This window comes from Humulus lupulus, chromosome X (assembly GCF_963169125.1).
Source record: "Humulus lupulus chromosome X, drHumLupu1.1, whole genome shotgun sequence".
NCBI classification, from domain to species: domain Eukaryota; kingdom Viridiplantae; phylum Streptophyta; class Magnoliopsida; order Rosales; family Cannabaceae; genus Humulus; species Humulus lupulus.
The window spans coordinates 163,506,411-163,578,499 of NC_084802.1; positions in this window are offsets into that span (position 1 = coordinate 163,506,411).

A 72,089-nucleotide genomic window follows, 5' to 3' on the forward strand; every position below is an offset into this window, starting at 1 on the left:
CTTGACGATCGAGGATGACGTTGTTTTTAATTTATGCTTTTATGTATTTCCGCATTTAGCATTTAAACAAATTAAAGTTATGTTTTATGTTTTGTAAACAATGGGATCGCATCACATTTTATTTTATAGTTCTACCTTATCTTGTATTGGTACAATATTTTGGGTTTTAAATAAAGTTATATTATTTATGATGTATGTTTCCCAAAAATAGTAGCTATGTCTAGTAGTTTTAATGGTCTAAGGTCTTAGAAATAGTTGGGTCATTACACAATAATTCCAAACATACACATTGTTTTTACATAAAATCATAAAATAATAATGCTAATTCTACCTATTAACCCTTCATGGGTGCAAAGTAAAACCAAATGTTTGAGCAATAGACAAATATTTGAACGTAAAAATACATTTGCATGCGACATGCATACGTGGGAGCATTATTAAAATGTAATGTTTTAAAACGATAATTCCTACATGCTTATTTTTTTCTTTTTCAAATAAAATTCTGCAACATTATTATATTACCATTGTTTGTTTCCTTAAGTCCCAAATTTTGATTAAACCATGTAATTCATTACATTTACCTTATAAAATAATTCATTTAGTTTTTTTTTCCTAATTTCTCATAAAATAATAATCCCACTTATTAATTTAAATAGCATAGAAAGTAGCAAAACTTGTAGTCATTTAGAAATACATAATAAATTTCTTGTTTCCTTTGGAAAATAATTTTTTCTAAATTAATAAAAAAATTTACATGATTAAATATGAGAATTTAAAATTTGAAGTGTGGGAAAAATGTATTTTCACTTATATTATTTAAGAGTTGAATTATTTAGGTGTAATACCCATTAATTTTAAACAAAATAATTATTTTAATTTAATAACTCAAAGTTTCAGCAACTGTTTATTTTGTTTAAAAATCATAAGTGAATTTAAACTAAAATATTTTTCTCATTGAAATATAAAAAAACTGCACCTAAATAATAATGTGAAAATTCATATTTTCATTTTTAAAAATATCACTTTTACATATACATAACTTAGGGTATAATTTTTTTGATGCACTAACATTATTTGTCTTGTATAAAAGATATTTATTGTTTTTAATCAAGAATTCCAGCAACTAATAGATCATTCAAAATCACAAACTTGTATTAAAAACCATATTTTCTTCATAAAATATACACAAAAATCTGCATGTGTTAATTTGATAAAAACACCATTTAAATGTGAAATAAAATACCTTTTTATTTACTTAAAAATAAAATATCACTTGAGGCATCACATGTGCATTTTAAAATATTGTTTCACCAGATATACTCACCAATTATATAAAAAAAAATCAGCAAGCATAATTAACATGACCTTCATAATTAACAGGCATCACATCTTTAATTCATGCTTAAAAAAAAATGCTCAAACCATAACCTTCATGTATCATCAAATTATCATTTATAAAAGACTCAAGACAATTCTCAATTTAACCAATTAACCTAGCATATTTCTAATGAGTATAGGTGACATCAAATAAAATAAAACAACACAAACAGGCATCAACATCCTATAGGCTGAAACCCTCATGATCATCCCATATTTTCTTTTTGCATTTTACGAGAACATGAAAGAAAACATCACAAACCCTAAGCATACCCCTAGGCCGAATCACACATAGGTTTCAACATCAAAATATGTCACAAAAATTTCATGCTTTTTAAGAAACTAAAACATTAGGCCTACAACAAGAGCATACAACAAGATTCATCACTTAAACTCATCATGCTTTCAAAAAGAAAATAATCACCTCTCAAATCCATATGTGTGATTTTCAAAGTTCAAGAGAAAACAAGAACCCTAGAACATGTATCTAACATAGCATCATAAAATAAGAAAAAAAAATGGGAACCGCTATACATGCTTCACCGAAACCCACCATCAAAACTACCAATACCATCACAATCACCATACATCATATATAGTGTTTACCCAAAAAGATTTGCATAATGATGTGGCAAAATTAACATGCACGTGGGATACACATGACTGTTTAAGTGAGTACATTTTGTTCGACCGTCGACCAGAAGAGAAATCACTTAGAAGAAGGCATATTTTATGGGCGACCAGTCTGGTCACAGTTTTTCAGAAATTGTCTATAGATATGTATTCTTGTATTTATGTAATAAGTGTGATTTCCGTTATTCTTTGGATACGCATGTATTAAATGTAATTATGACCCATCAGCCCATGAGGAACTCCTTGAGCCTATAAATAAGACTCGAAGGGCTCAAAAGAAGGGACTTTTGGGGGATCTTTAGAGAGAATTATAGTGTTTTTATCTGCAAAATTTGTAGTCATCTCCAAGCTTGTGAAACTCGCGAACCCTAGTTCACTGATCACAGTTTTTGGAGTTCTACATTAATAAGAATACTAAGTGGGCGTAGGTTATTACCATCTTTGGGGCCGAACCACTATAAATCTTTGTGTCATTTATTTTTGTGGTTTGATTTCATCTCATTCTTATTGTTTTAGTTGACTCCGCGTCATTGGCCAAATCGAGGGTCAACATTTTGGTGCTTTCATTGAGAGCTCAGAAGACTCAAGACCTCCAAGAAGAACAAAATGGCGAAAACAGATAGGAAGACTGGGCAAACCTCTAGTACTGCGCTAACCCAATCTCCTCCACAAAATGTAGCTGAGGATGAGCCACAAATATAATTGGAAAAGGAGGAGATGGACTCTGAAACTTTGAGGATAACTATGATTGTGTTGCAAGAGGAATTAGCCAATCTAAGGGCTAATCAAGAAAATGTGGCTGAAACAATGGCGATGTAGCAGAGGGAGATTGATAGGCAACACAAAGAGTTGAATGAGCGGCAAGCTGACATGGACCGCCAGCAGATGGATGTCACCGCCGCTCTGGAGGCAGGCATTCAGTTGGCCCAAGGATAGCCCGTACCTGCCTCCCAACTGGATTAGACACTTAGTATGCACCCACAACAAGGTCCACAATCAGATCATCCCCAACATCACTTGTAACGCCCTGGATAACCAAGACTGTTACACTGTGTATTAAAAATAGTACTGGACTTGCTAATCAACTCATTTAAATGAAAATGTGATCCTAAGTACATGGGATCCCAAAAATAGGGTTTAGAGAACATATTTATAAAATTTCCAAAAGTTGCCAAAAATTGAGGCCACTCTAATGGAAAAATACACATTTTAGGTTTCCGTCCCTGTACAATTCCCCCGACCGTGATGGCCGAGCAGCTGACAATGTGCACCTCTCCCACAGAGCTCTCCAACCCATGGTCGATTCATCTTACCCTTTCCTTTACCTGCACCATGTAGCACCTGTGAGCCGAGGCTCAGCAAGAAAACTATGGCATCATGGCACAATCAATATCGATAACCAAATAATTCACAAAGCATAACTAAATATTCAGCAGTCCACATCATTCTCATAATCACCGATAATAATAGACAAATCAATAGTCTTTTAATCAAGTATTTAACATGTCAAAATCATCAGATTAACAAAAGTAAACATATCATTCAATAACTAGGGTTGACGCCCTTAGGCCTCACCCTCTGATTAAGTCATTGTCTTCGACTCACTTAGGGCGAGCCCAGTGTTCAACCCATTGACTCTGGCTCACTTAGGCCAAGCTCAGTGATTATTTAATTAACCTCAGCTACCAGTGGCCGACCCGCGTCCTTGTGTGCCAATATTAAGTCCAGCACTTAGGCCATTTATTTCATACTCACATGGCATAATACCATCATATAACATTGCATACAAGTATAGGGAACTCTTAGTCCCAACTTATCCACATAAAAGGGTGCAGTTTTCTTACCTTTAAATGCTGACCGGAGAATGCGAAATGGTTCTGAGCACGATCCTTAGCTCCGAGCCTTGGCAATAAACCTAGTCACAATTCATAAATGGTACCTTGATGAGTTTAAATTCCAAAGGGCAATCTCGGGATAAAACTCACGCTCTCGGGACCTCTAATTCCACCAAAAGAAGTGGTGAAACCGTTCCCCCAAGCCCCAAAGCAAAACCCTAAAAAGTTCCTAAAAATCAAGTTCTAGAGGCAGGGCAGTGCTACCTACAGGGCACTACAGCACTACAAACAGAAACCAAAGCCCCCTAGAAACGCAGCCTAGCAGTATAGCGCTCCCAACCTAGCGCTACAGTGCTAGCACCAGAATTGGAAATTTTTGGGTGTCTCCCTTCGAACTTTCCCGAGCCAAAGCTCCAAAAACTCACTCCAATCATCATTCAAACTTAAAATTAACCTTAGAATTACACTCTACTCATCATAGGAAACAAAACCCAACCAAGTTTTTCTCAAAAACTCCAATCAGTCCTCAAAACCCATATTCAAACTCTCAAACCCAAAAACCATAAAAGCCAGAGTATGAACTCAGAAATTCAGAGATAATCAGTCAGAACTTTTTACCTCAATTGTGACCATCTTCTCACAAGCTTCAACCCCAAACTCTGAGCTTAAGTCTTAGCTAAATCCTTCCCAGTTCTAGAGCTTCAGTTCATCTACAATCTTTTCAAAATCCCAGAATAAACACATGCTCCAAGCTTAGCTACTTAGTGAATTCAAAGTCAAAACCTTACCTGAAATGATGGCCTGAGTTTCCCTGAATCTTCTGGCTCCCCTAAACTTTCCTTCCCTCAGCTTGACCCAACCTAGTTCCCAGCCTCAAGTTTGAATTTTCAGCCCTTTACTTCCTTAGCTTCAAAGTTCCATAAAGGTGAGTGAAGGAGAGGGAGTACGTGGGAGATGAAAGAGAGAGCTGAGAGTTTTCTTAAGTTAATCCACTACTTTCTTTTATGTTCTAAAATTCTGAATATACCACCTATGTAAAAGACCATATTTCCCTTCCAACCTTATAAATCATTCAAGGGTGCTTAAAGTGTATTTCAGTCTTTTTGCTCCCAATTCCCATTAATTCCTCAAGTGTTCCTATTATTTACCACATAAATCCCGTCATCCAATTAACTACCATTTATTTACCCAATATCTAATACTTCCCAAATTATTCTCCCAAATTCCCCAAATACCTCCCAGGCTCCCCCGAGCCGGGTATAAATCCACGGTGTGACTATTTCGCCAATCCGCTCACTAGGATCTTCTTGAGCCATATACTGCAAATATATATATATATATCCACATAATAGTGTGGTCTCAACAATTTATCATATATATTTACGTTTATGCCCTCAACGGCCAAAATTACAAATATGCCCTTGCAAGCTAAACAGGGCCCACATGCATATTTAATACTCATAATCATGCATTTATTCACCTCCATATAATCATATAATCATGAATTTAATCATATATTCACATAAATACCAATTATATCCTCCCGGCACACTAATCAAGGTCCTTAAGCCTTATTAGCAATTTAGGGTCGTTACATCACCACACTCCGCCTCAACCGGCAAACCCTCAGAGGCCGGAGCAACTCCCTGCTGCTCAATAGGATAGGTCGTTCTAGGATCCTGGGTAGCAACCACCCTCTCGCGCTGGTTGTTATAATCCCCAGCAGCAAAGGCAGAGTAGGGTTGGGCAGCATCCCCAGACCCCTAGCCGCCAGACTGCCGAGGAACCAGACCCATTGAACAAGGGACAACGTCCTTCTGCAAGCAGAAGGTAGGTTGAATTCGGCTCTATGGTTAGGGTCCCCACGGCATAATAATGCCCGGGGACCTATCAACCAATGCAGGCCTCCACCTGTCAGTCGGGACATGCCAGCAAGGGGAGGGGGGAAATAGTGCGAACAGCAAGTCACACCGTAATCGATCACAATTTAGAGATGGCCATGACTATAATGAGGCAGATTCTGGAAGAGGAAATGTTGGTCGGCGGCAAGAAGAGAGGGGTGGAGAACAGAACCATCCACCAAGAGAAAATTGACCAATGGGCCAGGATGCTGGGGGGCAGCCTAGACAACCCAACGTCTTTGATTGACTAGGCATGAGCGAGCAAAGGTGAGGGAGGAAGATTTGAGGGATGTTCTCAATGACAGAAGAGAAAGACACGACGAGTATGCTCCTCCAGCACCAATCGCTCCAATAGTACCAGATGCTTTGCTGGCCCAACTCGATGTACTGAATCAGGCCGTCCAGCAACTAGTGGGGAACCATACATCCCACGTTGAATTTGATTGGAGAAACGGTACTCCATTTGTGCAAATAATTGCAATGGCCGAGACTATAAGAAAATTTAAGATGTCGTCTTGCCCAACCTCACTGGATTAGAAGACCCTGTATCTCACGTATAAAAATTTGAGATACAGATGGACATCCAAAAAGTGTCAGACGACGCTCGGTGCAGAATCTTTCCAGCTACCTTGTCCAAGACTGCTTAGAAGTGGTTTTTCAAATTCCCTCCGGCCAGCATAGTGTCTTGGGAAATGTTCGTGAAGGAGTTTTACAGACAGTTTTATGCTGGTCGAGTACATCCGACCGAGGCCAATTAGCTGGTCGAGATACGCAAGAAGGAGGGAGAAACCCTAAATGGGTATGTTTAATGATTCATGCGAGCTGTTGCTGGGGCTAAGAAGGTTGGCGATGAAGGAAATATGATGGCTCTTACTGCTGGAGTATGGCGCCATTCGCCCCTTTGGAACAGTTTGTGAAAGAATGGGGTCAAGAGCACTCAAGAATTTCTAGACCTAGCAGACAGATACATCAAGCTCGAGGAGGCCATAGCCAATGAAGGGAAGTCTCCCACAGACGACTAGGGCCTGAAAGAAGATCCCACCAAAGCCACCAATGGGTCTGGTAAACCCAATGGAAATAGCAAAAATAATGGGATAAATGGAGGAAAAAAGGAAAACCACGAGCCATCAACGTCTGAGAACAAGCGCCCTAAAAGTAACAGATACGAGCCAAGGTTCACCAATTACACAGCCCTGGTTGATAGCCGAGCGGAGGTATATTAGGCCAATCACACTACAGTTCCCTTCAAGCGCCCATTGCCAATCAGAAAAGATATATCCAAAAGGGATACTACAAAGTTTTGTCATTTTCATAACGACTATGGTCATGATACCAACGATTGCAACCAGCTTAAAGATGAGATTGAGTTCCTTATTAGACAAGGACACCTGAGAAGATATGTGCGAGCCACTAGAGGTTCTCAGCAAGAGGCTCAAAGAGGCAATGATCAGGCACCTGTACGCCAACGTTCGCTCCTTTTCAGCCAGCTCCAGTTGCTGAATCGGTAACTTTCTCTGAGCTTGACGCTCAGCATGTTCAGTTTACCCATTCAGATCATCTGACCATGGAAGTCTAGATTGCAAATATGATGGTTAAGCCGGTGCTGGTAGATACAGGAAGCTTAATCAACATTCTGTATAGGTCAGTCTCACACTTGGCGATGAAGTTTCCAACCAAAACAGGGGTAGGATGCATGTTGGGAAACCAGCGAGAAGCGCGGGAATGTTATAATTCCTCGATCACCAAGGGAAAAAGGGACGGATCGGGGGAAAAAGCAGAGAAAATGTTGTTGTTGGTAAATGAAGTACAAGCCCAATCAGGTGAATAGGTCACCAAATAGGGTGTTGCCTAAAGTGAGGATAGAGACTTAGATCCTCGCTTTGGGGACTTTGAAGAAAATGTTGGACCTGTAGAGGACCTCGAGGAGGTCCAACTATAAGAAGCAGATCTGACTAAGGATGTGAAAGTTGGTAAAAACTTAGAGACAACAACAAGAAATAAACTGGTGGAATATTTGAAGGAGAACAAGGAGGTCTTTGCCTGGTCAGATAAAGATATGGTTGGGATAGACCCGTCGGTGATGAGCCATGTCTTAAATATAGACAAAATATTTCCACCAGTGCAACAAAAAAGAAGGCTGCTCGACAAAGACAGATCGAAGGCGTTAAAAGATGAAGTCGAGAAGCTGAAGGAGAACGGATTCATCAGGGTAGCATTTTATCCATCTTGGGTCTCTAATCGTGTACTGGTTCCCAAGCCGAATGGCAAGTGGAGGACGTTCGTGGATTTCACATATCTTAATAAAGCCTACCCGAAGGATTGTTTCCCACTCCCGAGGATTGACCAGCTGGTCAATGCTACATCAGGGCATGAGATTTTATCATTTATGGACGCATAATCTGGGTACAATCAAATCAGCATGCACCCACCTAATGAGGATCACAGTAGCTTTCGAATAGATACAGGGCTCTACTGTTAGAAAGTAATACCCTTCGGTTTGAAAAACGACGGTGCGACTTACCAGGACTAGTCAACCATATGTTCAAAGAACTGATCGACTTTAGCATGGAGGTATATGTCGATGACCTGCTGGTTAAGTCAAAGAAAGCTGAAGAACACATCGGGGACCTTCAAAGATGCTTCAACATCTTGAAAAAATATCAGATGAAGCTAAATCCCCTCAAGTGTTCGTTTGGTGTTGGAACTGGGAAATTTTTGGGATTCATAGTGAACTCGCGAGGAATTGAGGCTAATCCCGAAAAAATTCAGGCCCTAATCGAGATGAAGTCTCCTACCAAGATTAAAGATGTTCAAAGCCTAATTGGGAGGATTATCTCTTTGAGTAGATTCATTTCTAAGTCAACGGACAAGTGAGTTCCATTTTTTAATCTACTCAGGGGCAACAAGAAGTTTGAGTGGACAGAAGAGTACGAACAGGCTTTTCAGGCACTAAAGTCTCATATGTCACAATCACCATTCTTGTCCAAACCGGTTGAGAAAGAAACTTTGTTCATTTATTTGGCAATCACCGAATATGCTGCTAGTGCTGTTCTAGTTAGAGAAGAAGACCACGCACAAAAAGAAGTGTATTATGAAAGCAAGAGGTTAGTGGGAGCAGAGTTATGGTATCCACCCATTGAGAAGTTAGACTATTGCTTGATTCTGGCCTCCAGAAAGCTGCGACCATACTTTCAAGCTCAATCCATTGTGGTACTCACCGACCAGCCATTACAGAAAGTCATGCAGAAACCAGAAGCCACCAGTCGATTATTAAAATGGGGAGTCGAACTTGGGCTGTTCGATATTTCTTATTCTTCACGAGCAGCTGTGAAAGGACAGGCTCTAGCGGACTTTGTCCCAGAATTCACTGGAATCCGAACTATCAAACCGATGGAAGAAACTAAACTCTAAAGTCAAACTCCTTCCTAGAAGTTGTACGTAGACAACTTTTCCAACGAGCACAATGCTGGAGCAGGATTGATCTTGATTACACCAGAAGGACATCGGTTCCATTGTGCAATTAGTTTGACTTTACAGCGTCCAATAATGAAGCCGAATACGAAGCTCTGCTTGCAGGATTAAGACTAGCAAAGGACATTGATATAAAGTCACTTGAGATTTACAGTGACTCTCGGCTAGTGGTTAATCAGATTATAGGAGAATATCAGGCTCGGGGCCTCAAGGTGGTTGCTTGTTTGAACAGAGCAAAGGACTTATTGGCACAGTTTGAAAAGTATACCCTCTAGCAAGTACCTTGCAATCAGAATTCGAATGCTAATGCCTTGGCCAAGTTAGCAAGCGCGAAGGATGATGACACCTTGAACATAGTACCAGTTGAGAATTTGTCAGCACCAAGCATTCGAGCAGAAGAGTCTTTACTGGTGATTCAAGCAACGAACACATGGATGATGCCCATCATTAAATACCTTGAGCAAGTATTGCTGCCAGTAGAAAGAAACAAAGCAAGGACTCTCCAAAGGCAGTCAGCTTGATTCATTCTGGTTGACGGAATTTTATATAGAATAGGGTCCTCGATGCCTTTGTTAAGATGTGTTTCTACGGAAAAGGCCAAAGAACTGATGCGAGAAGTCCATGACGGTTTCTGTTGGGATCACGCTGGGGGGAAAATTTTGTCGAAGAAAATCTTAAGGCAATGGTATTTCTGGCCTACCATGAATGAGGACTCTATGGATTTTGTTCAGAAGTGCGACAAGTGCCAAAGATTCTCCAAAATACCTCGAGCAGCCCCAAATGAGCTCAAACAGATGCAAAGCCCATGGCCATTCGTAGTATGGGGGATTGATTTGATCGGGTCTTTACCCATAGGAAAAGGGTATATCAGATATGCAGTAGTTGCTGTTGACTACTTCACAAAGTGGGCCGAGGTAGAGCCACTTGCAACAACAACGACCAAGAAGGTATTAGACTTTGTTGTCAAGAATATCGTGTGTCGATATGGGTTACCAAGGAAAATTGTCTCTGATAATGGCACACAATTTGACAGTGACCTTTTCTCTGATTTTTGCGAGAGGCACGGGATCATAGAGAGTTTTTCATCGACAGCTCATCCGTAAGTGAATGGACAGGTTGAAGCCGTCAACAAGACCTTGAAGGACACCCTGAAGAGAAGACTTGAAGAAGCAAAGAGGGCATGGTCAGAACAACTACCCGAAGTCCTTTGGTCGTATAGACCATCCCATCGAACAACAATAGGCCATACTCCATTTTCTTTGGCCTATGAATATAAGGCCATGTTACTTGTTGAGCTAAACCCACCATCACATAGAAGGTATGCATACGATCAAAGTATTAACGATCAATTACTGATGGAGTCTTTGGACTTGGTCGATGAAAGGCGTGAGCAAGCTCAACTTTGAGCGGCAGCTTATCAACAAAAGGTGGCTCGATATTTTAACTCTAAAGTATGAGCAAGAAAGTTTATTGTGGGAGATTTGGTACTTAGAAGAGTTTTTCTCAACACTCGTGATCAAGCTGTCGGAGTGCTAGGACCAAATTGAGAGGGTCCGTATCAGATTGAAGAAGTTCTTCAACCAGGCACATATAAACTTGCTCGCTTAAATGGAGATCTCATTCCTCGTTATTGGAATGGAGAACACCTATCCAAGTATAATCAATAAACAGTTCTTTTTAAAGAATTGGCTTGTATTAATTCTACTTTTTACAAGTTTATGAATAAGGGCTGGTCAATTATATGACTGCTCGCTTACAAGTGTAAGATCAATTTTTGGTCACTCGTACAGACATGATTTTATCTATTTATTATGAGAAATAAATGGAACTGTGCGCAGCCAGTTATTCTTGCCAATTATTGTATTTATTACAAGTATTTGCTCATCACATGTGTTGTTTTGCTATATTATCATTTTTGTTATAAGCGCGCGAGCAGTAATGTTTGAACAGGGCTTTGTCATGGCAAGTGACCGAGAACCTTAAGCTCCTCGATCACTTGGGGGGGATATAAGATACTAAGCAAGCAAAGCATATGAACAGGCATATGTAAACACACGAGCAAAATAAGGGAACGCATACTATGACACTTAGAGTATTTTTCAAAATTTTTAGATTTTGTAAGATGAAAATAAAGTGTTATGCTAAGTTCGGTCATACGAGCAGATGTAATAATAAATAGAAAATATTATAATATCAAAATGAAATTTTTTACACCGCGAGCAGTTGCTGCTTGGATGTAATTAATGATTAAAAGGAAGCTTCCCTCCGCAACAAAAAATTGTCTCGACATTACGAACCGTAGTTCGTATGTCCCAGTTACAAAAAATATATAAATAAAAATAAATGGATAAATCACTGAGCAGCAGGAGGATCTGGCTGGGATTGCTGGTTGACTGTGGTCCCTGCCTCCTCTTCAACACCCTCAATGCCTGTTGCCAAGGAGATTTCAGGAAATTCCTGGGCTTTCTCCTCTTCTAGACAAGCAGCGCATCTCGTCAGTTTGAGTTTCCTTGCATGCTCAGGAAGGTCGTCGAAGTTCGCCTCTGGAATGTTCTTCTAGAATAGGTAAAAGTAGTTGAAAGTTTCCCCTTTGAACTTCTCCATGTTCTGAGCATTTCTTTCCTCGAGCAGCTTTACTCGCCCCTCCAGCTCGGTGACTTCGTGTCGGCTGGCCACCAGCTCATCCTGAAGTTTGGATGCTTCTTTGAAGTTAATCTCCAAAGCTTCTTTGAGCTGGTTTTTGCTAGCAGTAATTTTGACCACCGCTTCTTGGCTCTCTTTTAGCTCTTCGCTCAGACAAGCGACCTGCTCTTCGCATGCTTTGGCCTTCTCTTCGCATGCTTTAGCCCCCTCCTCACATGCTTTGATCTCCTCAGCATGCTTGGCATTAGTCTCCGCTGAATGACACCAACCAGTACTCATGGTTAGAACACCCTGCAATCAGAGAGAAAGTAACACTATTAGTATAAGTGAAAGGGCGAGATAGTTAGCTGAAACACAACAAAGGTTGTAACTTACACTGAGTATTTCATTCAACGCGCAGATGAGAATTTGGTTGGTCTTCATGGTGGGGACGTTACTGAAAGCTTCTTGGCTGCGACAGTGTTTTGACAATTTTTGCAGCTTGTCGTTAGCCGAGCTATAAGCAGTGCTCAAGATAGCCTCGACTTGAGTTTTTGTTAACTGCTCGAGAGGAGTTGTGTCTCGAGGAGCTGGAGGAATCGTGTTGTGAGGAGCTGGAGCAGGGGATGTGTCTTTGGAAGGTGTTGGTGCTGGAGGGTCCTCTGTTCGAGCCCTTTTCTTGGAGGGCTCGTCTGTTTCCTCTCTTCTTACTCACAGGAACTTCGACGTCGATGTTAGTGTAGATGTCAAAGGCTTCTTCAGAAGGCATGACTACAAAACAGAAAGAAAAGACGAGATAAGGAAGTTAAAGAAGCAATAAAATAATAGAAAGGGAAATTCTAAGTAGTATACCCGAGCTATTCTTACTGGTCACTATATTATCTATAGAACTATAGCTACACTCACTCTTTGCCTCGAAGAAGTCCGATTTAAAATTTCTGGTTGTCAAATTAAAATTGACATCCCTATCGAATAGACGATAAGGGATGGGAAAGTTATCTAAAAGCGAGAGATCTATACCATTCTCGTCAGAGGATTCAGATATTGTGCCGATGTATTCTGAAAAAATTTTGTTTCCCCCCTCCCATGTTGAGTAGGGGCAGCAGCAGCTCGAGTGTTCCTGGGGGGTTCTCGGATGGTCACTCCCATTGGTCGTTGCCTTTGAGATTGTGACATATCCTACTGCTGCTCGGGGATTTTTGATCCGGTACCCTCTCTTGTGGCACTCCCCGCGGTGGACTCCCTCACTTCCTAGTGAGGTGCCAAAATGCCTACCAGCCTAAGATTGCTTTCAGTAACCAGCTCCTTGACGCTCTTTGCGATATTCGTCATGCTGGCCAGTGCTGCGGCCCTGATCTCCATCTTGGGAGTGGGCTCTGGTTGGTACCATGGGCCTAGGTACAACACCAATGTTCTAAGGACAGTGAAGGAAAAACTGATAAGAAAATACATGACCAGAGATTGAGAAATATACCTCTTCGCGTGAAGGCCAGATTTTCGATGACCAGGTGCATCGTGAGGAAGTACTCCTGAAAGTATTATCCCACGTTGGATTTATTGGTGACATCACTCAGGAATACATGACTATTTTCCTAGTGGCAGAAGTGGAAGAACCCCGTATTATTCTGGTTGGGGTTAGATTTGAGATAAAAAAAGGTAGTTGATCTTGTGGAGTATTGGCACAGGCCATTTTTTATGGTTATAGATGATATAAAATGCTGATAGCACTCTATATCCGTTGGGTGTTATTTGGAAAGGGGCAACCTCAAAGTAGTTGGCCACCCCTTGAAAGTAGTCATGCAAGGGCAAGATTGCCCCTACCTCAATGTGAAACCTCGACCAGGCGCTGAAGGCACCTCCAGGCAAGTTCGCCCTCTGGTCGGGTGTAGGTTGAACTAATGTAATCCCAGGAAGGTCGTACTTATTGAGATATTTTGACACCGTCCTAGCTGATATGACACTAGGAGGCGCAAGATACCATTCGACCTCGTCTTCGGCTCGGGGACCGTCGTGAGGCCTGGCTTTGGCATGAATTTCAGGCGGTGCAAAGTTTATAGGCTGAGGATTAGTTGAAGGGTCCTCAGCATGAGTGGCAGGTTGGTTATAAGGAGAGTTGGTTGTTTTCTTCTTTCTACGAGCAGTGTATTTCACACGACCCATGTTAAGTTGACTGGTCGGAGGGCTGGTCGGAGGGTTTTGTTGTGAAGATGGGAAATCAGAGAACAAAAGTGACGGCTGTTCTTGGTCCTTGAATAGCAGCGCAAGAAGGTCTTCTTCTATTGGCCTCTCACCACCCCAAGGATCGTGCATGAATATCAGAGAAGAGTAAAGGGGAATTGAGAATCTACGACCAATAGATAGAATAAGAAGTATAAGGATAATGTTGCTCGTGTATAAAAGTTAAGCTTTTATACAACCAGCAACATCCTAATATAAACACTCCAAACATGCGAGTAGTTTTGAAAAATAGATTAAAAGAGAAAGTGAAAAGTTTTTTAAGAAAAACTTTTCGACTCCGAAAAAAGGCTGGAAAAATCCATTTTTTTTCCGAAAACATAAAAATCGAATTTTTGCTTCAATTTTGGGCCCTAAAACAGTATTCCTACTTCCCACACTGATTTCTAATCCTCACCTAATATTTTTTACTACTTAAAATTCCTATCCTATCATGTTTCTACATATGAACCCGATTACCCAAATTTTGTTTTCTCAATAACATTGAAAACTCACACCAGAAAAATCGTGAAATTCATTTTAGATTGTATAACAGACACAAGGGGTTCAAGAATTTACTTGAGTTGCAGATTGCAAAGGACTCGTGGACGTTGTTGCCTGGGGCTGGTCAAACACGTCTCGAATCGTCGAAGGTTTCTAGGCTTCTCTTGAGAGTTTTTCTTCTGAGTTCTTGAGGAAAGAAAAGGACTTGGTAAAAAATGAAAACTGGGAAAAATGACTTTTCATACTGTTCGTGGCGCAGTTAAAGAGGTAATGATGGGGGTAAGTTTTCGATGCTTGGGAAATCGTGTTAGCCATCGAAATATTTTTGGGAAACTATAACGCTCATAATTGTTTACTTTTTCAAAAAAGGTACTGACAGACGTGACAGGTCAGACGGAAAGCTGGTCACCTAAGTTTATTATATGCTGGTCGCAATAAAATAAACTTAGGGGCAAATGTTTACCCAAAAAGATTTTCATAATAACATGGCAAAATTAACATGCAAGTGGGATACAAGTGACTGTTTAAGTAAGTACGTTCTGTTTGACCGTCGACCAGAGGAGAATTCACTCAGCAGAAGGCATATTTTATGGGCGACCAGCCTGGTTGTAGTTTCTCAAAAATCTTCTATAGATATGTAATCTTGTATTTATGCAATAAGTATGATTTCCATTATTCTTTGGATATGCATGTATTAAATGTAATTAAGGCCCATCGGCCCATGAGGAATTCCTTGAGCCTATCAATAAGACTCGAAGGGCTCAAAAGAAGGGACTTTTGGGTGATCATTAGAGAGAATTATAGTGTTTTTATCTGCCAAATTTGTATTAATCTCTAAGCTTGTTAAACTCATGAGCCCTAGTTCACTGATCTTAGTTTTTGGAGTTCTACATTAATAATAACACTAAGTGGATGTAGGTTATTACCATCTTTGGGGCCGAACCACCATAAATTTTTGTGTCATTTATCTTTTTGGTTTGATTTCATCTCATTCTTGTTGTTTTACTTGACTCCGCGTCGTTGGCCAAATCTAGGCTCAACATATAGATATTCTAAAAAAAAACCTCAATCAACACATAGCAAGAATTCAAATAGACATCAAAACATCAAAATCCTTTCAATATAACAACAATATCAAAACAAGGCTTAGAGATCAACTACCTCCTTAGATAGCAATCAACTCACAAAGTTGATCCCCATTGGCACCTATAGAATTCGAACACCACAAGAAGATGAAAGAAGAACCAACACTTAGAATTGAGGAGAAGGTGTAAAATTAAGAATCAAACTAAAATATGCAAGACCATACCTATAGAATTTGACCTCTCCTTTTCCTCTTCTTGCTTCTTCTTCCTTTCTCCTTATCCTTCTCTCTCTAGCTCTCACGCTCACTCTCTCCCTTTCTCTCTCTATGGTCGATGACATCAAAACAAAAATGGCTCTCTTCTTTTCTTTCTTTCTTTCTTATCTAACCCAAGGAAATAACTACTCCTAATGGGAAATGGGTAAGTTTCCTCTTTTTCTTTATTTTCATTATCTGTGTTTTTATTTGATTTTTCTTAAATAGAGGAAATAAAGAATACATAAAAAGGATGTCAACTCTTCTTCCCATTTTAACTATTATCACCAATTAATTCACTTAATTTTCAAACCAAAAAGGTAAAGATGACCATTCCTTTCCCACTCTATTCCTCATGCCCAACTCCTCTTCCTCTTCTTTTTTCTTTTCTTTTTAATTCCTTTAATTAAATAAAATAAATCAAATAAAATGAAATAATATGTAGGAAATCTATTGCATGCTCATCATCCATCCATGCACATGCACACACCCAAGTGCTAAGGTGCATCATTACCTACCATGCACCTTGGTGCATTCAACCAAAACTCATTTTCTTTCTTAATTAAATTAGTAAATAAATAAAACAACAAACAATTAAATTCACAAAATTCCTACCAAACAATTCAAAAAAATAATTTGTAACACTTAATAATTATTAACAAGAAAACAACACACAAAATTAATAAATATAATAAAAAAAATTGGTGCGCCACAGAAAGCTTCTTCAGTGTCAGGAAAAGGAGAACAACCAACCAAACGACCCCTGGCTTCTTCAAGATTGTTGTTCAATCAAGTAAGGAACACAAAGACCCATTCTTTTTCTAATTGTTGTCACTAGAGTGTTGGGAAGTTAGCACACAATGGTGGTGGTATCCAGTAATCTAGTTCCTGCCATAGGTCTTGTATGTTTGAAAAATATTGGGTAATAGTGTGATTACCTTGCTTGATTTCTTTGAGTTTGGTGCGGTTTTCAAAAGTTTGAGAAGCATTTCCAAGGCCAGAGTACATATTCTTAGCAACATGACATACCTCATTAACAGTTTTGAAAAACTAATACATGTGACTGATTTTTGGATCCATCGAATTAATAAGCCAAGCAAGGAGAGTAGAATTCTCAGCCTGCCATACCTTGTAGGTGGAGTTAGTCCATGTTCTAATCCTTCTAGTGTTAGAATAGGAGATGGCTCACTCTCTCCTTTTTATGGAATTCATAGCATTAAATTGTAGGCTGATTTAATTCTTAAATCAGTCCTTCATGTTCCTTCTTTAACATGCAATTTAATTTCTATCACTAAGTTGACTATTGATAATCGTTGCCTTCTAAATTTCTTTCCAATTCTTTTCAATTTAAGGAACTATCATTGGGGAGGACAATTGGTAGTGCTAGGATTCATGGTTTAATTTATTTCTTTGACAATCATCAACTAATAATACGACAACTTGGTTTATCTAGTTTGGATTCTACTTCTGTGTCTACTTTAAACTCTGTTTCTATTTCAATCTCTAGCAAAATTATGTTATGGCATTATCGACTTGGACATCAAATTTGTTCATATTTAAAACATTTGTTTCCATCATTATTTTCCAATAATAATTACACATCTTTGCAATGTGATATATGTGAATTGGCTAAGCATACTCGAGCTATTTTTCCTCAAAAAAATTATACACCAACCAACACTTTCTCTTTAATCCATAGTGACTTGTGGGGACCTTCCAAAGTCACTACTTCTCACAGTCATCATTGGTTCTTCACATTTGTTTATGATCACACACATCTCACTTGGGTATACCTACTCAAACACAAATTTGACACACACAATGTGTTTCAAAATTTTCATACTATGATTCAAACACAATTTTAGACATCTGTTCGTATATTACGAACAGACAATGACACAGAATACTTCAATACCGCCTTGGGACACTATCTTTCCCAAAAAAACATTATTCACCAAAGCTCCTTTGTCGATACCCCCCAACAAAATGGTATCGCTGAACGAAAGAATCATCACCTCTTAGAAATGGCACTAGCCTTAATATTTACTATGTAGGTTCATAAGTACATCTGGGGAGATGCCATTCTCACCACTGCCTATCTCATTAACTGCCTTCCTAGCCGGCCACTCCGTTTTAGGACACCATATTCTATTCTCCTTACTTCCTATCATCATCTGTCTACAAACATTCTTCCTTTTAAGACATTTGGTTGTACCGCCTTTGGTCATGTCCATCCTAGGGATCGTACCAAACTTTACCCAAGAGCCATTAAAATTTTATTCATTGGTCATTCTCCCACTTAGAAAGGTTATTAGTGCTATTGTCCTCTTACAAAGAAGATTTATGTCTCACAACCAAGAAGCTTCGTAGTAATGGGGGTTAGATATTCCTCTCAATTCCTCCATAATTTCTCCTCAACTTCTAGGTTCGACTCAAACTTCAGAAGATCCTTCCTCAAAAGATCTTTTTCCCTCCTCTAAGTCAAATGAAATAGATACTCATCCTCTAAACCAACAACAAGAGCTGTGTGTTTATTCTAGACGACAAAGAAATAAGAAGTTCATGAATTCTCAACACAGTCAAGAAACCAATCCGATGGTAGATCCTTCTCCTCCAAATATGTCAGGTAATCATAACTCAAACATTGATTCAAACCTAGACATTCCTTTTGCTTTGAAAAAAGCAACTAGGTCTTGTACTCAATATCCTAAACTTAACACCATCATAATCTTACTCTCACTAGCTGGATTGGGAATTACATCAACTAGATGTAAAGAATGCATTTTTAAATTGTGATCTAGAAGAAGAAGTTTACATGGTTTAACCTCCTGAATTTGAAAAAATTTCAAGATTGTCTACAAACTCAACAAATCACTCTAAGGCCTTAAACAATCTCCTCGGGCATGGTTCAATCGTTTCTCAAAGGTAGTAAAGGGTCTCGGTTACACACAGGGTCAAACTGATCACACTCTGTTCATCAAACACTCCGAAAAGGAGAGATAACTATTCGTATAGTATATGTTGAAGACATAATAGTCACTGGAAATAATACTAAGGAGATGAGTTTGATCAAATAGTTATTGGCAAAGTAGTTTGAAATCAAGGATCTTGGAATATTGAGATATTTATTGGGCATGAAAATTGCTTGGTGTAAGAGAGGTATTTTTGTATCACAAAGGAAGTACACTCTTTGTCTTCTAAAAGAAACTAGAATGCTAGACAGTAAGGCTAGCAAAACTCCAATCGAACTTGGAAAAAAAGATTGAATGCTCAAAGGAGAACCAGTTGACAAAGGAAGATGCCAACATTTAGTTGGAAAGCTCATTTATCTCTCACACATTGGACCAGACATTTCTTTCGCTGTAAGTCTAGTGAGTCAGTATAGCATGACCCACACCAAGGTCACCTCAATGTTGTATATCAAGTTTTGAGGTATTTGAAGCGAACACCAGGTAAAGGTTATTTTTCAAGAAAATGGATGAATGAAAAGTCAAAGTATTCATAGATGCAGACCAACCTGGATCAATTGACGATAGAAAATCTACATCTGGTTACTACACTTTATTTTGGGGGAAACTTGGTAATGTGGTGAAGTAAAAAACATACTATGGTTGCAAGGAATAGTGCAGAAGCTTAATATAGAGCCATGGCCCATGGAGTATGTGAAGATATATGGATAAAAAGACTACTTGATGAATTGAAGATTGAATATGAAGTCTCAGTTCGAATTTACTGTGATAATCAGTCTACCATTAGTATTGCTCACAACCAGGTACATCATGACAGAGCAAAGCATGTAGAAGTGGATCGTCACTTTATTCAAGAGAAGATTGATGAAGTATTAAAGTTGAGTATGTGCATAGAGAACAACAACTAGCAGATATTCTTTCCAAGGGATTATCTGAAAAAACATTTGATTTCCTTATTGACAAGCTTGGATTTATCAACATTTATAGTCAAGCTTGAGGGAGAGCATTGACAAATAGAAAACAAGAAATAAATTCCTTGAGATTTTTTTATTAGCTGTAGTGTACATATAATTTCCTAATTTATAGAATTAGGTTTAATTCTGTAATTAATGTAATATATGTTGTATAGCCTATATATATTATGTATATCATAAATAAAAAATAGAACAATTTTTACCAATCTCAAATAATTCTATATTTCCTTATGTGAGTTTTAAGAACAACAAAAGAATTAACAACCTAAATGAGTCTTGTTCTATTTTAAATTGTAAATAAAATATAACATATCAGAGTCGAATTCTTTCTATATGTGATATTCACAGTTTTGGATCTTTAAATCTAAATATATAAGTTATAATATATAAATTTAATGGTTCTTTGACATGAACATAACAATGTTTTCAAGTAGTACTTTTTTTTATTTGAGAAAATAGGGTTTAATGGATTTATCGTCAAACCGCAGTATTAAACCAAAATATTATCAAAGACGTATTTCGCCGAACATGTTACAATTAATATATATGAAAAAATAAGTGAAATTTTTTTATTACTAATTTATTTTGAAGACTTAAATGCTTCCAATCGAGATGAGAGAAGGGGACGGAAATGTTGAAGAATATGTTTATAAATTTTATTAGAACACATTGGTCAATAATGAAATGATTCAAAAGTGTAGTTAAAATTTCAGTTTAGAAATTATAGAGAAGTATACCTTAAAGAATCAACAATCAAAGAAAACCTAAAAGAGAAGATACATCGTGAGATTTTTAATCTTACCTAAAATCCTAAATTTCAACATAGACTAGTCATTCTTACAGATGTGCTCTTGTTAGGAATAATGCCCTAAAAGCATGAAAAGACATTTTATTGGTTTTAAATAAAAGCACAATTTTATTATATTTGAATGTTATAATTATTTTTTGAATTAATTATATCACTAGAAGAAAAAATGCTTTTAATAACACCAAAAATGTGTTATCAAAACATACCATAACACTTTTTGATGTGTTAAGACTAACTATGTTATTGTAGGTCAGGGTACTTTACATAACACTTTATCATTGTTATACAGATGTGTTATTATACTGTCAACGATAACACACTTTCTCTGTTATTTTAATAAATAGATAAGTGTTTAATTATATTATTTATAGTCGATTATATAACACATTTCAATATTTATAAATTTGTGTTATACTACACTTGAGTATAACACATTTTTTTGTGTTGTACTACACTTTAGTATAACACATTATTTGTGTTATATAATCAAGTTTGCATAACAAAGTTCTTTACATAAAAAGTGTTATTGTAATAGATATTGTTGACCCACGATTTGGCCAACTGACACGGAGTCAGAATATGCTTGATATGAATGAAAGTAATGAGAGGAACGTAATGACAAAAGTAAATAAGACACAGTATTTTATAGTGGTTTGGCCCCAGGATCTGGTAATGACCTACGTCCACTTAGGTTGATATTGATATAAAAATCAGATGAGTGATCAAAGAACTAGGGTTCAATGAGTTTCACTGATCTCTGAAGAACAATACAATATTACTAGGAGAATTACTATAGTCTCAAATGATTCAAAAGCCAAAAGTCCTCTCCCTTGAGCTATCTCTTGCTATTTATAGCCTCAAGGGGGATTACAAAAGATTGTTACAGATATTCTTTCCTGAATAACCGGATACTCAGGAGATTGTGTGAGATAAATTCAGGATTCACAAAGATCTTCCCACCAATGTTGCCTTGTATGCAGAACTATCGACCAGACTGGTCGTAGGTAAGACAGGTTCGCACTGCTTCTAATGTGTCTTCTGGTCGATACTCTAGTAGAACGTTTCCAGGTGTCAGCCACGTGTCCAGGGATCACTTGCCACGCCACCAATGCTAATTTTTTGGATAACAGATATTATAACACAATTTTCGTATTATTTTAATATTTAGACAAGTTTAAATTCTCATTATATATTCATTTATATAACACTAATTTATTCTATTATATTTTAGTTTTTTTTATATAATTAAAATTAGCTTTCTAATAATACTAGCATCATCAAATGAACTTAATTTTCAAATAACAAAAAGTAAAAACATTCAACATTGTATTAACAATCCACAAATTAGTTTAAAACATTCAACACTATCATCAACAACAAAATGTTCTTTAAGTATTCAAGTAGTCTTAAATACTCAACATATTGAAAAGTTACTACTTTAAACACCAAATATTCAAAATTAAGTATCCTTTTCTATTTCGCTTGTCACATCTGCAAAATAAACAAAGAAATGTTTTATTGTTATTATCTAGCATCACAAATTACTTCAAGAAAAATGCTATGGAAATTATATCCAAGAGAGGACACCATATACAAAATAATGAATTCACAACTACACCAAAGCAAACAAAGAAACCAAACACTAAATTATATGACATTGGTTCTTTTTTTAGTATGAAAATGTACCTCTTAGAATAACTTTTTTATAAGGCCATGCAACTGTGGAACCAATTGCTTCTTGTATTGTAAGCATCGCATTATTAGGACGAAATAAGTAAGATTCTGGTGCAATATCAACATCAACCCATACTCACATAAAGTCTGGTCCAAGAGGCTTTCCATGTATAGTTAACTTTGGATCACTAGAATCCCAACGACATTCAGCAACAATTACATCTGCCCAGTCAAGAAAGTAGCAAGCATTCTTCCCTTCTGTAAAGTTATGTCTTTTTTCTAGTGCAATACTCTACCAAATTGGTTTTAAAGACAATATATTAGTTTCTGTATTTGTTCTTCTAAAATGAAAATTTAAAATAATAACAACTTTGATAATTTACCTTAGGAGACTGAATATTGTTTGACTGAGGTACATTGCGAGACTGTCCTTCGCTTGGTGTCACTTTACCACGAACCTAAATATAAAACCAAGATAAGTTTCATTGGAAGAAAAGAAAACTAAGGTTTATAAGTGCAAGATAGATTTACCACCAAGTGTTCTTTAAGTAGATTCATCATTTCAGTCATTTTGAGCTTCATATTCTGTTGCTCTTCTTCTAACGTGGAGATCTTGCTATTACACATATTAACAACAGTTAGCTTTGACCTTGTTACGCCTCTTCCGTGTCTGATTAAGCGACCAGATTTTGGGTTACCAAACAATTTTGTCAAGGCATCCTCTTCAGCGTTGTCTGTAGTTCCAGATTTTGGGTCTTCAAGGAGAATCTCATTCAATGAACCCTGCATATAAATTAGTATAACTAATGTATGCATTATGGAAAATAAATATAAATTCACAAAAATTAAATGACTAATACTCACAAAAATATCAGATGCCGTTGGGTTTACAGGTTCACCATTCTTCTTGGTATGGGCTCTCCGAAAAGCATCGATTCTAGATATTTTAACATCCTCATTTTCTTTTTTCTACACAATACAACAATAGAGATTATAAAATAGAGACTATAATAATGGAAGCAAAATACAAACAGTATAAAGTTAGTTATTACCATATCATCTTCGACTTAAGGTGTGTGGAACAGCTTTCTTTCTTCTCTCTTGGTATTTGGCCCTTATATCCTATTTAATAAATAAGTAAAAGAGGCATAACTATATTTAATTTAACACCAACAGAGATAAAAGAGGCAGCAACATTACTTCTTACATCATATTTCTTACCAAATGTTCTTTACTAATTTTTTTGGCAACAAATGCTCTCCATTCTACATCACTTTTTATGCAATCCGGCTTTAAGGCTAGTCGTTCACTCTAATTTTTTTGCATTGATAATATCCTTTACAAGTCTAGATTTCCCAACTCTCCATAGTTCTGCCATCCTTTCAAAGCACATCTTTTTTTGCCAATCATCATGTAAGTCATATTGTGCCTACAATAGAATATAGAATAATATATTATATGTTTAAGTGTAGAGTTGAATATATAAAAAAAAAAAATACAGTCATAAAACTTGTAATTCTACCTGAATAGATGCCCAAAGAACATCTCTCATAATTGGTGAAACTTTCCTCCAATCTGAAATAGTGTAAGGAACAACCTTTCGCACAAGAGCGCCCACAAAAGAAGAAAATTGCACTGAGTTAGTACCAATTGGTTGCCCTTTTTCATTCCAATTTATTATCCTTAAGTCATTGTTCCTCTTGGTAAGATTTGCCAATAGAGTTTTTCCCCTTGTCTTCTTGGCTAAGTTCATTACATTCGCATCTACATCTTGAGGTATTTTTTTAATCTCAGTTTGATTTGCCTCATCAGTTGTATTTTGTAATCTAATAGATTTTCTAAGAGGTTGTTCAAGTTCTATCTCAGCCACTTCTTCACATTATGCAGCAGCCCCTTCTTCAAATTTTGCACCAACCCTTTCCTCATCAGCTATCTCTTCATGTTCCTCCCTTACTCCCTTTTCACAAACACTATCAACTACCTTATCTACTTCATAATTAAGAGATCTTCTAGTTTTTGAACTTCCAAGTGACATCTCCATTATGTCTTCCACATCATCATTTGGATCTGGCTCTGTATTATAGGCCATACGATGAGTTGCTGCTCTAGTACTAAGAGCAGGTGGTGAGTCAATTACAACTCTAACAGGTGCAGAAAACCTACGAAGAGCACTCTTTTTCTTTAAAACAGGGCTTCCAAGCAACATATCGTCACAATCAGCTTGAGTCTTCAATGATGCTTTTCGCTTTTTGGCCACAAAATTGCATAAAGCACCTAGACGAAGGTGTTTTTTTTGAGATCTTCATAATGTACTCATTTTTCAAGTTGAAATTGCTGCAATATAAAAAGAAAGATAACATAAGAATATAAATTAGAAATGCGGATCACCAAAGATTAATAAACATACACTAAAACCATAAAACCAGAATTGTTTCATTCAAAGTAAAATAAAATCATAAAGTACACGATAGAGAGTAATAAAACCATATTTGTTTCATTCAACAAAAGAGTAATAATACACCAAAATTACATACAAAAAGTGTAAGCGGATTTGTTTCATTCAAAGTACATAAGAAACAACAGGAAACTCAATTTTCTTCATTGGATTCAAGTCCAAAACACCCTCTATTTGAATCCTTTAAAGCTATATACCAATTACTTGACTCATTCTCCCTTGCGAAGCTAATACAAATGGATCCCTAATGGATTGAGCTTGTCCTATATTAAAATTTACAAGCGTATAGAACTCTGATTTCTTAACACCCATTCGAATTTTCGCCCAATCGCACCAAAACAATGGCACCTTAAAAGTACGATAATCAATCATAATTATATCCTTGATAACACCGAAATACTCTTCTTTATCATTCAATTTCCCACTGTCATGTGTTTCCAAGTATACACCGCTGTTTTTGAGTTGTTTTTTCAGCTCCTTTTTTATGGAATCGAATTCCATTAATCATGTACCCTTTATAGGAAGTGACACTGCGACTTGGACCTTCAGCCAATTGAGCTAACATGTCATCTAGTTTGTTCAAGTTAGAAATCTGAAAATAAAAATATACTTGTAAGAAATTTGTACACTAAAACAAAACGTAAACTGTTATCTTGGCAATAGAATACAACCTTTTCAGAAAACCATAACGGGAACCCTTCAGAATGTTGATTCCACAACAAAGTTTGATTGTTATTCAGATTTGAGTGCCTTTCTTTCATCTCAACCATATGGACATTGAGAAATGGTTCTACAATATCTGAGTTAAACAACACATACCGATGCGCTACTGCCAAGTTCAATCGGTCAAGCTCAAAGCACTCTGCTGCTGATAGTGGATTTTCTTCTAGTAATGTACTATCTTGATTATCATTTTGCTTTATAAATGTTTCACAAAAGCGTACACATTCAACAACAAGATAGCGATTTGCAATACATCCTTCTAGCCGTGCATAATTTGCTACAAATCCTTTCAATACTTTCATATATCTCTCAAAATGGTACATCCATCGAAATTGCACCAGACCACAAAGTCTAACTTCTCGTGCTAAATGAACAACCAAGTGAATCATTTGATCAAAGAAAGAAGGACAGAAATATTCTTCTAGTTTATAAAGAATTTCAAAGGTTTCTAGTTCCAATTTCATAATTTCCTCCTTATCAACCACACGCTGACACAATCCATGGAAAAACTTAGAGAGCCGAAGAATTGTCTCTCTACAACCTTCTTCCATTAAACCCCTTATAGCATTAGGCAATAGTTGTTGCATAATCACATGACAGTCATGAGACTTAAGTCCTATCAGCTTCTGTTTCTTCACATCTACACAGTTTCTAATGTTAGAGCTATATCCATAAGTCAATTTCAAGTCAAATAGCCTCTCACAAAGCAACTTCTTATCAGATTTTGATAGAGTGTAAGCTACAGCAGGAAGACGAGTAACACCATTTTCTTCATACGGATGGAGATGTGGCATAATGCCCATCTCTGTCAAATCTAATCTCGAGTTGTAGTGATCTTTAGATTTTCCTTTGCAATCGAGCAATGTGTTAAGTATGCTTTCACAAACATTCTTTTCAACATGCATAACATCAAGGTTATGACGAACAACTAACATTCTTATGGGAATAGTCTACTAGTACTTTTAACTTTATAATTGTCAACAATTGATTATTAACAAAAATAAAATTAATATGCCAACCACTAAGTGAAGCTTAAGAAGAGTGTAGCTACACCTACATCCACTAAGTTAATACAAATTGGACTAACTCAAATTACCAAACATATCGCAAGTGTAGTGCTAAAACATCTCAGTGTTTTTTACAGCAAAAAGTTTCAACACAATTTGAAAATTAGGTTAGATAGAAAGCACGTATTTTTCTCTAAAACTCAACATAAAGGTTTTCAATAATGGTAAATTTTCTTATAAGCTTATAATGGTAAGAAGATGTTAGCTTATAATTCTAGATAAAATCTGACATCATTTCCCATATAAAAGCTTACCTAAGCATCTATCAATACCAAGTAAAAAAATTCAAACAACACACAATAAGTTTTCATCCTTATATCATCGCAACACACAAATAAATTTTCCAGAACCTACTTCTCTAAGACACACAAGTTTTCAACCTTCCGTTATCACCGCAGCACACAATTTTAATCTCAGAACGTACATCTCTATGAATGAATATTTAAGATATTCAAACTCCTCTAACATTTGTATGATATTAATAAAAGATTTAAGAGAACATACTTCCGTACCTCTTGCTATTAATAATCAAGTTAATTAACTTTGCTCCTTGCCAATTCAATCCACAACCAAAGGAATATAATCAATACCTAAAAGATTAATACAAAATTAAAATTAAATGATAAAATAAAACCATAAAATTCATGAAATTACTTGTTACGAGTCTTAAAATCATAAAATATATTCATTAATGGTACAAACGTAACATAAAGAAACATATTCCAACTCAAATGCCCAAAAAAATCATCATTTTCATAATCACCATCATTTCTGCTCATTCTATCTTAAATTCAGCTACTAAAATAGTAAAATAAACATTATTTCAGCAACTTAATACTAATAACAATGCTGCTCTACTAAATTATGGTAGCCAAATAATTTAGTTGCATAAACCTTCAAAGATACTGATTATAAATAGTTCTGTAGCATATGAAATTGGCTGAAAACTCTACACCTAAAGATGTTGACTTCTAGCCTTCTAGTACTCATTTAGCAAGCCAAATTGTATTATTCAAACTCATTGGTAGAAGAAAGAATATCATAGAAAATACTATTTAACCTTAAATAGATAATTATTAACTGTATTAAGATGAAAGTATTAGAACTCAGCCCTGCTTTATCAAGGTGAGCATTACATAGCTATCATTATCATCTTTCTTTGTTTAATATAAAATTTCATTTTTAATTTTTTTTGCTCATTCTACTCTCATGGCTTGCTAAACTTCTATGGTGTATAATTTCGATAACCTTCTTCATGAACAGAAGTTTAATGAAATTATACACCATAGAAGAATTCTACTATCATTTCAACTGGTTCCTAAATAATCTAAATTAGAAATTTAGTACTATAGTTCTGAGAGATGGAAATTAAGAGCTAGAGAGACTAAAACCAAAATTCAGGAACAGGTTAAAACTGAGCAAAACTGGGGAATGCAATCTTCAATCTGAGAATCAAGTACACCTTGCTAATTTTTATTTTCTCACCATAAAATGTTATGATTCAATTTTTGAATTATATCCATTCAACTTTTGAAGTGGCATTAAATCACCAAAAACTAGAAAATAGCCTTAAAACCCCACTAATGTCTGAGACACCCACTAAGTGGGACAAAAGGAATGTTTCTAAGCCAATGCAGCAGCAATGTCTCAAAATGGGCTTTCACATCTCTTAAATGTCTAATAATTTGTATTCTGGGTAGCTCAAACAAGCTATTATTTATTACAAGTTTTCAGCTGTCAAACCATGCCTTATGTCAAACTCTCTTAAAAAGAGGTTTATAACTTTCCATTTTGTTAAGGAAAACATTATAGTGGAAACCAGCTGTGTCATTTGATTGATTATAGTGGAAACCAGCTGTGTCATTTTCATTTCTACATGTTTGATTTTTCATATCTGTTTTAGTAGCCATATTTATTGTGTTCTGAGTTTTGTGCTTAATCAGAAAGTGTGTGATCTTGAAGTGGTGTGTATGTATGCAACACAACAAGAATGAGAGGTTCTCTACTGTTTCAGGTCTGAAAACCCATGTAATCACAATATGTAATCACATAGACAAAACATTATATATATATTGAAAATATGTACTGGAAAATATTCCCTTCCAACGAATGCAAGAGTATATCAAATAATAACTTTTTAACTACTCAATACAAAGTTAAAAGTGTATGCGTGATAAAGAAGTCTTAAAATACACACCAAAAGGAGATAAAGTCATAACTCACCCCAAAATATCACTCAAAACCCAGCTTTATTTATTATTTTGAAAACAAAAAACAACTACCAACAGATCAAACAAACAAAATGGCTGAATACTTTATTATTCCTAACCCACACAACATCCCAAAACTTCATCTTTTCACACAACGAATCCAGAGACACTTTTTTCCTTTAAGAGGAACATTGGAGGAAGAGGCTAAAGAGATATGGAACAAACTAGCCTTTTAGTCTTAAGTTTCTCATTCTAGTAACTTTTAATTGTACTATTCTTTGTTATAGTACCAATATCAGTACTTTATGAGAAATGGATTCGATTAGATACTGAGTTTGTGTTTCATTTTTCAGTGATTTTCTTCCATTAATGGTTTGACACTATTTTGGTTACATCATTAGTTATGTTTTGTGTGTTTTTATTTCAATAAGAATTGCTTCTACTTGGGTGTCATTTGAGTACTGGTTCAATCGTTTCCTTTTTAGTTTATTTTAATCTTTTTGTTATGATATTTCGATCTTGGTACCAATAGAGTAATTATATATCCAACATAATATTCAAGCTACAATCATAGTGAATTCTGTTAAGGAAATAATGGTGCAAACTCTGTACATACATTTTATTCATGATTATGATGTGTATCATGTTGAATTTTTTTTTAGAGTTAAGATCAGGCTCCAATGGATATGGCTTGATTGAAGACTTGGAATCATGGTGGCCAGGTTTGTTTGCTCTATTCAATTAGTAACTATAGTCAAATGATAGTTATACGTTTAAACAATTTGTTCATGTTTTTAGTTTTATATGATCCATTTACTTAATTGAAATAGAGGGAAGATCAGAAATTGTAATTCTCTTTTTCTCTTTTCCTATCTATATGGGGTTTGTGCTTTGAAGCTGTTATTGCATTTTTGGTCCACAGTAGAAAGGCCAAAATTAATATTCTATATTAATATATATGTATATTTAAATTTAATGAAATCATCTTTCAATACTCAAAAATTACACTTGTGGTTTAGGTTTACTAATAAACAAGAAAAATGGTACAGCTTAAAAAGCATACATAGACACAAATATCTCAAATTTGGTTTATGTGGTACACTACAAACCTTGTAGAATCTTATGTTTAATGACACAAAACCTGTTACAATGTATATGTTCATTTGTTTTTTTACAAGGGTTATTGATATTGATCAGAACAATGTAATGTACTTTACAGTGAAATCAAGAAATAAAAAAACTCAGGCTGGGTTTTTTCTAATATGAATAATTGTTGTTGTTTTCTTGAGGTCTTTATTGGAATAGAATGTTGATTTCAAATAAAATCAAGTCTTATAAAAGCTTATAACTCAATTTTTTATATGTATACGATCCTTTTTAAACCTTCACTCTGGATAACTAAGCTAAATATGGCTTTTACTCATTGGGTTCTGTATAGAAAAAAAAAATTGGCACCTGTCATAAAATTAGTATCAGCCACAAATTAAAAGAATACCACATCAGTCTGTTATAAATTTTCAATGAGGATAGTTAATATTAAACCTTCTTGGGTATATAATCTATAATCTAAAATACAAATACTAATTAATAATCTCATTCCCTCGAAGTTCTTAAGATCACTCAAACAAAATACACAACTCAACAACAAAACATAAACTGATTTTCATCCCAATCCAAGTTGAATATTGCTACAAAAAAAATTGTTCAAAACTATCTCTTTTTCAAGTTCCTCTACCAGAATTAGATACTATATGACCAAACCAAAACAACACTCAATATTGATAACCTTATACTAACAAGTCTATGCTCCTTTCTGCCTCAATTCAATACATGACATATCATATTTGACAACCACTGTCTTTTTAAGCTGGTAAACTTTGATATCCTTATACTAACAAGAATGTATCTTCTTATCTCTTCTATATACTAATGTATTTTTAAGCTGGTGACAACCACTGTCTCAAGCGTGCATACCACTGTCTCTAACCATCTCAGCGAGCATACCATTGTCTCTAGCGTGAATACAATATAGCTAAGACTGTGTTTAAGCAGAATACCAAAAAGGATAAGTAATTTGCAAGCTATGAGTGCTAAGAGAAGTTTGGCTCAAAAGGAGACTGAATATATACACATTGCATCTTTTTGTGTCAACATATTTCTTTTAATTTTAACAAGATTGAAATAGAAAGTTAGCAAAAACAAATGGACAAACCCTATTGAGTCTTCTGAATGCTTTAAAGCCTGCCTCAACTCTGCCATTCACTTCCTTCTAGCTCCTCAAACCAAGCCCTGAAGTAAAATTGCATCAAAATGAACATAAAACAAAGGAGACATTTTGCCAAGAATTTAACCAGATAAAAATCCACTCTAATCATATCCCAGAAAGACAAAACACATAAAACTCAACCAAAAACGTTTTAAAGTCAAAGCCCAGCAATATGCAAAATCAAAAATTAATTTTGAAAACCACAGATTTTATAGATTCTATGAGATTCAAGCTGATAAATCTAACATCTACAACTAAATTCTTACCTGGCTTGCAAGATCGAAGAGAAGAACGAGTCCGAGAAGCCCAACGACTGGAAATCGAAGGTTGACAAAGAGATAGAGAAAGACGAGAGAGAGAGTGAGGAGTTCGGAGACCGTACCAAGCCGAAGAAATGGGTCTCTTCTTTGTGTCGAAATGTTGAAGGAAATGGGTCTCAGAAATGTTGAAGGAAAGGATGGGTCTCAGAAATGTTGAAGGAAAGGAAATGGGTCTCGGGTCTCAGAAATGTTGAAGGAAAGGAGGGTCTCGGGTCTCACAAATTCTGAGGACTCAGAAATGAAAAAAAAAAAAAAGCAAAGTGACAGGATGGTGTAATATATTACCTCCCTTTTTTCATAAAGTTGCCCAATATAATACTCTAGCATAATACTTTTTTATTAGTATTATATTCATGTGTTATGGAAAGGAGTATTTGGTGTAGTGTATTAAAATATCAAGAAAATCTCCTATTCATTCATGAGAATATGATCTTGTATTAGTACGGGAGAATTAGATCATATATAATGAATAAAATAGTCAGTAACATATTAAAGTTTGGAATCTTTAATTAATGGTTACTAGTATGGTTTGCTAAGCATACGAGATGCGAGTAATCTAGATTTGGATTACTGATGTGGATAGACATTTTTGTAAAGGTGTTGTATATAATATAGATTATATATGACAGAATTGATGATAAATAATTATCTTTATAAACTTTTCATTTGACATAAAGATTTAATTCTTATCGTAACAGATGATAATTTGTAGATAAGTCTAAAACTTGAGTATTCATGAACTCCTGTTTCTGTTTATTGGATCTTTCGATTCACTCGTTAAGTTTTCCAAGTATAAGAAGGTATATATTCCATATCTGTTAAACTATGTCCACAACCATATATATCATTGAGTCACCAAAATAATTGTTCTTAGCCTGATCATTCTAACAAACCTTAACGCATGAATCAAAGGATCATATGACATATACAGGAGTTCATAGTAACCTCAGTATTAAGATCATCATATATATGATCATCGTTTGATGTGTTTGATTAATACTATGAAACAATATTTAAATATTAACAAATCACATCTGGTTAAGTTCTATATATCACTATATATAAAGTACATTCACTAAAGTGTCCTACTACACTAGTGACCCGAATCTAGGTCACTTGTATTCATAAACTAGCAAATTGTACTAACAGTAATTAATCTAAAGATTCCATAACTTCATTTTACTGTGAACTGTTTCAAGTTTATTATCTTAATCTCGATTCTCTCATACTAATATGAGATTAAGACCACATAGATAAATTTTGGAATTTTCTGATATGTAATTAATATTATCAACATAATATCAGACATAGTCTATATATATAATAATTCAATTCAATTATTTATTTCATTTAACACATTTTTCAACTACAATTGCGTTAAGGGAACTATTCCCAACAATCTCCCACTTTTCCTAAAGCAAATTGAGGCATCTCTCTTAATGTGTCACTCACATTACCCTGAACAAATTTGTCTAACAAAATTTTCGTAAAATTTTCTGTAAGAAACAATTTTGAAGCTATCTTCAAGATCATTACATCAACTATGTAAAATTGTCTTGAATTAAATGATACTTAATTTCATGTGCTTTACCCTCTAATCATTTCTAGTTCTTCTAGAATAGTTATATCTCCATTGCTTTCGCAATGAGATACTAGTAGGTTATTCAAGTCTGAAAGCCTTTCCAGAATGGCAAAGAACTCAACTAAATCAAATGGCCTATTTAACTGCTCAATAGCTGTTACATTTCGGCTTCCATGGTGAAACATACAATTTTAAAATGTCAAATACATTTCCAAATTAATGTGTTTCCTCCATAGTTATAGAACTTGATACTGATATCAATCCTTGAAGATTTCTATGTGGTTTAAAATCAGTTCATCCTTTAGGACTTTAGGTCACTACCTAAATACACAAACATATAATCTCCATTATATTCAAGATACTCAAAAAATTAAGTGCTTATAATTATTAAATGACTTAATCCATCATTGGATTGACAACTGCTGACTATTCCCACCGTTTAACAAATGTTAATTCAAAGACATAACATTTGATACATTAAACAGTCTGTCACTGAGTTGTACGAATATTGTCTTATCTCCTTCTTTTCTAGTAAAAGAATAAATGGACATTATTATTTAAATAATACATCCTCCTAACCGGGTAGACAAAACAACCTTTCTTAGACTTTTGTAAACTAAAGTATTTAAGCTTCTTATCTATATAAGTCGCTTAAGACAGTGCCAAAAGATTGTTCTTTCAATTTCGATAGACTTGAATGCATATAAAATGTTTGTGTAAAGGCCCCTATTCTATTACTTTGTAAAACGTCTCTCATCGCATAAATAATTAGAAAATAGCATTTATCATATGAAATTCAGTGGGCCTTGATAAAATATGCAAGTTGGGCCCAATAGTTTAAAATAAAAATAAAGTGTTCTTATGCAACGTTTAAAGAAAAATAAAAAAATTTAAGTCCCACTGGTAATTTGAAACTAAAGTCCATAACATGATCCTTCAAAACTTGGCACTTATGTTGATCGTTTATTCGTTCATAGGATACCCCCACGCCATACGCATCCAGACGTTGGAACTCCCCACATCACAGCGCGTGCCAGAGAGAAACCCTATTTGTTACCTGAAAGAGGGAAAGTTAGGGGGTGAGCTAAAAGCCCAGTAAGGAAGTAGAAACAAATACAACAACATTCAAAGAAACACAAGAAGACCATATTCGTATCATAAAGCATATCATACCATAACCACGTCATATTCATTTAATAATCATATCGTATCACATTCATAATCATAATCATAATCAAACATCATAATCAAACATCATAATCATACTCTTTGTGATCATGGCACCGCTATTGTTCATGTCATATCTTGAGGTAGCCAATAAAAGCATAAAACTGGAAATACCTCCTCTGTGAGGTAAACAGGATCTTAGGTCCTGGAATAACCTCGGTGCGTCCGCCCTATGAGTTACGTCATATCATTAGGAATGCATTTATTGGGTCGCGTTCAGCACGCTAGCAACCCTTTGTTTTTTCATACAACATACAAACACATGAAATCCATTTCACTTCAAAACGAAGGAAACACATGTTGCATCATACTCATCATAACATCTCAAGATAGAATTCCATATTTCATATTACATGGTCCATCATCATACATAGCACATCATTTTCCTCATGACAAACCAATCTTACCATTTCATAGCATAAAACATAGAAATTTTATCTAACTTCCTTACCTCAGGTCCGAGCAAAGAAAAAATGAGAAAAACTTCACAACAAGCCTATAATCATAATCAAAAGTCGTCTCTTAGAATCACATGTCAACACTCATGCCTAACACATATACCCCATGTGTCCATGGGCCATGCACACATGGTACAAGTTGCCCAATAATTCCAAACATACACATTTTTTTTTACATAAAAGCATAATGCTAATTATACCTATTAACCCTTCATGGTTACAAAGTAAAAACCATATGTTTGAACAATAGGCACATATTGGAACGTAAAAATGTATTTTCATGCGACATGCATGCGTGGGAACGTTCTCAAATTCTAATGTTTAAAACGATAATTCCTACTTGTTTATTTCTTGCTTCTTCAAAGAAAATCCAGCAACAAATTTATTTACCATGAATTGTTTCTCTAAGTCCTAGAATTTGTTTAATATAACATATTTATAATATAATCCATTACGCCCTTTCTAATTTCTCATAAATAATAATTCAATTTATTATTTAAATATCATATAAAAAATGTGACAAAATTTGTAGCTATTTAAGATAACTAAATAAGTTTCTTGTTTCCTTTAGAAAATAAATTGTACTCATCTAAAAAAAACTACATATTTTTAATTGTGAAAATTTATAATTAAAGTGTGAAAAATTACATTTTCATATATATTATTTAAGACATAAATTATTGAGGTGTAGGTCTTATTCCTCTTAAATAAAATTATTATTTTATCTTAATAACCCAATGTTTTAGCAACTATTATTTTGTTTAAAATCACAAATGAATTTAAACCATAATCTTTTTGACATTTTAAATAAATAAACCCTACATAAATAATAACGTGAAAAATACATATTTACATTTTTAAAATACCACATTTGTCATATACATACCTTAAGATTTAATTTATTTGATGCGCTAGTTTTACTTATCTCATTTAAAAGTCTTTTTTTATTGTTAACCAAAAAATTCCAGCAACTATTTATTAAATCAAAATCACAAACTTGGATTAAAACTATATTTGTCTTTCATAAAATATACAAAAATATGCATGAATCAATTTGATAAAAACATCATTAACATGTGAAAAAATATGCCATTTTTATTTACTTAGTCAAATACCATTTTGAAGAATCATATGTGCATTTCAAAATATTAATTTACCATTATCCTCACAAATTATAAAATATAACAGCAAGCATAAATTAAAGAAAAACCATATTCAATCATGTCTTGAATATAACCCCTAACATGTTTCTATCATTCAAGTATTCCAAAAAAGACAAAACTAACATATACCATTTTTAAATCTTACAAACAATCTATCATGTTTCTAAGATTACAATTGACATTAAAACATAAAAAGAACACAAGCATGCTTTGAACACCACTCCTTGGCCCAAACCCTCATAGCCCAAACTCGACAAATCTTTTCATGTTAAAAAAAATATGAGAACACCCATCATCATATTTAGTAGATCAAAAACCCAAACCCTTGTCAACACTTAATCATACATAATCTTTATTTAACAAATAATAATAATCATAATAATCACACAAACATATAACATTCAACCTCAAATAATCCTACATGCTTCCCAAGAACAAGATCAACAAAGTTACAACAACATCATCAATAACCATCTCCTAATCAAAACAACAACCTTCCATCATCAACCTATATTGACCAAACCATTAAACACCACAAAACCATAACTACGAATAGACTCATCCAATCAACACAGGTAAAGAAATCCATTACCTTCCTTGGTAGAAATCAAGGAATCAAAATTCAGCCACAACTTGATTACCCCTAGGGTTTCGAAACCCACACAAAGAAGAGAAACAATCATGAATCATGGAATCAAGAGTAAGTAGAAACTAACTAAACACAATAAACCAAATACTTACCCTAGGGATTTCGTACCCTAGCCACCAACCTTCTAAGATTTTGCAACACAATCAAACCTATCATCACCATCATTTTTCCTTGCTTAGAATAAAGAAGAAGAGAGAAAGACAAAGAAAAATAAAACTATGAACCTCAACCCATACCTTAAGACCACTAGTCTTGGCCTTCTCCTCTTTTCTCCTCTCCTTCACGTTTTTGTTCTCTCCCTCTCTCTGTAGAACTCACGAGCTCTCCCTCTCCCTTCTCTCTAAGTGCACGGTAGCCACGAAGCCAAATGAGCCTTCAACCTCTTTCTTATTTTCTATTTAAATACCATAATCACCAAAACCTAGCTAAGGAAAAGGTTATTATCATTTTCCTTTATTTTCCCATAAATAAAAAAAATCAAATAATAATTGTACTAAGCCAATTAATCCCTTTGATAATTGACAGCACACTAATTTATCTATTTCCTCATTGGCTATCCATGCATGGCTAATAAAGGAATTTATGTTATTCTCGTAACTCTAGGATCCTACGACTTGGGGCTGGGTTTTGACCCGCTTTCGTTGCATTTTAGGGAAAATATTATTTCACAACAGTTGCTGGAAATTTAATTAGCTTTCAAACAGTACCAATTGTGTCTAAATTGGATCCAAAGCCCAAGTTATGATCATTTTACTTGGGTTGGATCCAGGGTTACGGGAATTAAAAAAAATAACTCTTTTTTTTCTACACTTGCTCCCAATTGTTGTTTGTGTGAACACAAAAGCTTACCCTATTTACTTTTTCCATTAATCCTCTTCTTTACTTTAATGAAAATAATAAAACAAACTAATTAATTAATAAGGGGAAAATCTAGAATAATGCATGGGAAAATCCTTGCATGCTCACCATGCAATCATGCACATGCATACACACAAGTGCTAAGGTGTATTTCTACTAACCATGCATCTTGGTGCGTACAATCAAAGCTCATTTAATTAAAAATTAAAATAAACAAATTAAATTCATATAACCACTACCAAACAATTCAAACAATTAAAAATAAATAAAGCACAAAATTAAAAAAAAACTAAAAAAATAAAAAAAATTGGCGCGCTACAGTTTGGCTTTTCCAAATATAATATTTAGAAATGTTTAGCTAACCATTTATTTTATATTGATAATTTCTCTACATCATTCCCAATGATCAAAACGTTATCAATATTAAGAATAAGAATCAAAACAGAATCTTTCTGGTCGAGATCTTCAAACGGTTTTGTCATGTTAGCCATTAAGTAAAGACTACTTAGACATCCATTTAAATTAATCTCATAATCCATGCATAAAACAATGGATAAGAGTATGAAAACATATTTAAGCTTGGTTACAGTAGAAGGTATTTATTCAGGTAATAATTCTTCTTTCTGTTTATAGCCTTAGGCTATTAACCTTACCTTGAAAAGTTTGAACTTTCCTCTGTTCTCCTCTTCATCTTGAGTATCCTATTTCAAACTGATGTTTAATGAACTTTAGTTGCATGTTCAAGAATCCATATGTCATAGGAATTTCAAATTCCTTTTCTAGATTCATTGTATTTCAACCATTCTTTTCTTTAAAAACCTTTCATTACATACTAGTATGTGAATGAAATATAGTTAGATTGTGTTACACACAACTAACTAAACTTTATATTTGTAACGGAGTAGTTACTAACTAACGCTCCCACTACAATAATTCTTTACAGAATTTCTGATATTCTTTGGTTTTGACTTATAGTCATTATTTCTAGTACAATTTAACTAGAAAAATATAGTGATTATAATAATCATGCTTCATTAAAGTAGCATTTAAGATATACAAATACTTTTGTAATCTTTTGTAATTATTGAATTGTTTCACTAAATGACTTCATGAAAAACTTTCAATTTATTGACATAACCACTTATGAATCCCAACTTTTAAGTCTTCGATGTTGTACAATCAAACATGTACATAGTATAACAAGTGTTAAAATTATAGAAATAATAAAGACGATAATAATCACTCATTATCTATTTAATCTTATCTAATATGATTATATTTCATTTCTAAAATACTAATTTTGCTTAGCATTCTAGTTGTATATGAGTTGAGTTTGAATTCCAAGTTTACATGTGTTATCCCCAAAATTTGAAAACGATGACGTGGCAATAGAAATGACAAATGGCAAATAATGGTGGGGTGATCTGGCTTGGGAGTGACCCAGTACACTAGTGAAGAATTTTGACTGGCCAGTCAAGTGTCATGTCTGCCCAGGCATGACCTTGGCCGACCAGTCACATGTTTGTCTGCCCAGGCATGAACTTGTCCGACCAGTCATGACCAAGTCCGACCAGTCATGACCATGTCCGACAAGTCATGACCATGTCCGACCAGCCAAGTGCATGTCTGCCCAGTCAAGTGCATGACTGCCCAGTCAGGTGCACGACTGCCCAGTCAAGTGCATGTCTGCCCAGTCAGGTGCGTGTCTGCCCAGTGAAGGTGTTGTTGACCAGCTTGGATGAGATATGGATCGAATAGATAGAGCAAAGCTATGCACGAGATCCCAGAAACAGCTTCAACAATAATCGGTCTTTGCTTGCGCGGGAATCTCTCATTTATCCCATGAATATAGTGTACTGTTATATTTTGAATATTATTGTAAATTAAATATAATGAGAATAACAAAATATCTCGATTATGGGGGGATATCATCTGTACGATCCTAAGATTATAAATACAAGGCTTATGGCATCATAAAGGGGACTTTTGAACTTTTGATTCAAATTCTTATTTTCTAGAGAGAGAGAGTACTTGTATTTGAGAGAATTCTTGTATTCTTGTAATCTACACTGAATAAACTCAGTTGACTCAGGTCCATCTGATCTTGAGTGCAGATCTATAATCACAACTCTAAGTGGATTAGGCTATTACCAACATATTGGGGCTGAACCACTATAAAATCGTCTGTGTCATTTATTTCTCTTGAAGGTTTTTATTGTTTTTGACGTCTACACGTCGTTGGCCAAAAACGCGTTCAACAATTTGGTGCTTTCATTGAGAGCCTTAAGTGAAAGACAGACAGTCCCTGAAGTATTATGGCGCCTAAGAGCACCAATGCGGCCTCCAAGAAGACAGGCTCCTCTAAAGAGCCTGTGATAACTCTACAAAATAGAGTTATTTTACCACATTTTATAAGCCAATTGTTGCTTAATTCTTGAGTTTTAAATTAATTTATCAATTTTTTAAGTAATTTTGAATTTATTAGTTTTATTTTGATTTTATGTATTTTTATTTATTTTTTGTATTTATTTTGTTTAATTATGTTGTTACTAATTTATGTGTGTTTAATTTCTTTATGTAGGTGTCTTTGTTGGGGCAAATGAAATGTTGATAAAATATTGGTATAAAGAAATGAAGAAATCAAGCCCAAAATGAAAGGCCCAATCCAATTCTTGACAATGCCATGTCATCAATCCATGTGCTTCTTTCTCCACCATTGGATTTGTAACTATAGGAAAAGATGACAATTTTGAGCATGAATCCATGTGCTTTTTTTCTAGACCAATAGGAGTGTTATCCTTTACCAAAGAATTTATCTATAAATAGGAGTCTCATTTCACCATTTCAAGCACACCTTCTCTTACACCACTTCTTCCATCTCTCTATTCTCTCCATCTTTTTCTTTTCTTAGATTAGTTTTTATGTATTTTTAGAGGAATAATTTGGAGGTTCCTCCTCCAAATTTTCCTATTTATGTTGTAATTTTTATTTTGTTTTTGATAGTTATGGGTTTCTAATCCACTTAAAATTATTAAGGTGGAGGATGAACCAAGATATAACTATATAGTGTTTATTTTATGTTGACCTCCCAAAATGAGCAATAAAGTTTATGATTTTTCTTCTTCTAAATATTTCTTTCATCTATAATATCATGTATTTTAGATTGTTAGAACATATTTTACTTGGTTCTTAATTATGCAAAAATATAGTATTCTTTGATTAAGATGTGTCATTAAATTGTTCACATCCAATGCTTAGAACAAAAATACTATATTTTGCTTTAGAAATAACATTATTTGATTTTTTTTGTAGTTTCATTAAATTGTTTCACAACTAATGCTTTGAAGTTATACTATTGAAGTGAAGGAAAATCTATATTTTTGAATTAAAGAGAGCTTAAAGGAAGTATAATGTTTTGGAAAAGGTAATTAGATTGATTTCAATTATCACTAAAAATTGGGAAGTCAACATATTAATAAATATTATTATTTATATTTTGTGGATTCTAAAATCTTAATAATTTTATAAATAACTATTAAAAACAAATCTTTTTAGTTTATTTATTTTAATTTTTTTTTAGTATTTTCTTTCTTTATTTTAAAACAAAACACATTAATCTTTGGAACTAGGTTAGAAATTTATTTCACTTTGGTAAAAATAGTTTTCTCTTTTGATTTAAGTCAACTCCTTTGGGTTCGATCTCGTACTTACACGAAAAGTATTCTATAAATACGATTCGTGCGCTTGCGAGTATAAATTTTTAAACATACCCGTTTTGGGTCCATCAGCCTGCTAGATCAGAAGGTCATGGCCCACAAGACCATGAGACTGAGCCTAGGGTCATGCTCGAGGACATGACTCCAGAAGTCGAAGAACTCCAGGAAGCCATGGGGGCCTTCCAGGAGGAGATGGCACAATTCCATGCCAGACAGGAGGTGTTCGCTGAAGAGATGGCCAGGCAGAAAGCCGCGTTAGAGTAGCAAAGGCGCGATATGGAGGCCAGAAGCGAAGAGCTCAGACAATAACAGGAGGAGGTCAACCGGAGACATCGTGAAGCAGCACTTGCTCTAGAAGCGGCTACCCAATTGGCCCAAGCCAATGCTCAAGCCGCAGCACAAGCAGCAACCCAGGGAGCAAGAAATAATGATGCTGGTCGGAGGACCACTGATAGAGCCGATTCTCGAGGACCGGGCAGAAGCAGAAGTAACCCCCCTGGTCGGGAAGATGATGGGGACCGATCCAAAACTGCCTCGACGCAAAGGGAGCACTCTAGGACTCCCTCCAGGAGCCACCGATTAGAGACTTCTAGATCAGGGAGTCACTGGTCTAAAAAGACTCCACCCAGGAAGGATCAGACCAAGACTCCTCGAGAGAAGAGGACTTCACAATTCAAAGATGGGCATGGTCGTGATGAGGCTGATAGTCATCACACCAATCAGTCAAATGAAAAGGAGGGCAATGACCAACAAGGAGGAAAAGACTGCCCGGGGCGTGCCGAAAGGCCTCCATTGCACCCCGACCAGCAGCGTAGTAGGAGAGAGCAAGTCCCGCGTAGTAAGCCCTCTGGGAAATCAAAGAGTACGGTGTTCGATCGGGCAGGAGAGCATGCTTCCCGGAAGGATCTAAGGGATGTTATCACCAACAAGAGGAGGATCATCCCGGTCGAAGGGAAAAATCTGGACCACCCTGCCAGTCAAGTAGAAATACTTGATGACAGCACGCCAAATGGTAATGCCCGACCAGGCGGTCAAGATCTTGGAACTTCATCAGTAGCACCAGCCATCCAAGCCCAGCTGGATGTACTAGCAGCTGCAGTGCAAGGTTTGTCAAAATGACCTTCCGAGATAGATGTGATAGACCACCGGAGTGGCAGCCCATTTTGTGCCCGGATTAAAGCAGCCCAGCCATCGGCAAAATATAAAGCACCAGTTCTGCCAGTATATACAGAAATGGCAGATCCCATCAGACATGTTGGGAAATTCGAGGACCAGATGGAATTGCTTGGAGTAAGTGACGATTATCGGTGTAGAGTTTTCCCGACTACATTGTCGGATACTGCCCAGGAATGGTATTGAAAGTTTAAGCCAAACTCCATTACCTCTTGGGAAGCATTCGGGAAGGAGTTTTGTAGACAATTCAACACTGCCCGGACTCCACCAGTTTATGCCAACCACTTGGCAGCTATCAAACAAGGAAAAGATGAGTCTCTAAAGAATTATATACAGAGATTCATGAGAGAAGCCAATAGAGCAACTGTTGTAGGAGACAAGGGGAAGATGGTTGCAATATCCGCTTGGATAACTTATCAGAGCCCTTTGTGGGATAGCATACATAGAAATCTAATTTCAACACTTCAACAATTTCTTGATCGAGCAGACAAGTATATGAAATTGGATGATGCAATCGAGAAAGAGGAGAATGGCATAAACAATCCGGGTGGATCAACTGACTCTCCTAGGGATGGTGGAAAGAAACATGGAAATAACGGGTCTGACCACCATCAGGAAAAGAAAGTAAAGTTGAGTTCAAATGAATAGCCAACCAAGTATGAGCATCAGTTCACTAACTACACCACTCTCTCGACCAGCCGAGCAGAGATATATCTTGCTAGTCATGAAGAGGTTCCCTACAAGAAGCCTCCCCCTATCAGGAAAGAGATGAGGAAAAGAGATATGAATAAGTTTTGTCGTTTCCATGGAGATTATGGTCACGACACGAATGAATGCAATCACCTCAAGGACGAGATAGAATTTCTTCTCCGGTCGGGAAAGTTGAGGAAGTACCGGTCACAGACATCCTAAGGAGAAGGAGGCAGCAACAATCCTGGTTTCAGACGACAAAGATCTCCACCCTTGCAGCCTGGACCTGTGGACTTTACCTTAGACACTATATGTGGAGGTCCACACTTGGCTGAGGAAAGCAACGAAGCAAAGGAGAAATATGTTGAGCGGGAGTGCTAGGATCAGGAGTCACTGGAACGACGAACGTCTGTGAATATATTATTTCTAAATACTGCTTTGAGAGTGGTAGCTTGATTTCGAGTTGTTAGAATTGTTATTTAAGTTTGGTTTATGAGCTGGTTATTTGCTAACCAGTCATTTTATTTTTGAACAATTTTGGTTGTTTAAGACTCGTTATTAGACATGTTTTGTCCTTTTTAATTTACGAGTAATAAAAGAGACTACCCGCAGCGTGGTCGATTCTTGCTACAAATATGCATGTGTGTTAGTTATCCGAGCATTGTTCAACTGGTCGGTAAAATTGGATAGTGTTCAACTGGTCGATACATTCAAGCAGTGTTCAACTGCTCAAATATTTTCCATATATTCTATGTGTTTCACGAGTAATCAACTGCTCGAACAGATTCGGTCAAATAGCACGTGACTAAGGATCTTTCAACCCTCGATCACCTGGGGGGCACATGGGGTATACTGGTATATAATTTAACACAGGCAATAAGAGCACGAGTTAATATATCTGTTATTAGAATGACTTGTAAATTTTCGAAGTCCAAAAAAGCCATTAAGCTAACTTGTTTGACAAAGCTTAAGTAACTTGGAATTTTTTAAAATTTCAAGTTAGAAGCAGATATTCATGTGACAATAAACATTATGCTCATAAAATGTTAGAGCAATAAGAGTGTGAGAAAGTATACTTAGTATGGACTTATGAAATGTCTAAAATTTCTAAGTTAGAAAACTAAGTACTCATGCGAAAATATATGGCATACATCAGAGTGACTTTACTATTCACAAAAAACTTATAACTTTTTAAGTCTAAAAAGACTTGGAATGTTTTAAGTTAGAAAATAAAAGTAAAGTATAAATGCCAACAACTCAGCTGTAAGAGAGAAATATCAAAGCTACTAAGCAACAATTGTCTTCACAAGAATAAAGAGCAAACTACTAGCCGGGTACAAGGTTTAGCTGATCAGGTGCAAAGTTTTCCTGGTCGGGAGAGCAGATACAACTTCCCTGGTCGGCTAAGCATGTATCACCGATCGAGTAGGAAACTCTGTTGTTTAGCATAAATAACATCGATGAGTCTCTGGAGTAGATCAAACAAACACAAGCAAATGAATGCAAAGTAAAAATATTACTACACAGTGAAAATTTTTCTTTGAGAAGAGAAGTCAATTTTTCCCAAGATTGATTGAGAGAAATAGATCTCTCAAAATGCTTTTGGGAGATTCAAACAAGGTGCCTAAAGTGTGGGCAGCTGTCCGAGGAGCCTAGAGATGCCAAGGAGCAGCGTGTGGTGTCCGCTCAAAGATGTGGGCCTGGTCCGAGGAGATGTGCGCCTGCTGTTCGAGGAGCAGCGTGTGGTATCCGCTCGAAGCTGTGTGCCTGGTCCGAGGAGATGCGCGCCTGGGGTCCGAGGAGCTGCGCCTCATCCGAGCTGTGTGCCTGGTCCGAGGAGCTGCACACCTTGTGTCCGAGGAGCTGAAGGGTACCGAAACACCCGAGGAGTTGTGTGGTGTCCGAGCGGACATTGCTGTCCGAAGAGCTTGTGTTCGAGGAGCCTAAGGGGTTGTCCAAAGAGCCCAGCACCCATGGCGTGTGTGCGTGGGTGTCCGACCGGACACCTGGTGTCCGAGGGTACGTGTCCAAGGGCTCCGAGGGATCTAGTCCAAGCAGCTTCAGCATCCGAGGGTGCGTGTCCGAGGTGCCGAGGGCCCTAGTCTAAGCCCATGCTTAGGCATCCGATCAGAACAAAATATTCAAAAGCAAAGAAAGAGAAATGGCCAATCGGCCTTACCCCTAAACCTATTCCGAAAAGCAAAAGCCCTAAATTCCAAAATACACAACAACAAGATCAAAAGACAAGTTCAATCGTGGGTTCATTACAAGAGTGAAAATTACTGACTGGATGGAAGTTTTTGGATGACCTCAAAAACATTTGGCTAGAAGAAAAGTTTATTATGTGAGTATATCATATAATAAACTTGGGGGAAAAATGTTATCCCCAAAATTTGAAAACGATGATGTGGCAATAGAAATGAAAAATGGCAAAGAATGGTGGGGTGATCTGGCTTGGGAGAGACCCGGTAGACCAGTGAATAATTTTGACTGGCTAGTCAAGTGTCATGTCTGCCCAGGCATGACCTCGGCCGACCAGTCACATGCTTGACTGCCCAGACATGACCTTGTCCGACCAGTCACATGTTTGTCTGCCCAGGCATGAACTTGTCTGACCAGTCATGACCAGGTCCGACCAGTCATGACCATGTCAGACCAGTCATGACCATGTCCGACCAGCCAAGTGCATGTCTGCCCAGTCAAGTGCATGACTGCCCAGTCAGGTGCACGACTGCCCAGTCAGGTGCGTGTCTGCCCAGTGAAGGTGTGGTCGACCAGCTTGGATGAGATATGGATCGACTAGATAGAGCAAAGCTACGCACGAGATCCCAGAAACAGCTTCAATAAGAATCGGTCTTGGCTTGCGTGGGAATCTCTCATTTATCCCACAAATATAGTGTATTGTTATATTTTGAATATTATTGTAAATTAAATATAATGAGAATAACAAAATATCCCGATTATGGGGGGATATCATCTGTACGATCCTAATCCTATAAATACAAGGCTTATGGCATCATAAAGGGGACTTTTGAACTTTTGATTCAAATTCTTATTTTCTAGAGAGAGAGAGTACTTGTATTTGAGAGAATTCTTGTATTCTTGTAATCTGCACTGAAGAAACTTAGTTGACTCAGGTTCATCTGATCTTGAGTGCAGATCTAGAATCACAACTCTAAGTGGATTAAGCTATTACCAACATATTGGGGCTGAACCACTATAAAATCGTCTGTGTCGTTTATTTCTCTTGAAGGTTTTTATCGTTTTTGACGTCTAAACGTCGTTGGCCAAAAACGCGGTCAACAACATGCAAATTACTTGATTTCCAAATTCAAGTTTAGACCTCCTTTTGATCAGATCATGCAAGTCTTTAAGTGACTTTACTTTGAATTTGGCATGAAAGTTTCTAGAAATTTTCTTTGCATTAAACAAAAATAAACATATCTTAAATAAATGTCAATCAATATTGACTTACTATTTATTATTTCTTTTAGCTTTGACCATTAAAAGGTTCAATATACATTTCTATGTATTAGCTGGAATATTATGTGATTTTTTAGCCTTTATAAGATAAAGGTCTTTTGGTTAACTTTAATTAATAGACTATATAAACAAGGAGAGAACCAAAGAATGGTTCTAATAAAAGACTGTCTTTTATTGTTTTTCATGTGTCTAATCAATTACAAACCAATCTAAAAAATAATTCACATATATGTTTATTGTAGTTGGAATAATATGTCTTATTTATTAAATCTATGATTTGCACAATAATGAATAATTCATAATTATCATTTATAATCATTGATGAAACAGGTAGAACAAATATAGTTCAGAAATGACAACTGAATTTATTATTCAAAAGAGATATTAAACTTGTTCACTCATCAAATAAATGAATCCAAAATATAGTTTCTAGAAAGAACTCTAGAACTAATTTAAAGAAAGAACTTATTAGTTTCTTTCATAATGAAAATAAACTATTTCAAAATGACAAAAATATTTAAATTATTTTAAAACAAAAAAAATAAATTTCTAAACTAATCTTTTCTTTTATTCAATCATTTTCATCATTTCTTCTTCACTTTGGTTTCAATGCAATTACTCTTTTTCTCAAAAGATTATTACATCCCTGAAAACAAGAACAAATGAAAAATAATATTAGTGACATAATTTTGAATCAACCATTCAAAATATTAAAGAAGAGATTTTGAGTAACTCGAACTTATCCTGTATCTTAATATTTAAGCATATGCCAGAGCATCACTTGTTTACCGAGTTTTTCAAAAACTAGAGATATATTAAGAAGTAAGAGCTGAAAATAATTAGAGATGAACAGTCACAATTTTTACGTGGTTGGGGCGTTAATGAGCCTTAGTCCACGAGTCAATAGTATTTGGCTTTAGAGAGTTTTTGACAATGGAGTTTTCTAAAAGTTTTAGCAGAGTCTGTGCGTACATGAGAAAATCTGGGATGCCTGCTACAGTGCACAACTGGCCCTTTTTATAGGCAGTCAATTGCAGTGGGCTTGGGCTGCATTAATCCGAGGCCAATAGGGATGTAATCACAATTTTCTCGCTAATGGAGTCATAACACAAAGAATGTTACATTATAAAAGTAGTTAATATGGGCCCATTGGGCTGGCTCAGGCATGGCTAAGCTTTACAACTGCCCATTGTACGTTAACATGGACTGGTCCACGTGGGCTTCTAAGGGGATCCTAGGGACAAGATCTGTCCGAGTAGTGGCAGTACTGTTTCCTAGGAACAGTATACGTTCCATGCATACCCTCTTCTGTAGGTTAGTTGAGGAAACCAACTGTCGGAATTCACGAGGACAGGTTAGCATTGGGGAAAGCTAGACTTGCCCTATCGGGAAGTCTGGTCCGAGTTTGTTTCTAATGTCTCAATTCATTTAGCGGAGTCCTAGTTCATTCACCAGGACTTGGGTTCATTTGCCAAGATGGACATCGTGACACTGAGTATCTCCCTTGGATTCTTGATAAATTCTATTTCCGTCGACTAGTTAGTCTACCAACTCAATTGGCATCCCGGAGGACGTAGGTTGGTCGGGGCCGGGAAGATGAGTCGGGCCTTCATCGTAGTCTCGGTTCCTATGTTATGCATGCTCCCATTGAATTTTGTTGGGCTTGATGTTGTTTGGGCTATCTGGGGTTTCATCTTTCCTCGTTCACCACATTTAGGATGGGCCCAAACCTCTTAAAAGGGCCGACAACCAATTGGGTCATGCCACGTGTCACAGGTAGAAAACAGGGATAACATTTTCCCCTAATTCTTCATCTATGTTCGCACGGTGAGACTTGCCTCGCTCTCCCAGATCAATCTCAAATATCCCGATTCATTTATCAAGAGTTGGGTTCATTTACTTGGGGGCTATTTGGGCAATCCTCATCCTTTCAAATTCTCAACATTTAACATATATCATCAAGTTGATGGTGCGTCTGCGCCACTCGTGCCTTAAAGATCTAGAAAGAATCTTTTGATTGCCCTAGTGAACGATAGGTGTTAGGGTAATTCTCGAGACATCCTGTCTGTACGAAAAAGGTTTATTGGGTACTCGAGTGGGCTGTTTAATGCTTCTACACCATCTGGAACCATTGGATGGGGATAGTCTGTAGATTTTTATAATGGACCATAGGATGAGGTAGATGCAGATCGTGGATTGACGAATCAACAATTTAGTGTTCGATTAGGCCAATTAATGCCCCTACATCATCTGGGACCATCAGATGGAGATAATCTTGGGATCCCTACTTTGGACCGTTGGATGAAATAGTGGATTTTTACCCTATAAATACCTCGACAGGCTCATTTCCAAACTTTACTCATCCCATACATTCAAACTAGAGACCAAAGAGAGCTTCGTATGCCCACCATTGCTGACGAGATTCTCCGGTGACTGATACACCTTCGATTCTACCTATTTTCGATGTGACCTTTTTTTGTTCAACCAGCAGACAACTCCGTTTCGGTTCAACCAGCAAACGAACTACTGCATCATCTTCTCAGATTTAAGACTGAGATTTTTCCGACTTTGTTGCCTGGAACTTTATGAATCTCAAATCTCGTATCTCACAGTAATTTTTCTGCTCATTTTCTCATCTTTTTGTTCCTTTTTAGTTGTTTTTATTGTCACGTTATTCCCGTGACCATAAAACTATTAGGGTCGTGACCACCGTGTTGGGTGGTTCTAAGTAAGATTGTGGTAGGCATGAACCATAGATTTTTTAGGTGATAACTCATATTAGTCTGGTTGTCCCGGGCCAATTTGGACGTAGACTATTTTGGGTGAGTTAGAAAAACCTTTGACCTTTAGTTCCCGACTCAAGATCTTGGGATCTCTATTGATCCCGGATCTGGGTCCGAAGGGGACCTCTCCAAGCAGTTTTAGGAGAATCCTCGTACCTCAACCAGTTTTCTTCAGTTTTGGTGCTAAATGCTTGGTTCTCATTTTCTTATTCACTTCCAGGTCCCTGATCATGAGTCACGACGTGACTTTATAAGCGGAAGAAGTTTTCCAAGTGGGCCCTAAAGTCTTGAAGGGGTCCAAGCTTCCCAATGGAAGCAGGTGGGAAATGGACGGGGAGAAGAATAAGTTTCAGAATTAATGGATGTTACATTAGTTGGAGAAAGCCTTGGGAGTTGAGGTGAATTCGGGACATTTCTACAACCGACTGGCCCTTAAGGAGGAGAAGTCCCATACCGACATGGGCATGTTCGAGGCTGGAGCATAGGCCATATCAGCGTAGGAGCTACTCTCCTGCTCCACAACTACGTCGCACAATTCCTCAAGTTTTTGGGGATCGCGTCCTTTAAGCTTCTCTCCTAGGCGTACAAATTGCTCATGGGATGGCGCATACTCTGTGCATCAAAGAAGATACCGATGCCCACTCCTGCAAAAGTGCTATATTTTTACAAACCAGAGCCACAATTGAACTCAAAAGAAAAGATGCGGGACATGTTTTACAGACTGAAAAGCCCGCGACATCACTCTGGTTCCATTCAGCACATGGAAACACTCCCCGGATGTCAGGCACTATTGGTTCATGACATCCGGGTTCCTTCTAGAGAAGAACCCCACTTTGGTGCTGGACTTCCACTTTCTATCCAGCCTTTAGTTTTGTTTATTGGACACTCACAATCCTGGAAAATAGGTCCATATGCTCAGACCCGGCTCAACGAATCGATCTTCGAGCTAAAAAAAATTCTATGCCACTCTGAGTGCTGGGGAGTTGGACGTGGGGGGCTTCGTAACCACAGAGAATCTTCGACTGTTCAGATTGATTTTCGCAAACCAGTTGATAGATGCCCCTAGCTTCCGAGGATTATAATGCAAGAGGGATCACGCCCTGAGGAAGGTGCTGGCCCTCATGCACATCGAAGTGGTTGAGGTCGCGGCCAAGGCAGACATAGAGAAAATGAAGAAAGAGAAGGGCCATCAGGTGGAGAGGGTCGAGTCTGAAAAACTGGACACCCTTCTCAAGGGGAGGCAGCCTAACACCGGAGCTTGTGTAGCTAACATTTTGGGGCAAGGTAAATCGCCTTTGATTTTAACTTATGCCCAACATTTTTTGGGCTTAGGAATAGGAAACAGTACCAGAACTATTGGACCGAAATTGTTAGCAGCGTGGGGCTTCCTCGTTCCTCCAATACGGTAGCTTTTTGGACTTGGATGACATAGGGGGTCGAATCCACTCTTTCACCCTAGGGGAGTTGAGTCGTGCTCGTTCCTCAGATAAGGGTTCATCCCGGAGGACTTTTGACCTAAATGTTTCTTTTATTTTTGACTTTTATCCCCATTCATGTATTTTACTGATCAATTTTTTTTTTTCTATCTATCTTAGGTGATCCAGAGATGTCCAACCCTGTGGCCAAGATGAAGGAAATGATCGAGGCCACGGCGGTCGCAGCCAAGGCTTCGGCGAAGAGGGCCACCAAGGGCCCGACCAAAAAGAAAACTATGGGCCTGACCCTCGGGGGTTCAGAGCCAGTCTAGGAAGCTTCTGAGAGGGGTCCAGCTGCAAGTTCCATCCCGGTGGCGCACGCCGAAACGGTCCCGTGCCAATCTGCTCTTCTCAAAGTTATTAATTTGGAGTAGGAGCATTACAAAGAAGGAAGGGCGTCCAAGAGGAAAGTGGACTCAGTTGTCGCAGGGTCTTCGAAGTAGGCAAAGAGGAACAAGACCAAGGATCCTACCCTAGTTGAGGAGCATTCCTCCAGGGAAAGCATCATTGTTATGCAAGAGGTCCTGAAGGCTCCAGGGCTTCCCGTCAACCCAGCCCTTCTCGAAGAAGAGGACCTGGTCCTCCAAGAGGAGTGGATGAAAATGGTTTTCCAGGCTTGGGACGATGGTCGGGACAAATGGGACGAGATGTACCGGACCTTGACCATCCGGTAGAAGGTGGAGTTTATCGAACGTCCAAAGGCCTTCAATGCTCCCCAACAGATCGTGGACCGACTTGTATCCGAGATCGGGTTTTGGCCTAAGTTGGGGCAGGATACGGCTTCGCTTGCTACAGATTTGCTGGCACAGGTGGGGGCTACCATGCCCAATCTTCAACTCAAGCGATAGTCCACCTTGGCCTGCCAGGATGCCCTTTTCATATCCCAGGCCATTCATAATCAGGCCACCGCGGTAAGCCATATGCATGTCTAGTCTTTTATTTTACCATCACGATTCTTTGTAAATTTTCTAACATTTATTTGTTCCAGGATGCCTTGTTGGCCCATAGGAACAGGGATCTGGTGGCCAAGATGGCAGTGAAGCTGGGGATGACTTAGATGGAGCTGGAGGGGGCCGTTAATCAACGAGAAGCGTCTAGGGAGGCCCTTGCCCAGGAGGCTGCTCGAATTGAGACTAAGCGTGAGGAGGCCTCGCGGGTCCGGGCTTAGCATGAGAAAGCTTTGTCTAGGAAGGACGCTGAACATAAGAAGTTGGTGGAAAACCTTGAGGTGGAGCTATGTCATGTTCATGGCTCAGAGGCTTCGATCAAAGCTCTTCTGGAGGCAGATGAGGTCCAAATTCGCCAGGAGCAGGAGAAGGTGGCAAACCTTGAGTCCCGAAACCATGCTTTGGAGGGCATGGTTGAGCTGGAGATGAAGCGGAGCGAGGAGGCTTGCCAGAAGAAGAACCAGGCTGACGAGATGTTGGCAGTCACTTTTGACGAGGCCATTTAAAAGAACATGAATCTCCTCATCCCTTCGGATCCGGCAAAAAAAAGAGCTGAATTCGAAACCAAAGAGAAAGTTGATGCGATGCTTCTAGCTGGGGACCAATAGGGGAGAATGCTCTGGATATCTCAGATCAGGACGAAGCCTAGGCCTGGGCCATTGTATTTTAGTTAGGGCATCCTTTCTGTTTTTGTATTTTTATTATTTTTATGGACGCGGATTCGTCCAAGGCAATTTTTATTATCCGTTTTGTTATATATTCATTTTTCTCTACATAATGGTTCCCACTTTATATTCATTTATTTTCCCTCTAAATTCACTAAGTGTTTTATCACTCTGCATGAATCCAAGTTGAATATTGGGTCCTGGTTCCAATGGCCAAGACCACTAGGGGAATATTGTAGAAAGGTATTTAACCTGTCCTGAGATCCATGTTTGGGTCTTGGCAACCTGGACTGTTTTGGACTTATCCCGACTCTATGGTTCAAGTTCTAACGATATGGACCGTTAGAGATTTTCTTTGTAGATATGAATTAATTAATTAACTCATTTCAAACTCGAGGTTCATGTTCCAACAGCATGGACCGTTAAGGAGTTAATAACTGTCATTAGATTTATTTGTCCCGACTCTAGTGTATAGGTTTCAATGGTTTGGACCATCAGAGATTAGTTGATTAGCTTATTTTGAACCTGAGGTTCAGGTTCCAATGACCTGGGCCATTTATAAGACTAACTTTAACAAATTTAAACCTAAGATTCATGTTTCAATGGTTCTGGGCCATTGTAAGGAAGGCATGAATAGGGATTTGGTTATTTGGGACCACGTTAGGTCTGGACCAATTTTTAGGGGTTGGGTTTGAACCCTCGGAGCATATAGGTCCTAGTTAGGATTGGGCTTTGAGCCTTGCACCCTATTTTGGTTGAACCCCCAGGATCATACGGATCCAGGTTAGGATTGGGCTTTGACCCTTGCGTCCTTTTTTATTGGGAGAGGGTTTGAGCCTTGCATCCTATTTTGGTTGAACCCCCAGATCACACGGATCCGGGTTAAGACTGGGCTTTGACCCTTGCATCCTATTTTGTTGGGAGTTGGGTTTTGCACCCCCAGTCTATACGAGTCCGGATCAAGACTAAGCTCTAAGATTTGAATCCTTAGGACTAAGCTCTGTGCTTTGCATCCTTTTTACCCCCCCCCCCCCATGTGATCGAAGAATGTAGTCTTCGGTCACTTGTTTGTATAAAAATTGAAGACGGACGCAAACTTCTTATTTCCTCACAAAATTTCTTATGGTGTTTTGTATACACCATTTTTATTAAAAAACAAATCTCCCTGAGGCTTACATTAAAAAAGATAGAAAGGAACATAATTAGATCCTCTCGACTACGGATAGTACCAATAGAGGGGTTCTGCGTTCCAAGCCCTGGGACCTCCATTATGTCTAGCTGCCTTAAGCAATATGTTCCCAGACATATTTCATTGTGGATTTCATAGGGTCCTTCCCAGTTTGGTCCCAGAACCCCCACTCCTATATCTTGAGTTGCAGGGAAGACTCTTTTAAGGACTACATCACTTGTTTCGAACCTCCGAATCTTAACTTTAAATTTAAAGTGCCTGCGTTCTTTCCCTAATACATCTTCAGTTGCACCTATGATTCCTCCTAGATCTCTTTAATGAGGTCTAGGGATTCTTGGAGTAAGGCGTGGTTCTGGACGAGATCATGTGTCTCGTCTATGACATGGGACCACCATTTCTTCTGGGATAACCGCTTCACATCCGTACACCATTGAATTGGGAGTATTTCTATTTGACGTTCATTCTGTGGTCTGGTAGGCCCATAGGACACGGGGAAACTCTTCCGGCCACTTGCTTTTGTAGGCTTGTAGCTTTTTCTTTAGTGTCCCCTCCAAAATCTTGTTCACGGTCTCTGTTTGCCCGTTTACATGAGGCCTTGACTACGGAGAAGCTTTTGATGATGCCTTTTCTTTAATAGAAGTCGGTGAAGTGGACGCTATCAAATTGCATCCTGTAGTCAGACATTATTTTTTGAGGGAGGTCGTATCGGCACACAATGTTGTTGATGATGAAGTCCAAGGCCTTTTTGGAGGTGATGGTGCTCATTGTTTTTGCTTTGACCAACTAGGTGTAATAGTCGTCGGCTACAATGGCGTATTTCACTCCACCCTTCCTGGTCGGGAGCGATCCTACTAAATCGATTCCCCACACTGCAAAAGGCTAGGGATTGGTCATCAGGGTTATTTTCGTTGGAGGGGCTCGCGAGATCTTCACATACTTTTGGTATTGTTCACATTTGCTAGCGTAATCAACATAATCCTTCTTCATCATTGGCCGGAGATATCCTTGAACAGGATTTTCTTGGACAAGCTGAGTCTGGCTGTGTGATCCCCACAAAAACCTTTGTGCATGATTGCACTCATTTCTATCCTAGATACACATCGAAGAAAGGGCATGGACAACCCCCTGCGATAAAGTTTTCCATCCATCATGACGTTTCTGGGAGCCTGGTACTGAAGTTTCCTTGGGAGCCTTTAGAAATCTTTAATTGACCTAGGGGTATTTTGGTCTTTTCACCCCCAGGATAGATATAAGCCATTTTAGGTTGTGAAAGAAGTAGAAAAAATAGAGCATCTTCAAGAGCCTTCCCGTACCTATCTTTCCTTCAGCTCTCTTTGTGATTTTTGAGCCATTCTTGAGGATTCAAGCTTGGGAAGTAAGCCTTGGGAGTTTGGGAGAGTGTTCCACCATTGAAGAGAATCGTAAGCTGAGCTTGGGGTAAGTTTCTAGCCTTTGAATTCTTTGGTTTGCCCTATTTTGGTTCTATTTTTCTGTTGTGATTTCTAGGTTGAATACTTGGTTTTGTTGGGAGATTTGGCTAGGGTTCTTATGGTTGTTATGTTTGGGGTATGTTAGGATGGTTTTGGGGTTCATTTGGCACCAAAAATGGGATTTGGAAGCATTGGAAACTGGTCTGGGGGTAGCGCTACAACACCCATCCTAGGGCGCAATAGCGCTACACAGGATTCTTTTGGGCATTTTGGCGGTTCTGAGAATAGCACTGGGGTGCTAGGGAGCAGTGCTGTAGCACTACTATATTCCTCCAAAGTCCTATTTTTGAGTGTTTTTAAGTGTTTTTGGCTCGGGGTTTCAATCCTTATGGCCCGGGATCGAATCTACTCACCATGTGGGCATGTTTCGAGGTCTCGAGAGTGGGGTTTACGTTAAGACCCTTTCATTGTTGATTTTCATTAATGGAGGTTATAATTTGTTATGATTAGGTAACCGCTAAGGAATCATAGGTTGATCGTTCTCAGGAGTCATTCATATTATATTTCTCACTCGAACCAGAGGTAAGAGAACTGCACCCCATATGTGACATGCGTGGTTGTTCATGAGGCATCTTGAATGTGTAAATGTGGACATGGATTGATTATTGAATGCTTAGCAAATCTTGCTCACTTGTTCATGGTACTGGCTAATTAGTCAGATTTGGCAAAGGTGTCAGTATCAACTGTGAAGCTGGGACTTATTAGTCAAGTTCGGCAGTGGTACTGGGCACTGGTCACACAGTGCTGACTCATAAGTCAGGACGGCCTTAGCGTGTTCAACACAAGTCAATAAAGATTAGATCTAATCAACATCTGCATTAAATGACTCAGAAGAGTGTTAATGTCGGACCGACCTCAAGTTCGATGAAAACTAAAAGCGCTTGTGTGACTTACCCAACAGTCACTCATTTGTTAAGTTAGAGACTTACTCATCAGCCTCTCATCTGTTTAAGCCAGTGACTTACCCATCAGTCACTCATCTTTTAAGACTAGTGACTTACCCAGCAGTCACTCATCTGCTTAAATTAGTGACTTGCTTATCAGTCACTCAGTATGGTTTACCAGAACCTCAAGTGTTGAATCCCTCATCTGTTTAAGAGCTATAGGCTCTATGTGATTATAATGATAATCAGTTGTTAATATCTATATGCATTACTGTGTTTTCTTGCTGGGCCTTGGCTCATGGGTGCTATGTGGTGCAGGTAAAGGGAAAGAAAAGCTCACCCAGCCTTTAGTGGAGAGCTTAAGTTGTGATGTGTACATATGCGGCTGCTCGACCACCACGGCCAAGGAGTTCTTAGAGGAACTAGGGGGTTTACCCTATTTTTTCCGCTTAGGTCGGTTGGTTTATAAATTTGAAACAGTAATGACCATTTTGAGTTGTAAATAACTTGTAAAAGTTTTGATGGGCCCATGAACAGTTTTATATATTAAATAAAATATATCCTTCCCTTTTGATTGGTTTTCCACCTTAGCCTGTTAATAACACTTAGATGCACATTTTAACCAAAGGACTCAAGTAGCGAGTCAAATTTCTGGTTCACCGTTCACCGTAACTGTTCTGGGGTAACCAGGGCGTTACAGAGTGACTAAGGATTATTCTATTTCAGAGACAAGTTTACTACAGTATATGGATCGGATCTATATTCCGATGGATATGGGTATTAGAAGAGAGATACTTGATGAATTCCATCATACACCCTACTCACTCAATCCAGGCACTACGAAGATGTATCAGGATCTATGGACTTTATATTGGTGGCCTGGAATGCAAAAGGACGTAGTTGAATACATGGCCAAGTGTTTAACCTGTCAGTAGGTGAAGGCTCAGCATCAGCGATCGGCGGGATTGCTACAGCCTTCAGGTATTCCCGAGGGGAAATGGGAAAACATTACCATGGATTTCGTGGGAGGTTTACCCAGGAGAGTGGGGCTACATGACTCGGTGTGGGTGATAGTAGACAGATACACCAAGTCAGCTCACTTCCTACCAGTGAGGACAACCTATACTGTGGACCATCACGGAGTTGTATGTGAGGAAGATTGTATGTCTTTGTGGGGTTCCTAAATCTATAGTATCAGACGGGGATCCCATTTTTACCTCCAAGTTTTGGGGTGGTTTGCAGAAGGCTATGGGGACTCAGTTGAAGTTCAGTAGGGCCTTTCATCCTCAGACAGATGGGCAGTCTGAGAGAATAATTCAGGTATTGGAAGACATACTTAGAGCGTGTGTGCTAGACTTCGAGGGGTCTTGGAGTAAGTTTCTTCCGTTGATTGATTTTTCATACAACAACAGTTATTAATCAACGATTGGAGTAGCTCCATGTGAGATGTTGTATGGAAGGAGATGTAGATCGCCCATTCATTGGGATGACATGGGTGAGAGAAAGTATTTGGGACCGTAGATGGTTCAAAAGACAAATGAAGCTATTGAGAAGATCCAAGCTCGAATGTTCGCTTCGCAGAGCAGACAGAAAAGCTACGCTAACCCTAAGCGTAGGGACGTGGAGTTTCAGGTAGGGGACCATGTGTTTCTGTGGGTTTCACCAGTGCAAGGGGTGAAGAGGTTTAGGAAAAAGGGAAAGTTGAGCCCTAGATTTATAGGACCTTTTGAGATCTTGGAGAGGATCAGGCAGGTAGCCTATAGATTGGCTCTGCCACCATCATTATCAGGAGCTCACGACGTATTCCACATCTCTATGCTTTGGAAGTACATCTCAGACACGACTCATGTGTTGAGATATGAGGATCTGAAGTTACTGAAAGATTTATCGTATGAGGAGCGACAAGTACAGATCTTAGATAGAAAAGATAAGGTTCTGAGAAACAAGACGATTCCTCTAGTCAAAATATTGTGGAGGAATAGCAAGGTCGAGGAAGCAACCTAGGAGCTTGAGTCAGCGATGCGGGATCAATATCCCGAATTATTCAAGAAATTTTGAGGAGGAAATTCTCATTAGGAGGGGATAGTTGTAACGACCCAAAAATGCTAATAGGTTTAGTGCCTTGATTAGCGTGCTATGAGGGCATAATTGGATATATGTGTGTTTAATTAGTTAAATGCGTTACTATGTGGCATGCATGATTTATATGATTATGTGAATATATTATATGAATGTTTATGAGTATTAAATATGCATGTGGGCCCTTTACTGTTTATAAAGGCATATTTGTAATTTTGGCTCGTTAAGGGCATAAATGTGATTATATGTGATAAATGGTTGAGACCACATTATTATATGGATATATATATTTGTAGTTTATGGCTCGAGACGATCCGAGTGAACGGATTAGCGAAATAGTCACAGTGGGGTTTAATACCCGGCTCGGGGGAGCCTAGGGGTATTTTAGGAATTTACAAAATATTTTGAGATTTATTAAATAATGAATAAATATTTTGCAATTAGTTAGGCATAACAGGACTAATTTGGAATTTATAGGATGACTTGAGGAATTAGCGGGAATTGAGAGAAAGACCATTTTACCCTTGGGGGCTATTAGAGGGTTGGGAAACTTGAAGGGTATTTTAGTCCTTTTAGCTAAGGTATTTGAAAAGCTGCGTCTTGGGAAACTATCAGAACACTCATGGAACATTTAGACACTCACTCTCTCTCTCTCCCTCTCACTCACATTCTCTCATTTTCCCTCTCCTTGTGTCTTGAAGCTGAGGAAAAACATAAGGAAACTCAAAGTTTTAGGCTGGTTTGAGCTGGAGAAATCAAAGCTAAGGTCAGACAAGGGTTTCTGAGAAGTTTAGGCTATCAATTCAAGTAAAAATCTAACCTTGAATACTGAATTCTGTTGGGATAATGTTGAAACATAGAGCTTGCGTGAGAATGGCTTCTAAGGCTGAATTTTGGGTGTTAAGGAGAGTAAGAATTGTTTATAGATTGGATATGATGTTTAGGTTATAGGGATAAGAATTATGGGTTCAATTCTGAGTTTGGCTGAAGGTTTGGGTTGAATTTTAAGGCTTAGACTCGAGGGAAATGCTAGAAAAAGGGTCGAATTTCTGGGTTTGGGGCCTCAGATCGCGGCCCTGTTCTTCAGGCACCGCGGCCCGCGTGCTTGAAGAGGTTGGATGCCTCTATTTCGCCAGGCGCGCCGCGACCCAGGGAGTGCAAGTCGTGGTTCATGCCCTCCAGCAGGGAGGGCCTGGCCTTTGTCTAAGGGGAGGGTCGCGACCCTTAAGGGCAATTCCCGGCCCTAAATAGAAAATAAGGGGTAGCCAAGGTTTTAGGCTCGGGGATTCAAACCTAAGTGCTCGGGATGAATTCTACTACCTGGTTTAGTGGAATTTGAGGTCCTAGAGGCTAGTATTTTTTTCCTAAACATTTATTTTGGAATAGAGATTGATAATTATCCATGGTTATTTGTGACTAGGTTTATCGTTAAAGCTCTGGACTAAGGATCGTGCTTGAAACCACTCTTTATTTATTGCTCGGAATTCGAGGTAAGAAAATTGCACGCACATGGTTGTGAACGGGACTAAGTTTCCCTGTAATTGAACATATGTATTCTGTAGTTATATGGTTGTTATGCGATATATAAAGTTACGACCTAAGGGTGTTGGGGCTGATGATAAGCATACTGAACGCAGCTCGGTCTAAGCGAGCTAGGATCAGCTCGATAAATAGAGGGCTCAACCTAAGGGTGCCAACACATGAACATTTGTATTATTGAATGAGATGTATGCTTTTACCATTGTTTAGCTTAATTCTTGTACTCTACTGAATAATTGAAATAATTGGATTGAAGTTGATTGAATGCTACTGCTGCTATATGTGTTTGTTGTTTATGGTTTTCTTGCTAGGCCTTGGCTCACGGGTCCTACGTTGTGCATGTAAATGCAAAGGGAAATTGGACCTACCATGAGTTGGAGAGCTCTGGTGGCCGAGTGTACATCGTCAGCTGCTCGACCGTCACAACCGAGGGAAAGTTACTAGAATAGAGCTCTAAATTGTATTTTTTCGTTAGACTGGCTTTTGTTGTATCAACTTTTGAGAGTTGTATTTACCACATAAACCCTGTTTTTGGGATCCCATGTATCAAACATTTGTTTTAATGAAAATTAATCGTTTATGCTCAAAATCTTTTAACCCTAACCTATTAGATGACTTTAGAATCACATTTATGTTCAAGAGACTTGATTAGCAAGTCTTGGACTATTTTAAAATACACAGAGTAATGGTCTTGGTTATCCAGGGCGTTACACGAGCCCTCTCGCCTGTTGCTCCATGCGCACCTGACCCGAGTCTCCCTACTGCCTCCATGCCCTTGAGGCTCCATGGTACCGCCGGGCCTTGTGTTCTAGGGCACCAATCTTGGTGCCCAAAGCTAGATCCTATTTTTGTGCAATTAATCTTTTATTTAATTAATTTTTAAATTGTTTAATTTAAAAAGTTTAATTATCTTATTTTATTTTTATTAGAAAAATAAAATATCTTTTAGTTGGTTAAAGTTTTATCTTAAGTTTAAATAATTATTTGAATTTGATTATTTAATTATTTAAATTCAACTAAATTAAAAAGATGACAAGAATGATTATTTAATTAAAAGTTAGTTTTAATTAAGTAAATTACTTGGAAAGTTAGTTTCTAATTAATTAGTTTGGCCTAACAAATTCCTAAAGATTAGCAAGAAAGTCTAAAAGAGAGGAAAAGCATTCTTGGAGTCTTGTAAACAAGTTAAAGTCTATTTTTAAATTTTATTTCTATTTTTTCAAATGTAGTGAATTTAGAAATACCCAATAGTACTCGATTCATCATTTATTGTTTATTTATTGTATTTATTTAAATTTTAATTACTGTTTGAATATAACATGATCATGCATTAGTCAATTACATGTCATTCATGAAACCCCACACAGTTTTCATTAATTATGCATCTTTTAGAAACATGGTTATTTAGGATTGTCCTAATTGTTTATGTGAATTGTTTTGGAGAAATCAATTGCATGTAAACTACTAAGTATTAAATTAGTTAAAACTTGGTCACTCACACTATATTAAAGACAATAGTTATTATAGGCCTTTAAGATAGCCAACTTTATTTAAAAAGTATTTTTAGTAAAGTTAGATGAATGTAATGAGTAATTATCTAGATCACATTAATTGTAAAAACATGCTCTTTTATAATTAAATGTATTTGGTAATTAATTACATTCATAGGTTATTAATAAACTAGTAATTAATTTGGAATTAATTGATTAGTTTAATAAAACACATTATTTCTAAAATAGTAAGTGGGAGAAGGTGAACATCTCAATGTGACCTATGGTCTCCATTCTTAGTACAACATCGTGAGATATGAATAGGGCCTCGAGGCGGCTCTGTTTTCGTCCTCCTAAGGAAGGTTTCTAGACATATTAATACCAATGTTGGCTTCTTAACAAGATAGGAAAGAGTGATGTATTTTAGGCTTGACCCACCCTAAGGCGGCACTCTCTAAGTTAATTCATGAATTTCGAAATGATGGGTTACACTTACAAATATGCAATTAAGCTTTTGCATTGAAGAATTGCATCTTGAACAAACCAGCAATACTTTATTTTTAAAAGACAAAAAAAGTTATTTTGAGTTTTAAACTATAAAGATAAGATTGTATTATAAGCTATCTGAATTTAACTTGATCTACCCTAAGGCAGCACTTTATTTGTTGGGTAGTTTTATCGTAGATTAGTAAATGTTTATTTATGTGTTTTAATTGTTGCATTTAATATTGTTATATTTTTTTCTTTCAGTTAAAATGTCTGAAAACGACTGCAATATAGTGATTGAACTTAATGATGAAAATATAGTATTTTGGAGACATGATATCGATATATTATTGCTAAGAGAGAACTTGATGGAAGCTGTTAAAATACCACCAATTCAAGAACTACCAATAGAAGCTTCAGTGAATGATCAGTTTAAGTACGCCAAGTGGTTGATTATAAATCATATGGCAATGTATTATTTGCTTCAATTAGTAAATATAGAGAACAAAAATATTCTACAAAACCTTAAATCTGCATATGATATATGGGTGGCCATCCATGCTACATATGGACACATATATGATAAGTGGTTTTATGATAATGAAATTCTATCGGCCAAGCGTGAATTATTTGCTGAAATTATGAAGAATAAGAAAGGTAAATATGATTTATTCATTCTTATAGCTAAGTGAAAAAAGATATGTCATCCTGAATTTTACACTCAGGGTCCACTAACAATGTTTATTCTTATATGTAGATAATTGAATCTTACAATTCAAAAAAGGTTGATGATGATGTTCATTAGACAAAGAGAGAGAAAGCGTCTAGTTCAAGAAAGCTTTGAAGAAAGTCCTTTTATTTTAAAATTCCTTAGTTATTATTAAAAGAAATCCTTATTGTTGTTTGAACAATGTCTTAGTTTACTATAATTTGATTATTCTTAATTTTTCTTTAGACATGCAATTGAATATTCAGACTTTAAACACTTTCATTAAATTGAACGAACGCTTAATAACTCAAAATTATTTAAAGTAGAAAAACCGCAAGGAAACAAAAGACAAAAAGTTTCAAATGAGGATGACACATATCTTTGGCATCTTAGACTTGGTAATGTAGCTCTAGACAGGATAAATCGGTTAACAAAAGATAGGCCTTTGAGAGAACTAAGAGTTGGAACTCTTCCGGTTTGTGAATCTTGTCTAGAAGGCAAAATGACCAAACGCCCTATCTCACCGAAAGCCAACAGAGCTAAAGAACCTTTGGAGCTTGTACACATCGATGTCTATGGTCCAATCAATGTACAAGAAAGAGGTGGCTATGAGTATTTCTTCACTTTTATTGACACTTACTCAAGATATGGTCATACTTACTTAATGCTTAGGAAATATGAAACTTTTGGTAAGTTTCAAGAATTCAAAGCTGAGGCTGGGAAACAATTAGGTAAAACTCTTAAGACACTTAGATCTGATCAAGGTAGAGAGTATTTGGATTTAGAATTCAAAGATTTCTTGCTGGAGCATGGTATTCTATCCCAACTCACAGCACCAGGAACGCCACAGAAAAATGGTGTTTCTGAAAGAAGAAACAAGACTTTGTTAGACATGGTCAGGTCTATGTTACACTACTCTTCACTTCCTCTCTCATTCTGGGGATATGCACTTCAAACAATGACTTACATTTTTAATGTAGTACCATCTAAGACCATAAGCAAAACACCATTGGAACTGTGGAATGGAAACAAACCTAGTTTGCACCATTTTCGCATTTGTCGTTGTCTTGCTCATGTTCTTAGACCTAAATTAGGGAAACTTGATTCAAGGTCTGAAGTGTGCATTTTTGTGCGCTACGCTCCAGAAACAAGAGGCAGTTACTACTGTAGTCCCAAGGACCAAAAGGTATTTGTTTCAACAAATGTGACCTTCCTTGAACATGACTATATGAATAACTATAAACCTTGGAACTCACAGCTGATAAGATTCCATCACTTTCATCATTATCATTAAGTGATAAATGACAAACCAAGGAAACCACTATTCCTGAAAAGGAAACCCGGTGCAACATCGTAGTGGGAGGATTGTGAGACAACTTGTTCATTATGAACATGAGGCACATGTCCTTGTTTTTTATACAAACTATGATGATCAATTAACCTTCAAAGAGGCAATGGATGATCCTGAAAAGGAGAAATGGGAAGAAGCCATGAACCAAGAAATGAAATCTATGTATTCCAATTCTGTCTGAGAACTTGTAGATCCACCTGAAGATGTCAGGCTCATTGGGTGCGAATGGATATACAAGAAGAAAAGAGGTGTAGATGGGAAAGTGGAGACTATCAAAGTAAGGCTAATAGCCAAAAGCTACACTCAGAGAGAAGTTGTTGATTATGAAGAAACATTTTCTCCTGTGGCCATGCTTAAATCCATTCGCATCCTCTTATCCATAACTGCCACCTATGACTATGAGATATGGAAGATGGACGTCAAGACAACCTTTCTGAATGGCTATCTTGATGAAAGTATCTATATGGTACAACCAGAAGGGTTCGTGAAGAATGGGGAAGATCAAAAGATGTGTAAGTTGTTGGAAATCCATTTATGGATTAAAACAATCATCTAGATCTTGGAATATCACCTTTGATGAGACAATTAAAACATATGGCTTCGAACAGAATCTCGATGAAGCATGTGTGTACAAATACATCAAAGGAAAAGTAGCATTTTTCCTAGTTCTTTACGTGGATGACATTCTCCTCAATGGAACCAATGTAGAGACATTTTAAAATGTGAAGAAGTGGTTAGCCAAAAAGTTCCAAATGAAATATTTGGGCAAGGCGAGCTATATTCTGGGAATCTAAATACTAGGGATAGGAGGAATAAGCTCTTGATACTTTCTCAAGCTAATTATACCGATAAGGTGCTTTAAAGATTCTCTATGGAGAATTCCAAGAAAGGTCAGTTATCGAATAGACATGGAATTACTCTCTCCAAGGAACAATATCCTAAGAGACCTCAGGAGGAAGAGGATATGAGAAATTACCCCTATGCTTCATCAGTTAGGAGTCTAATGTATGCCATGTTGTGTACATGACCAGACATATGCTATGCATTAGGGATTGTGAGTCGTTATCAATCAATTCCTGGTTTGGAACATTGGATTGCAATAAAGAACATTCTCAAGTATCTTAGGAGAACGAGAGATTATATGTTTGTATATTCAGGGGGTGAGTTGAACCCTACTAGATACACTCATTCTGATTTCCAATCAGACAAAGACAGTCATAAGTCAACGTCTGGGTCAGTGTTCACTCTTGGTGGAGTAGTGTGGTCTGGAGGAGTATTAAACAATATAGCATAGCAGATTCAACCATGGAAGTCGAATACATAGCGGCTTGTGAAGCGGCTAAGGAGGTTGTTTGGTTGAGAAAGTTATACACTGATTTGGAAGTAGTAGTCTAGATTTGGATAAGCCACTAATCCTATACTGTGACAACAGTGTAGCAGTAGCTAACTCCAAGGAACCAAGAAGCCACAAGAGGGGAAATCATATAGAAAGAAAATACCATCTGGTTAGAGAGACTGTACACCGAGGTGATATGACTGTTATGAAGATAGCGTCGGAACAGAACCTGGCTGACTTGTTTACAAGGACACTTCCTGCAAAGTCGTTTATGGGTCATGTATGCAACATGGAATTAAGGGAGATGCCTCACTTGCTTTGAGGGAAAGTAGGAGATTGTTAGGATTAATGCCCTAAAAGCATGTAAAGACATCTTATTGAATAGATAAAAAGAACAATTTTATTATATTTGAATATTATAATTATTGTATGAATTAATTATATGATAATATCAAGAAAATTCCTTATTCATTCATGAGAATATGATATTGTATTAGTACAAGAGAATTAAGATAATATATAATGAATAAAATAGTCAGTAACATATTAGATTATGAAATCTTTAATGAATGGTTACTAGTGCAGTTCACTAAGCATACAGGATGCAAGTGATCTAGATTCGGATTACTGATGTGGATAGACATCTTAGTAAATGTGTTATGTATAAAAGATATTATATATGACCAGACTGATAAGAATTAATTATCTTTATAAACTTTCCGTTTGACATGAAGATTGGATTCTTATCATAATAGATGATCATTTGTAGATCAGTCTAAATCTTGAGTATTCATGAACTCCTATTTATGTTTATTGGATCTTTTTATTCACTCATTTAGGTTTCTTAGTATAATGTGGCTAATGACTTTTATTTTGGAGATTCAATATCATGAATGGATGGGAACATGAATTACAATAATGAAATCCATACTTTCCTAACGGATTGAATATTGATTCCCTTAAGGGTTAATTCTAGAACTGAATAGTTATTGAGTTCAAATCTATAATTTGATTATAGATTAATTATTCGCTAGTGATTTAATGGTACTTAAGGATCAAGAGGTAATTAGAAGGGTAAAATAGTAATCTTGACCAGCTCTAATTAACGAACCAATAAATGGAGGAAAAAACTACATTTATTGATTATACCAATGGACTACAATAGAAAACTCTGTAAATATAATTCTATAAATACTTAGAGTGCAATTCCAAATTTATAAGCGAGTAATCATGGAATTAATAAATAAGATTATTGGATTAAAGAGTTGAATTTATAATTTGTTTTATTGGAGCTTCGTATTACAGGTTCATGGTCCCCAGATTACCTCTATCCTACACTGTCAAGGGTATGGATGTCAAAAGAAAGATTGGTAGAGAAAAGGACTTAATTGCAAAGCAATTGATTTTCCAAGGCAATTAAATAATTATGTGATAGTTATGGATGATTGATTAATTATTATACTATATAGTTTTTATTTTGAAAAACTATAGGTTAAAATAAATATTAATCTTGTTTGGATTAATATATAAAGAGAGATTAATAATTATCTTATTTAGAATAAGATATTTATTTAAAACTGATATTTTTAGATATAGTTCATTTTGAATTAAGTGATATTTTTTTGGGATAAATATATTGTCTTAAATATTAATTAAATAAAGAAATGAGAAAATTAGGGATAACCCCAATGGTGTGGTCGACACGCTCACTTAATAGTGAGTGTGGTGTCACACAAAATGATTTCCTATCCCATTGGATTTGAATTTTGAATTTGAAATTACTTGTTTTATTTAATTATTCTTTTTAAATATGATTTAAATTAAATAATTAAATAAGGTTATAACTGATCAGTTTTATTTTAATAAGATAAAGATTAGTTAAATTAGTTAATTATCTTCATAAACTTTAAAAGAAGTGATACTTTTCAAGTGATTGTTTTTCATAGAGAGTCACACTCTTTCTGAAACAAAAGCGATAGTTTTCCTAAACCTGAAAACTATTCAATTCCTCTTCTCTCTATCAAACCTCTCTAGATCTCATGTGTTGAGTACATCTAGAGAGTCATAAATCAACCTTTTGAATCCTACATGCCCACACACGTCCTTGTGTGTTTGAGGATTGGTTTGGATGATCAAGGTGTAAGCTTTCAGAACTTGGATAGGAAGATTGATGATTTTATACAAAATTGTAACGACCCAAAATTACTAATAAGTCTTAAGGGCCTTGATTAGTGTGCTGGGAGGGCACAATTGGAAGTTATGTGAATTAAGGGTAAAACACATGATTATGTGAAAAGCATGCTTATATGATTATCTGGATAAATGTGATGCATGACTATGTGCATTAGTATGCATGATGGCACTGATTGGGGTATAAGGGCATATTTGTAATTTTGGCATGTTGAGGGCATAAATGTAAATATTTGTGATAAAATGTTGGGACCACATTATTATGTGGATATATTTGTAGCTTCTGACTTGAGGCGATCCTAGCGAGCGGTTTAGCGGGAAAGTCACGGCGGTGATAAATAACTAGCTCGTGGGAGTCCGGGGGTTGTAATGACCCACTACTCTAGACTTTTTGGACCATTAACGAAACTATACATAAAACTTACAGTTTTACGAAAATACCATAATTTATCAGAAACTTGTAGAAACAAAGTTTACTTTCATAAAATAAGTAGGATATGGGTACCCATTGTCTTTAAAACAAAAATAACTTAAAAACTAAAAAGAGTTACATAGAAAATGCGGAAAATACATTTAAAACCATAAAAACATAAACAAGACTACATCCTCGAATCGAATAACGCTCGCCCCCTTGACTCCATTCACCATCGATACACATCCTCTAAGCGTCACGAATCTTACCGCCTCTAAAGCTTATTTTCCTGCACATAAAACAGAAAGGAATGAGCCTAATGCCCAGCAAGGAAAATCTAACACATAGTCATACACATAAATTTCATAATGAACGTAAAGACATATCATAACACATAATACACTTATTATAATGGCCATTATTACTTGGGGTCCCATAGACTAAACAAGCATATGCCCATGGAATTAGTGGGGTCCTACTAGCTAAGTAGGTCATATGCCCATAATCCATTTGGGGTCTTGTTAGTCATATGGGTCATATGCCCAAGCCTACAAACATACATACATATCATAACACATTAATAACATAAAACATATAAGCACATAACATATTGATTCTAGCCTATTTTCCTTACCAAAGTTACCGGGATATAATGGACTGAGTTGGGACTTTTTGGAACACTCCTAAAACCATAAGAAAGAGTGAGTCTAAAGAAAGGAGATGAAATGAAAGAGATGGAAAGACTAAACCATTTGAGAAACATGCTTACCGAACTTATGTGCTCAAGAACTTAGATTCCCTAACCAAAATGAAGATTAAGGTTAGAGATTGAGTAGAAGACTATGAGAAAGAAAATAACATAATACAGAAAGGAACTAGAGTTTTGGTTACCTCAAAGACTTGAAAGACCAATCTACACCTCCATCGAAATACTATAGAACTCACTTCCCAAAGTGTTTGATAAGCTTATGATGTTTAAGCTTATAGTTTTTCCCAAACCAGGTGTTTACACTCTCACACTCACTTAACACTAGCAGCTTCTGAACTTAGAGCAAAAGGTGAATAATGGCTGGGTACTAGGTCCTATTTATAGAGTTTGGAGATGAAAAGATCTTGATTTTACTTGAATAAAAATAATGGCTTTTTAGGTGAAAATCATTTGAATAATTGTTCAGCAGAGGCTGAAGACTCGTTCAAAAGATGCTGGACTGTTGAAGGAGTTTGAATGGCTGAAAGGAAATGAATTCAAAAGAGTTTGAATTTATGCTGAAGGAGGCAATATATCGCCCCCTATAGGCGATATATCGCCTGGGCCAGTATGCCCGAGGCGACCGTGCATCGTTTCGTGTTTTCCGTATCAACGTGCTGCGATATATCGCCCCCTATAGCTGCGATATATCGGCACACGCTGAATATTTAAACACAAAATTACACATTTTTAGCTAAGTTTGAATGGAGTAAACAGCCTTGACTAAGCCCTCAACGTACTCAAAGCTGCTGACTGACCCTATAACATTCAAACTTTACTCCTTATTAGATTTAATCCCCAAAAATACTTAATCCTTAATCACCATTCATAACATGTGTTTAAAATCCTATTGGTTGATGTCTAAACCTTATAATATAATAAATATAATCCTTAATATCAGTCACTTTAATCAAACCTTAGGCTATACTTAATATTCTTAAACTATAGATTAAACTTAGAAAATCTATAAGTACTACTATGAGTGTCCAAATAATTCCCGGTCTGAACCAAAAATCCATAGTAACAAAGATAATGCTATAAATACTATCATACTACTATCTATCTTAGCTAAGTAAAGTTCTTGGACTCTACAGGGGTATTTCTGGGAATTCGAGAAGTATATTGGAGAGTATTTGATATTGAAGAATATAATTGGTGATTAGTTAGGTGTCGGGATGTAAGTGGTAAAAATTAAAGACACTTGAGGAATTAGCGGGAATTGGGAACAAATGACCAAAATGCCCTTCGAATGTTTTAAGGTTTAGATTTTAATGGGAGGGCAGTAAGGTCATTTGGTCCAAAGGAGATAAGTTATTTTTAGCCTTATCAGACTTAGTGGAATGTTTAGAAATAAGGAGAAGCTAATGGAAAAGAAAAGAAGGAGGAAAAAAAGAAGGAAAAACAGGGGACTCTTTCTCTCTGTCGGTTTGGCCATTTTTTCACCATCTCTTGAGGATTTCTGGAGCTGGAATCTCAGGGAGGGCCTAAGAAAAGACTTGAGTTTATGATCCTTGAGGTGGCTAGAGGTTCAGCTATAGGTTATACTCAATTCAGGTAAAATTTTTAGAGTTTATTCTAAACTTTCTAACTTTAAGGAAATTGATTTTGATTTTGAACTTTGAATGAAAATTAAAGGAATTTGAGCTTTGGTAATTGAAGAGCTTAAGCCTAGAGGGGCATGGTGATAACCTCAGGTCGAATTTCTCCATTGAAGGTAACCATTTCTGGCTTTGAAGTTCTGAGTTTCTGGGTTTCTGGTTGAATTCTTGAGTTCTTGAGTTCAATGTTTGTTTTCTTAGTTTGATGATGCATGTGGTGAAGTCTTGTGTTATTGGGTTGTGTGGGGTGAGATATAGGTGATGTTAGACTCAATTTGGTGTGTAGTTGAGGTTTGGAAGGGTTCCAAGGGGTTTTGGTTCTAGGAAAATTGAAGGAAGGAAAACAGGGTGTTGCAGGTCTGTGACTAGCGCTGTAGCGCTAGCCTTTGGGCGCTACAGCGCTAGGCTTGGGTTTCTTGGTGCTTATGGCTCTACTTGTAGCGCTATAGCGCCCTCTTTGAAGCTCTGTAGCGCTACCCTGTCTCCAGAAGTGGGTTTTTGGGATATTTCTTAGGGTTTTCGTCCGGGGGCTCGAGGTTTGATTCCACCACCCCGTTTGGTGGAATTAGGGCTTCCTGAGGGCTTGGGATTGGTCCCGAGGTTAGGTTTTGGTATTGAAGTTTAGTGATGGTTTTAATTTGTGGCTGTGACTAGGTGTATGCCAGGGCTCGGACGGGATTGTGCTTGAGAGTTGACTTCATTGAACAAGTTAGCGGAATCAAAGTCAAGAAACTACACCCGGTTATGTGTTAATGATGGGACTAAGAGCTCCCTATATTTGTATAATGTCATAGATGGTATTATGCCATGGGACATGTGATGAACGGACTAAGAGTGCCAAAATCAATATTTGCGCACAGGGTGAGGCTCGCCCACTGGTAGCTAAGGACAGCTTAATATTCATTGAGTTAAATTTAAGCGAGCCGGAGTCAGTGGGATAAATGGGGGATGCGACCTAGGGTTGTCGACCCTAATTAATATGTGATTTGATTATTAATGTTAATTGACGAACTTGGTATGCTGAATGCCTGATTATACAACTGTTGTGGATTGTTGAGCATGTGGCTATGCTTATGAGTTGTTTTATTGTTGATTGTAAATTGATTGCTTAATGGTTATGCTTTGTTGTCTGGTTTCTTGCTGGGCCTCGGCTCACGGGTGCTACGTGGTGCAGGTAAAGGCAAGGGCAAGGTGGACCAGTCTTGAGTAGGAGAGCTTTGGGGTTGAATGTACATAGTCAGTTGTTTGGCTGCCACGGCCGAGGAGTGATATAGGACAGGAAAAGCCTAAATGTATGTTTTGCCCTTAGAGTTTCTAGTAGTTGTACTTTTGTTTTGAATTTTTGTAAATTTTCTTTTAAACGTTATTACTTTTGGGATCTCGTGTACTAAAATGTTTAAATATATAAAAAGTGATTTTTGTGACCAAAATCTTTTAACCTTAGCTCAATTATAGTTTCAGTAACACGTTTTTAACTCAATGACTTGATTAGCAAGTCTTGAACCTTTATAAATACACAGTGTAACGGTCTTGGCTATCCACGGCGTTACAACTTGGTCTCAGAGCGTCTTAGGTTTAAGGGTTCCTGAAGACTGGCTGGACAGGTACATTCGCTATGAAAGACAAGCTCGACTCAGGGTTTGGTAATTGTGTATACATGATTATATGTTTAAATGATTAGAATGGAATATGAATGCTGATATTTGCTTGATTAATAGGGAGCATGAGATACTGATAGGGCCTGGACCTTGACTATTGCGTGATGAGATTGAAGCGTGCTAATTAGCATTGCTATTGCATGTGAATGAATATTTGGATAATGGTTTGCATACTGAGTGTATGTGGGTAACTGCCTGAATTGGATTCATATGTCGTATCTGTTTATTGGCTTGTAGGAAGCATGATGCGTACACTTGGTTGTGATAAAAATTCAGTAGCTAAATGTATAGTATTGTGGATATGTGTTTAATATGCTTTATGTGTGCATGATAACTGTGGTTATTTGGACCTGGCTGTGGAGTGGTTCGGAGTGTGAAACTTAGGGCTGAGGAATTTAGTCAATAGTGGCGAATGAACTTAAATTGTTTGTGCCTAGAATGGTTAAGTGGACTTGGCATTGTTTTATAGGGGGATTGCAGATGATAGTTGGAGTTGGAAACCTCCATCTGCTCCTGAAAGCCGTAGCAAACGATCGTTAGTATGTGAGTAAGCTGTCGGATTTAATAGTTGAAACTGGATGGAGAAACAACAGACTTCTCTAGGGAGAGAGCTACTTTGTATGCTTTGACAACGAGGTTACCAGTGTTGGTTTAATGTGAGGGTATAGACAGATAAGGGTATTATATGGAAGGCCTAAA